Genomic DNA, 70,957 nt, shown 5'->3' on the forward strand with positions numbered 1-70,957 from the left:
TCCTTTAGCTAACTCGACTCCTGTTCCCTTTGAAGGCTGTGTGCATTGCCCCCTGCTTGCTCTGGGGACCTGGCTAAGACAAGGCTACAGGGCTAGTTGGTTCATACTGCCAGATTCCAGCCTCGGGCAGGCGTGGGGACTTGGCCTCCACCGCAGGCCTAGGCCCCTGCTGTCACATAGGGGCTGTTGCTCTTAACCTAGGGACTTCCCCTCCTGATCTTCAAAGCACTTTCACGCCTGCTTAGGGGTTCATGAACTGCCTGGTACCTGTACCTGCTGATGGCACCAGGGCCTCTGTTCCGAGTCTCAGGAGCAGCCACCTCCCTAGGATACTAGCCCCTCACCCTCTGCTTAAGAGCTAACCCGCTAACTCCTTGACTGCGGGATGTAGCTTTCTTTCCAGCTAAGTCGCTGCGCAGCTGCATGCCAAACTGTTCTGTTCTCCGTGCTCCTGAGCACTCTGTTTCTCTAAGACCCCTCAGTGTCCTAGGGTAGAGGAACATTAGTTAGGGGTTCTATGGCTGCGATGAAACACCAGGACTGAAGAAGCAAGCTGGGAGGAAAGGGCTTGTTTGTCTTACACTTCCGTCATTGGGCTCCATCGTTTGAAGAAGGCAGGACTGGAACTCAAGCAGGGCTGGCACCTGGAACTGATGCAGAAGCTGTGAAGGGGAGCTGCTTACTAGTTCGCTTCCCGGGCTTGCTCAGCCTGCTTTCTTGTAGAACCCAGGACCAGCAGCCCAGGGGTGGCAGAACCCATAAGGGGCTGGGCCCTACCCCATTGATCACAAACTGAGAAAATGCCTTACAGCAGGATCTCAGGGAGGCATTTTCTCAACTGAGGCGCCTTCCTCTCAGATGACTCTAGCTTGTGTCGAGTTGACACAAAACCAGTCAGCACAGACATCATGTTATGACATGGTTGGATCAGCTCTAGAGTTGAAACACAAAACAGCAGTGATGACCGTTTGACCGGAAAGTGGGGCAACTGTGCAGGGTGAGCTACAAATGGGGAGCTGCCTGGTCAAATGTTGCGGGAGCAGGGGTAAGGATCGAGAAGGAATGAGATTTCTGAGGGGATTTAAGTTTCTGATGCCTCCAAACTCTTAGCATAGAGTAAGCAGGCAAAATGAGCCCCAGTTTGTACCGTTCAATCAAGAATACAGAGCTGAGGAGCTGGCTTATTGGGTAAAAGTCCTTGCATGAAAGCAAGGGGAGAGGGACAGTAAAGAAACCATGGAAACGGCTGCTCCATGGTATAGTTAAGGGAAAGACTTTTATTGTGAATCGGAGAGAGAAAATATCCAGAGGCATCTGGAAGAATCTAGAGCAGAGAGAAAGAGACATGGCCAGGGCTATCTGTCTGCCAGAGAAGTGAGAGAGAGAGGGATGGAGTGGGGGTGGATGTGAGTGTGGACAAATCACATGGATCATGGGGAGGACAGTAGCTGGGGGATGGGAAGGACCAGGAGGCTGGTGTGGACTTTAAAATATATAACACGTACATGTGAGCCTGGAGTCCTGCGTGGGTCTTTGTTATGCAACCACAGGTATACATCCATGGAGCCCAGGTCCCTTCTGCCAGAGACAAGGAAACAACTCTCTTTGGGAGTATTTCACAAGGTCCCTGAGGAATGCTGGCTCTTGTCTGACGGCCAGAAATCCTTGTGTGGTCCAGATCAAGCTCTCACACATGAACTGTCTGAGACCTAACCCTGACCACCTGATTCAAACCTCTGAACCGTGCCAAAAGCCAGATGAGGTGGCGGACATTCATGATCTCAGTGCTTCTGCAAGATGGGATGTCTCGGGCCAGCTAGCCTCAAGTGTCCAGTACTCCAGCAGAAACAGTCCAGAGGTACCTGTACATCCAGACTTACATAGAAGTGTGTCAATGTGTCACATGCACATGTGCTCACACTAAAATACTCAGTTTTTTTGTTTTTGTTTTTGTTTTTTTTTTGAATAAGAGTCTCCAGGGGTGAGGCCCTTCCCCAGTCACAGTGCATCTCTGTTAGGGTCCATGCTGAACAAAGCCTAGGGACTTGTATGTAGCAGAAGTTGTCTGTGTGGGGAGGACAGGAGAGGGACCAACCTCATCCTTAGTATCATCATCTTACTTGGTTGTGTAAGGTCCCTTAAACTGGGGGCCCTCAGTCTCCATACTCATTACCCACTGTGAGTCAGCGGGGTCCCCACGTTTATAAGTACCACTTAATGAGACAGTGGCGAGTTTACCGTTTTCTTTTTGCATTTCCGAGTTGCACTACTGATTTTCATTGTTTTGCTGGTGAAGTCATAGAGCCATAAGTTGTAAACTTCTGAAAAATTTTGTTTTTTGCTTTTCCTAAGAACCGTCGTGGTGCGGAGAGAAGCTGTACCACTGATTAGCACAGAGGAATGAAGCTCTGTTTTCCCCTAGCTGTTATCATGAATTAATAAAACCCACTGATGACGTAATGGACCCAAGAGACTAATGAAGACTGCTTTCATTTGCCTGCCTTTGGTTATTAGGAAGGTTGGACTTTCACAAGGTGTGACTTTTATTTATTTGGTTCTCACCTGGTGCAAGCTATTTGGATGCTACTTTTCTTTACCTTGAGTGTCTAACAAGCACCAGCTCATTGCAAACACCAGTGGCATCCTGGGAAATGGGGGCTGGGGCCCCAGCTACCGCTGCATCTCCCTGACCCTGTGATTATTAGACCCAGGCGGGGCACTTCTATCATCAGGCAAGGGAAGGGTTTGGAGCGGCCCTATGGAAGACTCACAGGAAGAATGGATGATTTTTCCAGGTAGGATGTGGACCTCAGAAAGGCCTGAGTGTGGAATAGGAAGTTTGCAGGGACTTTGGAAGGTTCTCGTAGGAAGTGGCAGCTGGCACCCTGGTCCTCTATCAAATGAGATGCACTGAAGACCAGGCCAAAGCGTGGAAGCCAAAAGGTTCTTGGGTCCCATCGTTAGAACACACAGACAAGCTTGCCTGTTTCTCTGTGTTGCTTTCTGTGTTTGAAAATAAAACAAACAGGAAACAGACAAAAGCAGGCTGCACCTGCTAGTCAGTGCGCAGACAGTGACCATGTGCTGATGGTATTAACTGAAGGAAAAGATTCCCCTGGGGGAGCCCCAGGTGGGAACGGGGAGCCCCAGGTGGGAGCAGCAGTCCCTCACAAAGGGGATAGCATAAGGTTTCGGGCAAGGGTGCTAGGTATCTCCTTCAAGCAAAAAAGGTATCTGGGGGCAGGGACAGCATGGATTGATACACAGATGTCCTGGTTTTCACCTAGTTCTTTCCCTGGTCATTCCCCCCACCTGCCTACCCATGCTCCATCCAGGCATCCAGGCATCAAACCACCTATCTGTCTATCACTTTGTTCATCCATTTCCCCATTATCCCAGGCATCCATCATCCCCTCTTCTCATCAGTTCTCCTATCACATACCCTCTCATCCATCCATGTAATCACTTCCTGATCTCTTCACACATCCCTCCACCCTCGCACTCACTCATCCCTTCATCCATCCACCCCATCCCTTCATCCACCCACTCACTCATCCATCCATCCCATCCCTTCATCCGTCCCTTCCTTCTGTGACCCTCTCATCCATCAATCCCCCATCCATCTCACCATCCATTTGTTCTCCGTCAATTCTTCCACCCTCCCATCCATGCCCTCACCCACTCATCTATCCTCTGTCCATCTGTCCATCCATATATTCCCTCACCCTCCCATTCCCCGTCCACTCTTCCATCCATTTGTTCCCTATCCATCCACGCACTCATTTATTCCACAGCAAATCTTCACGATGAAGAATCGCTCACTTTTTCTGAAATATTCTGACTCTGTCTCTTCCTAAGAATCCCGGTGACCTTGGAGAAAGCCACGTTTCTCTTAGTGTAGTGACAAGAGCTGGAAACCGGTCCTGTCTCACCCTCCCTTGGGCTAAGGATGGAGCTAGGGACCTCAGGACTCCGGGTACCTCTCAAACTCCTGTGCCCTGCACCTTTAGAGCTGAGCTGCCTTCCCGGTTCCTCCTCAAATCCGGGGCGGGCCATTCAAACTGCAGGGCGCGTGCCTCAGGGGAGCCCCCCTGATTGTGTGCGCGGTGGCTAGTCCTGAGTCATCTCAGCATGCGGTGGCCCCTTCTCTCTTAGGCTTCACAGGGAAACAGATCGCTGCATCACCAGGTTGGGGGGGGGGGGAGAATTAGGGCTGAACACGAGGAAGGCGCAGCTACATTAGAAGTGATTTCGTCGCGAGAGGCAGGGTGTCTGCCGGTGGCCAGGCGCCGGAGCTATAAACTCAGGGAACCAGAATGAGCGCGTTCCGGGCGGCAGTGGGATTGCTGTTCCTGGGGATGCTTCGAGCCTTCCCAAAGGTAAGGAGATGACAGTAGCGTAGGCAGTGGCTGGAGGAGGGGAGGGCAGGGTCACTTGTCACCTCATTCCCGACCGGAACAGGAGTGAGGGGGCGCAGGAGGCAACTGTATCCACAGGTGGGTGAAAAGTGGAGCGCCTCCTCTTCACACCCACGGGCAGTAGACGCTGGGAGTAGTTCATTCATTCACCAGTTGAATCCGGGGCAAGAGAAAGCTGTGTGTCCCCCCCACACACACTGTCGGCCCAGTGGGGGGTCCCGAATAGATGAAAAGAAACCTGTGCGGGGCCATTTTATCCGGAGGATGATATCGGGCTGTTGGTTCTTCTCTGTAAGCTGGAAGGTCTCAGGAAAGAGAGGAGGGAGTGGATGAGCAGCAGAGGTGAGAATCTGGCCGGCCAGTGGTGTGGGCTGGGTGTCCCGGAGCACATGGTGGACGCTTCTCCCTGAGGAAAGTCCGTGGTGTCTCTGGTTCCCTTGTTGGAAGCCCGGGAAATGAGACTGGGCAACGAGTTAGGAAAACTGGACACCTCCTAGAAGCCAACACCACACTAGGCATTCGGATGTGGGAAGGACGCAGGCTAGATATAATAACCTACTTCGTGGAACCCAGGGTCCGCATGGGAAAAAATACCCTTGGTTGATTGGAAGCCGGGGCAGGGGAGGCAAGGGACAGCCGCAGACTGGTGTGGGCATGAGGTATCTCTGCTATGGAGGCTGGGGCTGGAGAGAGGGTGGGCTGGTGGCCGTGTGACACCTGCCCTGGAGAGGGCGGCGGTGAGCAGAGGATCCTCCGTGTCTTCCCTGCAAGCCCGAAGCCCTCATCTGGGGAAGGTAAGAGTTTGGAATAATAGGACCCTGGGTGATGAAGAGAAGGGTGTGAAAGCGGAGGGGTTTGGCCAGCTTGTGAAGCGTATCTGCGTTAATTTACGAAGTGGAAACTGTTTTGGCGGGAACACACTCTCATGTATATGGGTAAGTCAGCGGACAGCTTTTGAGAGCTGGTTCGCGCCTTCGACCATGCGGGTTCCGCGACTAGAACTCACCATCTCACAGGCCTGGGAAAACACTTTTAAAATTAAAATAAACAGCGAACTTAATGCCATCTGGACTATGTGAAAATATCCCAAACATGAACTATAAATGTTCCTTCCAAGCTGTAACTGTGTTCTTGCTTTGCAGTTTCATTTACAGGCTTTTGCAAATGTATATCTGTATTTGGATCACTTTTTATCAAAATATATATAGGGTTTCTTTCTTTCCCCCTCCCTCCCTCCCTCCCTCCCTCCCTCCCTCCCTCCCTCCCTCCCTCCCTCCCTCCCTCTTTCTTTCTTTCTTTCTTTCTTTCTTTCTTTCTTTCTTTTTTATTATAAGACCTCATGTAGCTCAGGCTGGCCTCCAATTTGCTGTATAGCCAGAGATGATTTTGCACTGGTCCTCCTCCCTCTACGTCCTGGTTGTCTGGTGGCTTAGATCCCATGTTTGATGCATGCAATGTGTGAGATTGAGCCCAGGGTTTTGGGAGTGCTTTGGCCTTTGTTCTTGTCTTGAGAGAGGGTCTGTGTAACCCAGGTTGGTCTTGAACTCCCATGTAGTCAAGGATGTCCGCACATCCCTAATCTTCCTGCTGGTACCTCCAGAGCACTGGCTGCATTCCAGGCATGCAGCACACCCAGTCACGATTCTCTGTTTGCCTCTTACAGTGTCTGCAGCAGGTCTTGGAGGGCGGACCATGCTCATTCACGTCCCTGGTGAATGAACAACGAGGTTCCCACCGCTGCTTTTCTGTTTGGTTTGGTTTTGATGAGACAGGGTTTCAGTATGTGGTCCCGGTTGGCCTGGAACTTGATGTGCCGACCAGGCTGGTCTTGAATCAATACATCTGCCAGCCTCTGCCTCTCACATGCTGGGAGTAAAGGAACACAGCACCGAAAATGCTGGGCGTAAAGGCGTGGACCACCGAGTGGTCCCATCATTGTCTCTTGTGTACTTGCTGTCTGGGGAGTAAGGGTGGTTCTTCCCAGAGGAGAATAGCGGTGGTTGACAGGGCAGGCGTGCACTGGAATGAAATGACATGCCATCCAGGGTGCCAGGCAATGTCTTTTCCCACAACAGTGTAAGACAGTAGCAATTTCCCACATCCTAACCGACGTGCGATCTTATCAGTGTCTGTTTTGTGGTCGTGAATGGGGCTGTATCCTTCCTATGTTAATTTGCATTTCCCAGTGACTGTAGGCTGAACCTCAAGTCTGTGGGCCTTTTCATGACAAGACTTGGGGTACCTGTGGGGGAGGAGCTGCCTGCCCGGCAAGGTTCTCTATTCTGTTCCTTCAACACTTCAGTCATTTTTCCCGTCCAGTTGAGGTTTGAAATCTTATTTTAAAAAAACAACAACAAGCAAACAAAACAAACAAACAAAAAACTATTTAAAGCTGGGCTTGTTGGTGCACGACTTTAATTCCAGCACTTGGGAGGCAGAAGGAGATAGATCCCTGTAAATTCAAGGTCTATTTGGTCTACATTAGCCAGGGCTATGTGGAGAGACCCTGTATCAAAACCCAAAAACCAACCAGCTAAACAACACCCTCACCCTTAAAAAATACTTTTTAAAAAAAGCTGGGTACCACACACCTAGAATCCCAAAGCACTTGGGAGACGGAGGCAAGAAGGATGTGAAGTCTCAAGGCAGAGCTGGCAAGATGGCTCAGCAGGTAAAGGCACTTGCCACCAAGCCTGACAATCTGAGACCGAGCCTCACTAACTCTTGGGCATTGTTCTCCGATCATCACATGTACATGGTGGCTCACGTGTGAGAATGCTCACACACACACCCATGCACACAAAATAAATAGAATATAATTTTTTTAAAAAAAAAGTTCCAAGGTATTTTGGGCTTCATAGAAAGTTCCTATCTTTAAAAAAATTTTTTTTGGTCTGGAATTTCAAATCCTTTTCCCAACTCCTTCTGCTTTTTCTTAACTCTCGTCACTTTGTGACAGCATGCTTTCTGAGAAAGGGATGGGCCTGTTTTGTGATGTTCTCGGAGACTTGTGTGGTGCAAGCCCTGAGAGACAGAGTTCCCCCAGGATGCATCCTTCCCTCCAGGCTTCTGGGGATGGTCTGGCTCCCTGGCTTCTGGTGAATTCCATGGGTTTAGAATTCCCCCCACGTCTTCCCAGATACATCCTGCCCCCAGCTCCAGTCTGATTTCCCTCCTCCAGCCCTGGCTCGTCGAGGTTCCCATAGGGGAATTCACATGAGCAAGAATACACAGCCAGTACTGCGTTCCCACTGGTGCCGCAGACCTAGTGGGTGTAAAGGTGACCCTGGTAAGCGACCAAGGCCTTGAGAGCTTTCTTGAATTCCTGTGCTGGACCCGTGACTTCCAGAACCAGCCAGATCCTGCCTGGAGGCGGAATTCCATAGGATGCTCGAGAAACCACACAGGAAGGGGTGGGCCGAAGGAGACTATGGCTTCTCTTAGTTAAAGTCTGCCTTCCTCCGAGAAGATGGACGCTGCAGCAAGAGCTTGGAGGGCAAGGCAGGGCAGCTACATTACTCAGCTTGAGAGCAGCTCTGCTGGGACTAAGGCAGCCCTTACTGGAAGTTTCTGCGGCTATCACTCATATCTGACCCGAGGGCTTCATGAGTAAATGTGATTCATTTCTAGGTCTGCACACACCAGCATCTGCTGCATCTCAGGACAGAAGTTGGCCGTGAGCCCTTGAGGCTGGGGTCCTTGCGTAAGCAGCTTATCCCAGTTTGGGCCTGTTGATTCTGCTGAACTGTGTCCTGACCTTGGGGGTGGCCTATCTAAGATCACAGTCTATTGTTTTCCAAGCTACGAAGAGTGCCTGGTTGGACCTGCAGACAAGGCAGCCTTTTAGAGGACACACCAGCTACACACACATGCACACACACAGATGCCCACAGATGTGTACACACATGTAGACGCATATAGATATGCGCGCACACACACACACACACACCCCAAACCAAAAAGGAGGGATTTGTCCAAGAGAGATTAGCAGAAGAGCTTGGCCTAGAGAGTGGGGATGGGAAGAAGGTGGAGAGTGTGGGCCACCCAGAGTGGGCAAGGAAGGAGCACCGCTAGCGGAGGTGGCAGGGGAGGAGTCCAATGGTACAGACGTCCGCGGGTTGTGACCCCACTATTTCTGGGCAGCGCAACCAGATGCTAAATCTTCCTTGAGAACAGGAGCCAGAAATTCAGAAATTGTAGCTGTCGGGAGAGAGACAAGCAGAGGTGGGGTTGTGGGGGATTCCAGCTGTATCTGGGGGTGGGGCAACTGCCTGGATGATGGGAGAAGCCTGATGAGACATTGCAGGTGTTTGGGAGGAACACATATGGTCTGTGTTTGCCCAAGTCCAGGTGTCAAGAGGGTATTCCAGTGTGGACGCTTCAAGGGAGTTCAGTTTCTGATCTAGATCTTTAGTACCAGAGTGACTACAGAATTCCTGGTGCATTCTGGGTCAGCGCTAAGGGGCATTAACTTCTCATTGGAATTGTGTTACTTATTAAGGTGTCCTAAGACTCCATATTTGGGGCACCTTTCATCCTGTTGGTTCTTGCCCGCCTAGGGCTAGCCTCTCTCTCTCCCCGCTCTCTTTCCTCTCTCTCTTTCTCCTTTAATGACTTATTTTATGCGTGTTGGTATTTTGCCTGCATGTGTGTTTGTGTGAGGGTGTCAGATCATCAGGAACTGGAGCTACAGACAGGCGTGTAAATGTTGAGAATTGAACCCAGGGCCTCTGGAAGAGCAGCCTGTGCTCTCAGCTGCTGAGTCAGCACTCCGTCAGCCTGTCATAAACTGTCACATAGTTGGTGGCTGGGAGTAACACAGACACACTATTTAATGGCTCTGGAGGGTGGGAGGCTGAAAGGGGGTCTCAGAATTGCATTTCTGTTAGAGAGGCTCCAGGAGGGGCCTCCTTGTCCTTCCCAGTGGCTTTCTCCATCCTCATCTTCTCCAGGGCTTAGTCGCCCCCCTGCATCTTCTAAAGACTTTGCAGTCAAGTTGGTCCCCATGGAGATGAGCTAAACTTATACTAACAATCGAGGCCTAACCAGGTTCCTTAAAAATTACATGGACGTCTTCTAATACTTGACAACTTCCTACCAAGTTCCTCTTTGGCTTCATCCCCTTCCCCTCCTCCCTGCTGACAGTCTAGGCTGCCTGGTAACTCACTGTGCAGCCTGAGCTGACCTTGAACTCCAAATCCTTCCCCCACCTCCAAAGTCCTGGGATCACAGGCGTGTATCACCATCCCAATACTTGCTTTCTTTTGTTTTTTATTAAATGTATTCACTTATTTTACATCCCGACTGCAGTTCCCCCTCCCTCTTCTCCTCCAATCCCCTCTCCCAATTCTTTTTTTATGACTGAAGTCATTTATCCATGCATGTCTGTGTGGACACACATGCCAGGTGCGCATGTGGAGGATAACTTGTAGGAGTCGCTTCTCCCCGCCCACTGTGTGGGTCCCGGGGTTTGACGTCATCATTGGCAGCAAGCACCTTGACCTTCTAAGGACTTCACTGATGCCTGGGGATCGGGAGGGTGGGCTCTGTCTAATGTCACATGTCCTTACAGCCAAGAGTTCCGAGAAGATGTGGAAGAAGAGATTATGTGTCTGGGGACTTGGCCTGCCATTGCTGACTTTGCAGATGGGAGATGTGGCCCAGGAGCTGTGCTTGTTGTAATAGATACATGAGGCCGAGTGCTTCAGGGAGGTTTTATTTGGGACTGACAAGATGGTTCAGTGGCTGAAAGTGTTCACTGCACAAGTCTGGTGCCCTAGAACCAACACAGAAGCATGCGCCTGTAATCCCAGATGCGGTGGGAGGTGGGGATGGGGTCTACGTAGCAGAAACAATGAAAGACCCTGCTTGAAGAAGGGAAGTGGAAGGAGAGAACCGACTCTTGTGAGTCCTTCTCACCTCCACAGGTGTGCTGTGGTGTGCATGTGACTGTGTGTGTGTGTGCACACTCACATAACTCTCATATACATACACACATTCACACATGCACACTCACTCACATACATTCTTATATACATGCACACATTCACACATGGCTTAGCAGTTAAAGGCTAGGCTCACAACCAAAAAAAAAAAAAAAAAAAAAAAAAGAGGTTTCTTTGGCTCTTGGTTATGGGGTCTGGAAAGTTGAAACAGTTTGGTACCAGCACCCTGTAGCATGGGAACTCAGACATGTGCTTGCAAAGATCCCTTGGTATCAGCCAGGGAGATACTCAGTGGTATCTTGCAGAGGACCAGGGTTCAGTTCCCAATATCCCAATATCCAGGGTTCAGTTATGGTGGTTCATAACTCATTTATAACCAGGGGATCTGACGTCATGTTCTGACCTCCATGGGCACCAAGCACACATGTGGTGCACATACTACATGCAGGCAAAACACGTACACATAAAATAAGATTAATCTATTTAAAGAAAAAAAAAAGCTTCCTATGGTAGCCAGATCCAGTGGTACAAGTTTTTAATTACAGCTCCTCAGGAGGCTGAGGCAGGAGGATCAAAAGTTCAAGACCTTCCTGGGCAACTAGTGAGACCATCAAAATAAAAATAGAGGCCAAGCAGTGGTGGCGCACGCCTTTAATCTCAGGACTCGGGAGGCAGAGGCAGGCGGATTTCTGTGGGTTCGAGGCCAGCCTGGTCTACAAGAGCTAGTTCCAGGACAGGCTCCAAAGCTACAGAGAAACCCTGTCTCGAAAAATAAAACAAACAACAACAACAACAACAATAATAATAAATAAATAAAAAGAAAAAAATAAAAACATAACAAACTAGAAACCCTTATGTATATGTATGTAGGTGCCCTAGAGGCCAGAAGAGGGCATCAGATCCCCTGGAGTTGGAGTTACACGAAGGTGAAAGTTGCCAAACTGGGGTCCTCCACGGGAGCAGCAAGTCAGGGTGACTGCTGAGCTATGTCTCCAGCCCCATTTCCCACTTGGAAGCAAAGGCAGGTTCTCATCCAGTTAATTCTGCCTGGGGTGGTACTTGCAAGGCTGTGGGTCTGACATCGCAAGCGTCAGAATAGCTGTTCACTACTTTCAGTACTAGGATATTATCACATGGAGGCAGAGGTGAGGGGCCCTCATCCCTTCACTTCTGCCCTGCGCTGGCCCATTTGGGGATTTTGTTTTGACATGACTTAGTTCCCACAGGTATGGCCCAGCTGTTCTCTTTCTCTCGCTGTTGGTTGATACCAGGTGGGACTTTCTAAAAGTGAAAATTACCAGGTCTGCTAGAGAAAACCAAACCAACTTGAAAATAGTCCCGGAGATGGTGAGGTTTTGGGGTACTCTTTTCATTCTAGGCCTGCCCAGATAGGGCCTCAGCCTCTTGTCGCGTAACTCGGCATCCTGTGGACATGCCACTTTGTCTTGAACCTATGGGGAACCCCACCTAAAAGCATCCACCTCTTGGTCCTTGGCCTTCCCCCACCCACTCTTCCTTTCTGATCCCCCCTTCCCTCCCAGATGCTTAGTCCCCCGTCCCATTAAAGGGCATTGGGAGTTTACCGGCTATCTGCGCCCATCTCGGTCGGTCCTCACCGTTCAGAGGGTAGGACTGTCATAAACAGACACTGAGATTAGTGCCACTTCCCTGCCAGGGCCCCTGATGAAGGTCAGAGGACAGGTTAGGAGTCGGTTCCACCATGTGTGTTCTGGGGTTCAAAATCAAGTGGTCAGACTCAGCAGCAAGAATCACATTTACCCCCAAGCCATCTCATCGGCCATTACAAGACTGTAATAACTTAACCCTGAATTCCTGGCTCTTCCAAAGTGATGAGACTAGGCATCACTTGATGGGGGCTGGAGAGATGACTCAGAGGTTGAAAGTACTGGCTGCTCTTCCAAAGGATCCAGGTTCAATTCCCAGCACCCACATGGCAGTTCACAATTGTCTATAGTTTCAGTTCTGGGTAATCTGTCATCCTCACACAGACATGCAAGCAGAACACTAACATACATGCAATAAAAATAAATAAATTAAAAAAAAAGAGCCGGGCAATGGTGGCATATGCCTTTAATCCCAGCACTCGGGAGGCAGAGGCAGGCGGATCTCTATGAGATCGAGGCCAGCCTGGTCTACAAGAGCTAATTCCAGGACAGGCACAAAAAAAAAAAAAAAAAAAAAAAAAGAATTCGTTGAGGATTTGCAGGAGAAGGCTGGTTCCGTGGCCTGGGAGCATTCAGGGCTTTGGGGCTAAGATGGACCTCTACTTGGCTTCCCCTTACATCTCTAGGAATGGCTGGGAGGGCCTGTGGTTCAATTCTTTTGTGTGACCAAGAGAACTAGCTCCTTTCTCCCTAAGTCTCATTTGGGCTCCCTCCTTGGGGCTCTGAGTAGCAGGCTCCCATTGCTTCCCTGGTTAGTAAGAAGAGAGCTCACCCTGCTGGCAGATTGTGTACTTACTCAGAATTTTAGAAAAGAGACCCCCGCCCCCCAACATCCCAAACCTTTGTTACTCCAGCTCCATGGTTTACTGCGTCCATGGTGACCATGCATGGTGACGTCCATCTAAATGCCCGCTATTCAGAAGGCTGAGGCTTGAGAAACTTTTGTTCCTAACCAGCCTTGGCTACATAGCATGATCCTGTGTCAACAAGCAAAGCCAAACAGAGTACGCATTATAATTCTACCAGTTACTAAAATAATGTCCGTTAGGGCGCTCTCCATCCTCCCATTCCTGAGCAGCCTGTAATTCAGATACTGAGGTTTGTTTGTTTGTTTGTTTTATGGTGCTGGGTCTTAAACCCAGGGCCTCACTCATTCTAGGCAGACACTCTACCGCTGAACTATATCCCCAACCCTCTGCCCTGACCCCAAATCCTTTTATTTTGAGATAAAATCTCACCTTATCTCCACCAAGTACCCAGGATGGACTTGAATTTGTGATCCTTTTGCCTCTGTCTCCTTAGATGGAACTATATGCATGGAATTTTTTTTTTAACCTTTTGAGTCAGGGTCTTAGTAGCCCACAATGGCCTTAAACTTGATATACATAGTTGAGGAGACCCCGAGGCATTAATCCTACAGCATCTGCCTCTAGAGAGCTGGATTACAGGTACATGCCAGCATGTTTGGCTCTGAAGTGATACTTTTATTATTATTTATGTGAGTCAACTGATGCGGCTCTAGGATTTAAACTCTGATCCTCATCATAGAGTAGTAATTGCTTTTTTTTTTTTTTTTTTTTTCTGAGACAGGGTTTCTCTGTGTAGTCCTGGTTGTCCTGGAACTCACTCGTAGACCAGGCTAGCCTCAAACTCAGAGATCTGTCTGCTTCTGCCTCCCTCTGAGTGCTGGGATTAAAGGTTTGAGCCACCACCACCGGGCTGAGTAGTAAGGTCTCTTGAACTGACCCAACCCTTCAGTGTCTACACCGACATTTAAAAATGACTAAATTGCAGTAAGTCCCTTGACTTTCGATCATGATTTGATGTGGACCACGGGGTGATACGTTGCCCTGTCTGGTACACTGAACTATGGCTGAGAAGGGAGAAAATGAGACATGGCAAGACTTGAATCTCCCGTTGGCTCTTGGTCGCTGTGTGAGTTTGGGCAGACAGCTGTGCCTCTCTAGGCTGTAGTTTCCTTATTTGTAGAGCAGGAGCTGGTGGAAAGCAGGCTGGATTTGGAGGAGTGACATGCGGCGCGCACACACACACACCGCCACAGACCCAGGGAAGGACAGCAGGGAGGTATGAAGACAGGAGGCTCTCAGATGTTCCAGGCCCAGGGCCACACGCCACACTCTCTCAGACTCTTTAGCTATCAGTGAGATGCTGAGGCAGGCCAGGAGGGAAAACCCAGGGCAAGGACAGAGAACTTTCCCACACTCTGCAGGCCCCACAGGGCCGAGTCCCGACAGCTCAGCTCGGTCTACCTCAGGTTTCTGTGTATACTCAGGGAGCGGCTGCTCACCAGGGAACTGCAGCTGGTGCTACCCGGTTGCTGTCTGGAGGCTTCTGGGAGCCTCCAGTGACCCGAGGAGAAAGGAAGGTTGCTTGAAGGAACCCAGACAAAATGGGAGCAGAGACACCCTGCGCCTCCCGACTGTGCTGTGCGAATGTCTCACAGCTAGCTGCTCTTCCGAGTCTCTTCCTAGATGCTGCAGTCGGAACCCAGGCTTCACACATGCGGGGCAAGCACTCCACCACTGAGCTACAACCCAGCCCTAACTGTATGCTGCATGGTAGGCTATATTTAACATTTCAGTGAGTATAGCGACATGGTTTCAGATGTGTCAAAAAAAAAATATGTAACTAACACCCACATAGTCACCTTCCAGCCACAGTGACCCTGGTGCTGCTCTCTGCAGTTCCAGAAATACCTTTCTTTCTCTGCCTCCCATCCCCACCCCAGGGGGGTGCTGGTCACACTCAGGGTGTGTCTTCCCAAGCCAAAATTAACCTAATCTAGAAAGTTCCTTGCAGGTGTGCCCAGAGGCTTTTGTCTCCTGGGCAATTCTAGATGCTGTCAAGTTGAAAACCAGTGTTAGCCGTGACTAAGCCCATCTCACAGCAGGGCTGATGGTTCGGAGAACTCTAGAAAGCTGCAGGAGTTTATTTCCAAGAACAAGTGAGGCTGGTGTTACTCATGAGGGAAATGCAAAGAAGCCATACCACCACACCCCCACCAGAACTACCACTGCAGCTTAAAGGCGGCTTCGGTAACCGGCACTCGCTCACCGTTAATTGGCATACATCGTTAAGTGCCAGCAAGCGTGAAGGACAGATGGCAGCCTCACACGCTGCGGCTAAGTGACAACCGGTGCAGGTGCTTGACAAAAAAAATCAGATGGAGAATCAGGCTAGGGGTGTGGCTCAGTTGGTAGAGTGCTTGCCCAGCATGCCTGGGACCCTGGGTTTCAGTCCCAGTTTAAAACTGGCTGTAGTGGCACATGCCTAAAATTCCAGAGCTTGGGAGGTCGGGGCAGGAGGACCAGGAAATTATCCTTGGTGGATGGTGAATTTGAGACCAGTCTGATTGACATGAAAGTCTACCTAGAAAAGAAAAGGGGATGGGGAAGAAAGGAAGGAGCTTGGATTCCGGTCTGTATGAGCTGGTACTCGTCTCGTTGTAGCTGTATTTAGAAATGGGTACATATGCTAGCACTTTAATCACAGAGCTCAGGAGGCAGAGGTGGGTGGACCTCTGTGAGTTCGAGGCCGGTCGGGTCTGCATAGAACTTCTAAGACAGATCTTCTGCTGTACTCAGAGATGGGTGCCGAGTCCGGTCGTCATCAGAGAGGCTTATGGGATCGGATGGATAGACCCAAAGCCAAACATTAGGCAGTAAGACAGCCCAGGTTGGAGGTCTCCAATGGGTCTCTCCCCTTGGTGATTGGGAAACCCCAAGGAAGAGGAGGAGGAGGAATTGTGGGAGCCAGAGGAGCTGAGTATGCCCCAGAATCAACTAAGCAGGGCTCATGGGCACTTATAGAGATTGAAAATCACAAAGCCTGTATGGGTCTGTGTTAGGCCCTCTGCATGTATGCTCTGGTTGTTGGCTTGGTGTTTTGAGGGGGACTCCTGACAGTGGGAGTTGGGGTGTCTCTGATTCTTTTGCCTGCCACTGGGATCCCTTTTCTCCTACTAGGTTGCCTGGTCTTGTTGCATCTTGTGCCCTGTTTGATTGATGCCCCTGGGAGAGCTGTTTTTAATCTAGGGAGAGGGAGAAGGGAGGACTGGGAGGAGTGGAGGGAAAGGGCGCTGCAGTCCGGATGTATTGTATGAGAGAAGAATAAACAAAAATAATAATAATTTTTAAAAAATGACATTCTAAGACAGTGCTACATATAGACTTTGTCTTTAAAGAAAAAACAAGTTGGGCAGTAGTGGTGCCTGCCTTTAATCCCAGCACTCTAGAGGCAGAGGCAGGCAGATCTCTGTGAGTTCAAGGCCAGCCTGGTCTACAAAGTGAGTTCCAGGACAGCTCTAACTAACTGTGACACAGAATGCCCTGTCTGGGGTGGGGTGGGGTGGGGGCACAGAGCAGCATTAGCATTGGCAACTAAAAGGCGAAAACAACCCATTGTCTATCTAGAGTGAAACAGACACACAGGGGCCATATCGCAAGGCGACGGGCATTGGTGACTTCCAAAAAAGTGAATGGTTCTTGAAATCTAATACTGAATTAAAAAGGCTGAGAGTGGGGGCTTGGGGAGACGGCTCAATGGGGAAGAGCATATGCTGTACAAGGGGCTGGGTTCAGGTCCCCAGAACCCACTTAAAAAGCTGGGTGTGGGGGGGGCTGAAGAGATGGCTCAGTGGTTAGGAGCATTGCCTGCTCTTCCAAAGGTCATGAGTTCAATTCCCAGCAACCACATGGTGGTTCACAACTATCTGTAATGAGGTCTGGTGCCCTCTTCTGGCCTTCAGACACACACACACACACAGACAGAATATTGTATACATAATAAATAAATAAATATTAAAAAAAAAAGCTGGGTGTGGTCACCAGTGCCCGGAGCTCCAACACTGTGGGAGGAAGAAACAGGAAGGCTGCTGGGGCCTGCCGTATGCTGACCTGGCTTTGGGCTCAGTGACCCGTTCTCAAGGGAATAAGGCGGGCAGTAATAAAGCAGGGCACCTGATGTCCTCCTCTGGCTTCCAAGCATGTGCATTCACACACACGCACGTTCAGGGGCGCACACTCAAAGATTTTAAAAAGCAGCTGGCTATAGCAGAGAATACAAGCAGAGCTCAGTGATATAATCATGTTTGTGTATAAAACATTTTATTTTCTTTTTTGTTTTTGTTTTGAGACAGGGTTTCTCACAATGTAGCCCTGGCTGTCGTGGAACTCAGTATGTAGCCCAGGCTGGCCTTGGACTCACAGAGATCAGCCTGTCTCTGCCTCCCCTGTGCTGGGAGTCAAGTGTGTGCCACCATGACCAACAAAACCCATTCTTTTGTACACTAATTTTTTGAAAAGCCAGTTGCAAAGGAAAGACTGGGCAGTTTGATGTCAAACTCAAGAGCAGACAGAACTTACTAGCAGATGCAGAGTTGGGTTAATGCTCTTCCCAGAGAGGGTTTCTGAGTAGGCCAGGTATAGGTGAGGCCCTGTCTGTGGAATCTGAGCACTTATCCATCTGGGTATGCAGAACTTCAACCCATATGTCTCTCTACCAGATGTGGGTTTTTGTTTGTTTGTTTGTTTTGTTTTTGTTTTTCAAAACAGGGTTTCTCTGTGTTTTGTTGTTGCGTTTTCGTTTTTCAAGACAGGGTTTCTCTGTGTAGCTTTTTGGAACCTGTCCTGGAACTCGCTTTGTAGACCAGGCTGGCCTCAAACTCACAGAGATCTGTCTGCCTCTGCCTCCTGAGTTCTGGAATTAAAGGTGTGCGCCACCACTGCCGGGTTTTATCAGACGTTTTTACACTCGTCCCAAAGACAGGGTAGGAGGCTTGTTAGTCCCCTGGAGGAGTATGCCAGGTGGAACCGGTTGTAGCTGCTGACTTGAAGGTAGCTGAGAGAACAGACTGGTGTTGGGGTGGGGGAGGTGGCCACAAGCAGAGGAGGGCACAGAGATTCCTGGGTGCTCTACCTGCAAGTAAGCGGCCATTAGCTCTGTGGGGGAGATGCTGAGTCAGGGATTCTATTCCTAACTTCTAAGACAACAGTCTCAGTCTGGCCTTGACAGTGAGTGGACACCATGCCTCCTGGTACTGCAGGGTGGCATTGAGGTTGAAGTCTGGCCTTGTCTCATCTGTTTCCCTGACCCTCCAGGATCGACCGCTCAAGAGCACCTGTGCTGGAGACCCCAGCTACAACCCCGGGGAGGCTGTGGGGAGCTGCTGTTACCGTTGCCCCTCAGGTGAGTGGGGTATGAGGGCAGGACACAGGTTCCTTGTTTTGACGTCTGATCCTCATGGGGGACTTGTGACAAGGTGGGGGTTGGGGAGAGCAGGATAGAAGCTAGCAAACATGGTCATGGTTGGTTACAGGTGTCCAAGGGCACCTTAATGTCACAGGGTCTGAGGAAGAGCAAACTTGGTTACCTCACAGGCTAGGTTCTGCCACCACCACAAGGATGTGAGACCCTTTCTGAGGTTTTGGGGTTGCCTATGCAGCAGGGTCCTAGCCACGAGCAGCCCAGCTGCCATGCTGACTTCCTGATCACTTAACTGTGCTCTGAATGGGAAAATAAAAATAAAGAAATGAAAAGGAAAGACCATGATGGTGGAGGAGAGGTGTGTTGTAGATAAACGGGAGAAAGCATAGCCAGAGACAGAGACATCGGGGAGAGTCCAGAGTGGGCATGACCCTGAGCTGGGCCGGTTGAGGAGAGGAGGGAGAGGAAAGGAGAAGGCAGACGGGGGAACCAGGTGTAGCAGCCAAGAGGACGAAAGGTAGAAAAGGGCAGTAACCAAAATGTCTGGATCACATAGGGAAGAGCTTCAGGGCGAAGGGTAGCCCAGCCTCTGGGCTGGAAAGTGAACCTGGCGGCCAGGTCCGCTTTGATATGTTAACAGGCACCTTAGCCATTTGTCCGGGTTTGGGACCTAATATCCTGTGTTAAGCACTGATTCTGTTTTGCAGATGGGACTGTTGGGGTTCAGCCAGTTCAGAGATTTTCCCAGGGTCTTAGAGCTGTGGCATGGCAGGATTGGCTGGGGCCCAGGAATCTGTAACCTCAGAGTCTCAACAGCCAACATCCCCTGTGACCATGACCAGCTGTCATTTCTGGAGTTCGGAAGCCCTTTGCAATTCTTCGTTTTTTTCTCTTCTCTCCTCGCCCCCCCCCCCAAATTTTCTTTTCAGTTTATGTGTGAGTATTTTGCCTGCATGTATGTAATGCACTCTGTGAATGCAACTCTTGCATAGATCAGAATGGGTGTCCGATGTCCTGGAACTAGAGGTGCAGGTGTTTGTGAGCCACCACGTGAGTGCTGGAACTTAAATCTGGGTCCTCTTCAAGAGCAGCAACTGCTCTTAACCACTGAGCTACACCGGTGACAATTTTCTAATTTTCTTCATTTTTTAGTTTGTGATAGGGGCTCACAAAATTTCCCAGGCTGGCCCTGAAAGCAATCTGTAGCTCAGGTCGATCTTGAACTTGCTATCCCTCTGTCTCAGCATCGTTAGTGCTGGGACTGCCGCACACCACCTCGCCCTGATCTTTGCACTTCTTGTCTGTTCCAAGCCAGGACGTGTGTTTGTCCCAGCCTGCTCCGGGTTGCAACTTTCTGAGGAACAGGGTTTGCCTAACCACTGCTGGGTTCCTGGAATGCTCACCCAGCCCTCGCATAGCATGAGTTCTGGGAGAACGTCAGGAAATCCTTCTGGAACATTCTTTGGGCCTGAAGATTAGAAAAGGATTATGAAGTATTTTGGTCCCCTGTGACTATATTAAAAGTCCTAGACCCAGTGGGGGCCACTAGTGGCTGGGGTATGAGGTGGAGCCGTGGTGTGGTCTCTGAGCTCCAGGAATAGATGTCTGTTTGCAAGAGAGACTTTAGCTATGAAAGTTGAGGGTGGAAGGAAGTCTCTGTCATTGGCTCAGTGCAACTGCCCGCTGCTTCTAGGACAAGGCATGAGAGCCAGGCACTGTGTCTGGAGGGCTTCCTGTGGGTAGGTGGGGACCGGCAGTACTGTACAGCTCATGGGGCCTGGAGATCATTGACAGCTGCTCATAGACCTGTGTTCTCTGAACGCCCCGTGGGACTCCAGTCTTGCACAGGCTAGAAAGAACTTAATAGTGTCTATCCCCAAAAACGAGTTTAAAATGTTTTTGTGGGGCTTGAGAGATGGCCCGGGGGTTAAGAGCACTGCCTGCTCTTCCAGAGGACCCAGGTTCAGTTCCAACACCCTCATAAGGCAGCTCACAACTGCCTGTGAACTCCATCTCTAGGGGGCCTGACGCCCTCTTCTGGCCTCTGAGGGTATCCACACACATGACATGCACTCATAAGCACACATAAATGGAAATAAAAACAAAATTTAAATGTTCTTGCGATCAGTTTTTTTTTTCTTTTTTTGGATTTTTCGAGACAGGTTTTCTCCGTAGTTTTTGGTTCCTGTCCTGGAACTAGCTCTTGTAGACCAGGCTGGCCTCGAACTCAAAGAGATCCTCCTGCCTCTGCCTCCCGAGTGCTGGGATTAAAGGCGTGCGCCACCACCACCCAGCTTGCGATCAGTCCCAACGAGTCTAGGTTGGCTTTGAACTTTGTGTGTAGCAGAGGTTGGCCTTGAACTCCTGATCCTCTTACCTCTGCCTCCTGGAAGCTGGGATGGCAGGCCTGTACTATGACACCCGGCTTCTCTTGGGTCCTTCCCCTCCCCCTACTGGCCTCCCCCATCTAGCCTGTGTTTGGGCTCCTCCAGGCTGTTACTTCCCTCTGGTTAGAAAATGGAGAGCTGAAGGGCTCTTCCCGGCTTGCAGCCTGCCCTGCCCGCTTTCCTACCATGTGTTCCCTTTTTTATAGAGGCCCCCCACGCCCATCCTATGGGATTAGGACTCCCATATCCTTAGCGAGCTCCTAAAATTGTCTCTCCAAATAGTTCCATTGAAGCTAAGGGTTTCATTATGGGGGGTAATTCTAATTTACAGCATCTCCTGCCCCAGACTCTCACCCATTCTTCCTCATTTCTTTCCTCCACCCACCCGCCCTTCAGTCCAATGCGAGTTCATTGCCTGCTCTTGGAAGAGGTCACACCTTCCCCCTCGTCCCATTCCCAGGCCTCTGGTCTTCTGGCGATGCCTGTCTCCTTCCCCCTGGGTGTCCCTTTCTGCCATCTCAACCCTGCTGCAGCTCTGAGACCCCACCTCTATATCAGCCTTTTGCTGCAGGCGACTGGTTCCCACACCTCCACACCTCTTTTCTCAGCGTTTTTCACCCTTGAGCTGTGGCCTCAATGTATTGTGACATTCGTGGCCACAGGTCCCTCGCAGAAAGACACGAATTTGCGAGCATGACGCCTCCATCTTAGGCTTTCTCCACCTAACAGCTGTGCCGGACGGTTTGCTCCTTCCTCCCACTTGCCCTCTCTCAGGCCCCGTGCTGAAGTAGCTGCGTACCTCAGGCCTGGGTGGTGGGCGGGGCATTTTGCTGGAGTTTTATTGACTCTGTGCTTCCGGGTAAGCCACAAAGGAAAACCAAAAACCCCCTCCTTCCGTGTTTTTGGGGAAATTTCTGACATTTTGCCTGCCCTCTCAAATCAGCGCTCAGCTGTATGGCAGCGTTTGCACGTGGGTGGGCCGGTGGAGGAAGGAAGCTGGGAGACCTTTGAGTTTGAGAGGTCGCCCCATGGCAATGTCTCGCCTTACGTAGGCCTTTCGACACTCCTGGCAGCCACTACCCAGTTCTCTGCTTACGACAAGCTCACCCTGCCTCATGCTACGAGCAACGGTACTTATCGATGGACCAGGGCACTACCATGGAGGCCTGGTCCTTTACCCACGTCAGCACTTGAACCTCGTAGGGACCGAGAGACGGAGCTTGGACACAGAAGGGTTCTGGAATTCGCCCACAATCACCTGCTAGTAAGCTCAGCCTGGGCTAAAATAAAGAATCCTGAGCCCTTACCCTTTCCTTTCAGACCTTGTATAGGGTAGGGGTAGGGAAGAATCTGGCATCTTTTCATCTTTACTCAGGAAGTCGGCAGAATCCAGGTTCACCAAATATGAGCCAGGCTCTGCAACAGAGGACTCAGTGGTGGCTGGAGACAGACACAGCAATCCTGGAGAGTCTGGGGGTATTTCAGGGAATTTAGATACTGAGATTTAACTCCCAGTCGTGATAAAAGAAATACGCTACCGCCGGGTGGTGGTGGCGCACGCCTTTAATCCCAGCACTTGGGAGGCAGAGGCAGGTGGATCTCTGTGAGTTCGAGACCAGCCTTGTCTACAAGAGCTAGTTCCAGGACAGGCTCCAAAACCACAGAGAAACCCTGTCTCGAAAAAACAAAAACAAAAACAAACAAACAAAAAAAAGAAATACGCTACCAAGCCTACCTCTTCGTTGAAATTCAGTGGTAAAACCAGAACACCTAGTATGAACACGCTCAGAGGTGGGGCTTATTGGCTGATGGTCATTCCTCAGGTTGAGCCAATCACAGTTGGTGAGAGAAAGACGGCATGCTCTGATTGATCCGTTGGAGTCACATGCCTATTCTGAGGCGATGATGGGACAAACGGAGAGTTCTGATTGGTCCGCTTGGGTCATGTGCTCATTCTGTGCCCAAGCTGTGGGAAACATCCCTGAACAAACCTGGCAGTCTCTGGCAGAGCAGATATTGGGGTGGGGGTGGGGGATGCCCACTCCTCATTTATCCCCCACTTCAACATCATCACCCTGTATCTCCAGTCCTCAGAGGATGGGAGGAAGATTGCTGGGTGACTCTACCTCACAGCTTGGGTCAGGATCTTCACGGGTCTTGACTGCCTATAGTCCCCTCAATTCCCTCAGGGGCTCGGGACCTCTGCTGAGAGTGACAGCCAGCACGCAGCCTGTGTTTACTGACCTCCACGGCCCCTTAATCCTTTCAGTGCTAGGAGAAACCGATCTTGTTAGTGCGAATGTCATTGCAGTCGTCCGAGGCCACCCCTTGTCAGGTGGCATACCAGGAATGCCAAATCCAAGTTTTCCCCCATACCTGGGTCGATCCTTTTGCTGGGTTAGGGACCTCCAGGGAGGCCCAATGCCTCCATCTGTAACATGAGGGTTATCTGATACAACCATGGGGTTTAGGTATGAGAGACGGAGAATGGAAGGCCAGCTCATTATCGAGGCGACCTAGCCTAGAACGTCTCTGCTGCTTTTTCCAGGGTTGTCTCCAACACAGCCATGCCCACAGGGCCCTGCCCACTGCAGGAAGCAATGTGATCCCGACCACTATGTGAATGAGGATGGGCACTGTACAGCCTGCGTGACCTGTTTGAAAGGTAAGAACCTGTCCTCTTTCCCTGGCACGTATCTGAGAGGCAGGAAGTATCAGAATTCGGTCCCCTGGTGCCTCAGTTTACCCCTCTGGATTTGAGAATTGATATTAGCAGTCATCTTTTGCAACCATGCTTTTTAGAGAGATCTAGCGTGCTCCCCGGAGGGAGGACTCATGCCTTCCCAATGGCCCTAGGGAGGACTCTTTTCTTGGGTCATTTCTGTAGTGAGGAATCTGGGGATCATGTGAAGGGTCTTCCTGGAGCTGGGGAACTTGGTGAATGGTGGAGGCAGAGTCTGAGCTGGTGGCCTGGCGACAGGAGCTGCCATTTCCCAAGTCCTTCATCATCCTTCTCGAAGACCATGATGCTTCCAGGAAAGTCCTTGGAACGGGTTCTTCTGATGTTAATCATTTGTGTTTAGTGATGGGGTCTGGTGTTTTGGTTTTGTGTGGGCTTAGGGGTGTGGTTAGGTTGGACAATGTGTTGAGATTTTCTTGAAACCTAATAATCATATGTTTTAAAGTTTTCAGTGTCTTTTTTCTTTTTTGGTCTTAGTTTTTCGAGGCAGGGTTTCTCTGGGTAGCTTTGGCTGCCCAAGAACTCACTCTGTAGACCAGGCCGGCCTTGAACTCATAGAGATCCGCCTGCCTCTGCCTCCCGAGTACTGGGATTAAAGGCGTGTGCTACCACTGTCCGACTTATGCATTTGTTTATTGTTTACAAAGTTCTTTCTCGTTTGTGTGTGTGTGTGTGTGTGTGTGTGTATGTGTGTGTGTCTTTCTGCATCCATGTCCTGAGTGCTGGGATCACAGCTGTGCATTGCATGCCTGGTTTGTTCAGGGCTGGGATTGTATGCAGGGCTTTGAGCATGTTAGGCAAATAGTACCCTTAGCCACTGAACCATCTCTCCATCCCTTCTCTCCCCATCTCATAAACCATGGGTTCTGGATATGAAATTCAAGTCCTTATGTGTACATAGCAAGCGGTTTATCCACTCAGCCATCTCTCTCAGAGGGGACCTTCTCATAGTCAGACCCCAGCACAGGGATGAGTGCATACGGATATTGTGTTGCCAAGTGCATCCTCACCCAGATTCAGCTGGAGGGGGCACGCTGTGGGTTTAACAATGGGCAGTGTGTGTCTGCACCCAGAACATACAGTGTACTTCCTAAAACTCCTCATGCTTCTGGAGTTTATCCTCCCATCCTCTTCACCATGGCAACCACTGCTGGCCCTCCTGCCTTTATAGTCAGAACCTGATCTTTTGCAGGAGACCCATGGAATCACGATGTAAAGCTTTTCCGGAATGGCTTGTCACACAGCGACGTGTACTTCAGTTCCCTCCAGGTCCTGGGACATTATTTCTTTATTTATCTTTAAAATATTTATTTATTTATTATGTATACAGTGTTCTGCCTTCACGCAGCAGATCTCATTACAGACGGTTGTGAGCCACCACGTGGTTGCTGGGAATTGAACTCAGGACCTCTGGAAGAGCAGCCAGTGCTCTTAACCTCTGATCTATCTCTCCAGTCCTCATTATTTATTTTTGTATATGTACATGTTGTATGTGTCTGTGGAGGCCAGAGGCTGATGTCAGCTGTCTTCCTCAATCTCTCTCTCCAGCTTAGTTTTTGAGACAGAGCCTCTCACTGGAACTCACTGATTCACCTCCATTGGCTGGCCAGCCAGGTCCAGGAGTCCTCCTGTTTCTGCAACAGACATATGGGGTCCTGCTCAGTTCAGTTTTCACATGGGTGCTGGGGATTTGAACTTGGGACCTTATGCTCACTTTATCCAGTGAGCCATCTCTTCAGCCTCACATCTACTTGTTTGTAACCTCTGTAGCAGTGTGAGGTGTATGGGCTAGAGGCGAAGGCCTCCCTCACACTGCCCTCCCAGACATTACCTCAGGGGATCTGAGAGAGAGCATCTTGCCTTCATCCTGGGCTGTCCCTCGGTTCCCTGGCTTCCCTCTTTCCTTCCATGACCCTCTTTGTGTCCCTCAGGTCTTGTGGAGAAGGCTCCGTGTTCCTGGAACTCTTCTCGCGTCTGTGAGTGTCAGTCCGGCACGTACTGTAGGACACAGGCTGTCAATTCCTGCGCCCGCTGCTCCCAACATTCCCGCTGTTCTGGGGGCCAGGTCGTCAAGTTCCCAGGTGAGTGTCCCCATCTCTAGCCTACTTGCAGCAGCTGCTGTACCTGCCACAGGTTCCCTACTGCTCTCCTCCCCCACCGTGGGACAGACAGGTGGAAGTGGGCTTTCTGTGCTCACAACTGTGTCCCAGCAGAGATACTCTGCTAGCTGAGGCCCAGGCCTGAAGCTTGGGGCTGGGGAGCATTCTCTGGTGGCCCACAAACAGTAGGAAACCTCAAGTATCTACCCCGGGAGTTTCCTGACTGATCAGAGCTGGCTTTGAGAGGTACTGAGACATTGGACACCAGATTCAATGCTGAGAAAAATAATTTTTTTTTCCAACTTGCCTCGTGACCTCAGGCCTTACCTTCTCCAAGCTTCTAATTTCTCTGTGATACGAGGAGGGGCTCATGGTCGCTGAAGGGATAAGAATCGTGGATCCTCCCTGGTTGCCGTTAAAAGTGCTGTTTAGGGGGCTAGCCTAGGCTACATAGTGAAACTTTGTTCTCAAGAAAGGGGGTGGTGCTCTTTAGAAGGGAGACACGGGGTGGGAGGTGGGGAGCAAAAAGGGCACCCCTACAACAACACGGCATGCAGGTGGGGCAAACTGATGATCATCATGATTTATGCCCAGCAATGCTGAAGCCCGCATGGGCAACTAGTTTATGGTGGTTTTCCGGTTGTTCCTGTCCTGGGCAGTCCTAGACGCTTGTGTTATTGTCGTACCCATGGTTCCACGTCTTCCTCTGTGCTGTCTATCTGTGCGTTCTGGGCCTTCCCCTTCACCTTATCCTGTGCACTCCTCCAAGCAGTGCTGTCTTCAGGTATCTGTCGTCATTCATTCTCATAACATGGCCGAAGCATCTCAAGCGCCATTGCCGTGTCCTGTAGTTCACTTCCTTCTGTAGATGGAGATGTCTCTTAATGTCATTGTTGTGCAGCCTGTCTCTTCATGTGACGCCTAGAATCCTCCTGAGATATGCCATCTCGAACACATTCAGTCGCTGTTCTGAGAAGCATTTCATTGTCCAGGTTTCAGAGTTGTCAAGAAGGCTGCTCCAGACAAGTGTCTCATGAACTTGTAATTTTGTTGTTCTTGTGTCTCTTGCTGACCAAACCTTTCCCAGTGCCTGGAATGCAGCCCTCGCTATCCCTATCCACCTCTTGATGCCTGAAATAGTTCCCTCCTTTGAACTGAGGTTTCCTCCCAGACAAAGCTGACTGCTTGCTTGAGGTTCTGACTCTTTATTACAATGTTAAAGCCCTTGTCTGTCCTTCCCATGTGATGTATCTCAGTCTACAAACTGGTATGAAAGTAAACACCGAGAAGACTGAGATGCTGAGATACAAACTGATGGTAAGGGCTGACAATTGCAGGCCCTATGGGGACCTTTTTTGGTAACCCGTGTCCTTGGGATTTCTGGTTCTGGCTTGGTGGGCTTGCGTCATGGGATACTCTGTACTAAGGGACAAACATCCCACTGTCTGCAAGCAGAACAGGGTTGCTTAGGGAAAGTGCTCAGGTGGGCCTCAGGTTGCACTTTAGCAAAGCTTGGCACCTGTGAGTGGGGCCGGTCTCCCCCACCTCCCCCCCATGGGATGAGGAGATCTGGAACTTGAGGGTTTTGGAACTTCTCTTCAGCAAGCAGGACCAGGCTGTCTGAGTGGTGTTCCTGAGATTGCCACTTGGGGGCGACAGAGGACTGTCTCTGAAGCTCTGCCATTGCTCACACATGTGGCCTAGGAACATTTAAAATGTGGCTGGTGGAGCCAGGTGATGGCGCACTTCTTTTTTTTTTTTAAATATTTATTTATTTATTAAGTATACAATATTCTGTCTGTGTGTATGCTTGCAGGCCAGAAGAGGGCACCAGACCTCATTACAGATGGTTGTGAGCCACCATGTGGTTGCTGGGAATTGAACTCAGGTCCTCTGGAAGAGCAGGCAATGCTCTTAACCCCTGAGCCATCTCTCCAGCCCCGATGGCGCACTTCTTTAATCCCAGCACGCAGGCAGAGGCAGGTGGATCTCTTTGAGTTCAAGGTCAGTCTGGTCTACAGAGCTACAGCCAAGGCTACTCAAAGAAACCCTGTCTTGAGAAAAAATGTAGCTGGTCTAGGATGTTTGGGTTTCGATCACCTGATATACAAGCGAGAATGTAATGTGTATCACTATATTTATATCTGTTACTGACTGATATATAAGCGAGAATGTAATGTGTATCACTATATTCATATCTGTTACTGACTGACACAGATCATTATGTTGTTAGGTGATGGCTTTTAGAGAGCAGATCTTATTCCGTATCCCAGGACATCTTGTAAGTCACTAGGTAGCGAGGCTGGCTTCAAAACCACAGCAATCCCCCTGCCTCATCCTCTAAGTGCCTAGCTTGTGTGTGTGCTTTATTGGGGACTGAACCCAGGGCCTTACAGGTTAGGCAAGTATTATACCACTAAGCAATACTCCTAGCCCAAATTAATTTATTATTAAAATTAATTTCTTGGGGCTGGAGAGATGGCTCAGTGGTTAAGGGCATTGCCTGCTCTTCCAAAGGTCCTGAGTTCAATTCCCAGCAACCACATGGTGGCTCACAACCATCTGTAAAGAGGTCTGGCGCCCTCTTCTGGCCTTCAGGCATACACACAGACAGAATATTGTATACATAATAAATAAATATTAAAAAAATAAAATTAAATTAATTTCTTATTTCTTCATTTATCTTTTGAGACAGAATCACTCCACTGCCCAGGTTGAGTTTGAACTTGTGATCTTTCTTCTTCACACTTCTGACTGTTGGGATTACAGGCATGTGTCACCACAACAGATTTATTTTTGTGTTTAGATTTAATATATATGTTTAATACATATTAAATCTAAAAACAACACACACACACACACACACACACACACGAGTGTTTTGCCTGCACGTATGTCTGTGTACCACATACATGCCTAGTGCCCAGAGAGACAGGAAGAGGGTACTGGATTCCTTAAAGCTGGAGTTATAGAAGGTTGTGAGCCACTATGTGGGCGCTTCAGATTGAACCTCATCCTCTGGAAGAGCAGCCAGTGTTTTTAGCTACAAAGACATCTCTCAAGATACATCCTCCTTTCATTGAGGCTGGGTCTCACTATGTAGCTCTTGGCTGTCTTGAAACTCACTAAGAAGACCAGGCTGGCTTGGAACTCACAGACCTGGCTACCTCTGCCTCTCAAGTGCTGGGATTAAAAGGGTGTGTGCCACCAGCCTTGGCTCTCCTTTTTACCATTTTAAACGTTGTCTCCAGAAAACTAAAGCTGGCACAGTGACCCACAGCACATTCGGTCAGGGGCTCTGCCATGGCCACCTGACTCTCAGGGATAGAGGCTTTCCAGTCATGAACGGAGAAAGAAACTTCTGTTCCTGCAAAGTGCACAGCTAACCATCCGCCGAAAGCTATCACAGACTTCCTCCGCAAGCACCGAGTGTTTGCAGGACAGACTCCATTAGTCTCTTTCCGTGACTGGGGAGTTTGACCCCTGGAGGTGGAGGCTGAGAAGCCCAAGAACACAGAACGTCCTCTTCCAGCCATGGCTGGACGCTCTGCTGAGCTTTGTCAACCTCCTCACACTGCTGACCTTGCTGTGGTCACCTGCGCTGAAGCTGTCGGGGCATCTGCTAACCCATGTTTCTCAGAGATGAGATTGGAGCTGAGGTGCAGAAGAGGACCTGCTGTTCGTTGAGCACTTACTGCTTATTATTACATAGCGCGACAGACCCATTTACACACTGTTGTTGATGTACATGGCAGCCTGCTGAGGACTGTGTTATGATCACTTGACTGCCCGGCATACAAAATGGATACCTGATGTGTGTGTGTGCGCGTGCGCGTGTGTAAAAACGAACGTATGGAGAACAGTGCTGCGTGGCTTCGGGTATGGCTGAAGCCAGGGACTCTGTCTTTTCCCACCTCTCATTTACATTTGTGTTTTGTCTGTGAACTGGTAAGCAACCAGCAATTATAGGTTTGCACCCTGACCAACCCAAGTGGAGGGATAGTGAGGAGTTGCTGGGAAAGCCGCCGTCTCTGTGTGGCTACTGTCATCTATGACTTTGCTTGTGGTGGCGACAGTTCTGCTCCTGGAGACTCTGGGTTCCTCGTTGTCTGTTCTGAAGCCATTGCTGTCCCCGTTGCAGGCACAGCGGAGAAGGACACTGTCTGTGAGCTGCCTTCCCCAGGACCTGGCCCTGATTGCTCCAACCCAGATGACTGCAAGACATTTACTAGGTGACTCCTGGTCTCCTTTGTGCCCCTCCGGGTGACCTTTGGATGGGCCACTCTGTCTCGGGGCACATAGGTGCATGGGTAGGGTCAGCTCAGGCTGGCAGGACTCCAGGGTGGTCCACTGCCAAGCTCGCCAGTCATTGGAGACTCTGCTGTGTGTGTCCCAGAAGGCCTAGGAAATGCAGCTCTTGCTCTCAGGAGCTCATAGCAGGGCCTATGAGTGCTGAGGCAGGAGCCTTTCTCTATAGACACCAATCCCCAAGCCCAGAGCTTCATGGCTTGTAGAGTGATCAGACCTGTGTCTGACTTCTTCTCCAGCCATGCCATTCCTCAGGCCACACCTACTCTGAAGCCCTCAGCCACCGACAGTCTGAGGAGCTCGCTGCCAGAAGGGAACACCCACCTTGTGCAGGAAGATGCTGCTGAGCTGTCGAAGGTTCCAGAGTCTCCGTCTTCCCAGGCAAGGGAGCCCAGTCCAGACCCAGGTACTGTTTACGTGAAGCTGTGGCAGTTTCACAGGGTGCTGCTGTCTGATGAGGGGCCCTAGGTGCCCAGTGGGGACACAAGAATGTCTCAAGGACACAGCTCCTGAGGCTGAGACTCAAGGGCCGGAGGTCCTGAGAGGCCTATTTCATTCCCAGAATGTCTGAGTGTCCTGCACGCCAGGGTCTGGAACAGGGGCTGGGTGTCCCTGCTCTGTACTCGGGGTGCTAGTGACAGAGCAGGTGGGCTCTGCCTGTGGCCCCTAAGTGTCCTCCTCACCTCTCTGTTTTGTTTTAAAGATTTATTATGTATACAGGGTTCTACCTGCATGCATACCTGCAGGCCAGAAGAGGGCGCCAGATCTCTTTGTACATGGTTGTGAACTGCCATGTAGTTGCTGGGAATTGAACTCAGGACCTCTGGAAGTGCTCTTAACCACTGAACCTTCTCTCTAGCCCCCGGGAAATGTTAATTTTTAAGGTGCCTTTGTTGTTGATTTTATTCTTATTCTGTCTTTTTTTTTCTTTGAGAGAGAGAGAGAGAGAGAGAGAGAGAGAGAGAGAGTTTTCCTCTGTAGCACTAGCTAGCTAGTTCAGAATTCATTATGTAGCCCAGGTGTCCTGGTTAGGGTTTTTTTTTTTTTTTTCGGTCTACTTGATACAAACTAGAGTCGTCATTTTAAAAAAGAGGGAACTTCAACTGAGAAAATGCCCCAACCAGATTGGCCTGTGGGCAAGTAAGCTTGTGGGGCATTTTTATGATTGTAGGTGTGCCCTGCCCACCATTCCTGACTGATTTTTTTGTTGTTGTTGTTTTTGTTTTTCGAGACAGGGTTTCTCTGTGGTTTTGGAGCCTGTCCTGGAACTAGCTCTTGTAGACCAGGCTGGTCTTGAACTCACAGAGATCTGCCTGCCTCTGCCTCCCGACTGCTGGGATTAAAGGCGTGTGCCACCACTGCCCGGCCTGATTTTTTTTTTTTAAGGTCAAAATCTTAACAACAAAACAAAACAAAAAAACCCTGTAACATTACCAGGTCTAATGGTGCACAGCTTTAACCCCAGCACTCAGGAGGCAGAGGCAGGTGGATCTCAGTGAGTTTGAGACCAGTCTGGTCTACACAGTGAGACCCTGTTTCACCCACCTACTCAGCCACTCACGCACCTGCCCAGCAAACAACCAACCAAACACACAGCAATTTTGACTGAATCCACAGCCTCTCATTTCCTGTGGAAACAAAAACAAAACCTCTTCTCCAAAGGAACATATCTTTTGACTCAAATTTTAAAGTCAAAATCAAAGTATTTTCAAAATATATATGTTGGATTAATCCAGCAGCATTTATAATCAAATATCTTTTAGCAGCTTTTGCTCCTTCCTCAGTCAGCAAACAATTTAAAGACAACACAATAACATACAGTGTCCAGATTCTCTGTGTATTTTCCACCTTCATGTGGTTTTATTTTGAACTCTATTTCTTTTATTCTTATTTTTAATTTTTGGCTTTTTGAGACAGGGTTTCTCTGTGTATCTTTGTCCTGGAACTCACTCTGTAGATCAGGCTGTCCTTGAACTCACAGAGCTCTGTCTGCCTCTGCCTCCCAAGTGTTGGGATTAAAGGTGTGCGCCACCACACACCAACAAAACAACCACCAGTAATTTCATGTGGCCAATGCAAAAATCAGTTGATTTTTTTTTTTATGTAGTAACTCAGTGTGTGCTCCATCTCTGTGGCAAGAACATATCTTTATAAAGGAAAGGGGTTCTTTTTAGCTCTCATCGGGGAGATTTTTGCCTCCAGCTGATTGGGCCTGAGACAGCTGATCGCCCCAGAAACTGCTCACCTCACTGCAGCCAGGAAGCACAGAGAAAGGGAGAGGAGGGGCAGGCTCTCTTTCATGGATACACCCCTCAGGACTTCTCTCCCTTTCTCTGGGCTCTGAAACTCCATTCTCTTCGCGCGCGCACACACGTGTGTGTGTGTGTGTGTGTGTGATGTATCTGGAGGTCAGAGGATGATCTGCCGGAGTCAGTTCCACTATTGGGTCTTAGGAATCCACTTAGCAGGAAGTTTCTTTACCTGGCCCTTAGACTTCTTTTAAATAAAAGCAGAAGCTGCCGGGTACCATTCCTATGCAACCAAAGCTCTCCAATTTGATCTTTCAGAACACAATCCCAATGGTCTTTGCCAGCTATAGCCAAGAATTGTGTGTTACAGAGGACTATGACCCACTGCCTCCCACTGCCTCCTACTGCTTCTCATTGCCTCCCACTGCCTCCTAATGTCTCCCACTGTCTCCCACTGCTGCCCACCCTCTCCCACCGCCTCCTAATGCTTCCTACCGCCTCCCACTGCATGTTAGTCAAGTCTTTCCTGGAGATTCAGAGTGTCTGGTACTGGTTCTGATATATCATCATCTCTATAGATAATGCAGAGATGAATATGACCTTGGAGCTGCCACCTTCAGGGACCCTTCCTGACTTTAGCACCTCAGAAAACAGCGAGGAGCCAGCCAGGTGACCCCTAACCCCTCCTGTAGGCGGGATGGAATGGCCCCTGTATGCTCAGGTATTGCTCAGGGTAGTCTGGGCTGTCATCAGGCCTGTAGGTCTTTGGTGGGATTGGGGGGAACACGACTGTGTGTCTCTATGATGACAGGATTGTAAAACCCGGTCTAGAAACTCAATCCCTGCCCCCACAATGCCTGACAAGACTGTGCAGATGCTATGGGTTCCTAGGCCCTCTCTGCCGCTCTAGAGCCAGAATCATCCTTCATTAGACACACATGGCAATTGTGATTGTCACCCCTGTCCTGGGTTTCCTTTGGTACAGTACCGCCTCTACCCTGAGCCTCCTGGTAGACGCCCAGACCAGCAGCAGGCTGCAGCCCACTTCTCCCTTGTCCACAGGAACACCTTTTCTGGATCCAGGTATTGATTGCTCATTGTCCAAAGCCGGGGGGAGGGGTTTCCTTCCAGGACCGTGACCTCCGGTGGAGTGTGGAAAGAGACTGATCTCAGCTTTCTGCCTTCTAGGGCTGCAGCGAGGCTCTGTCCCAGTGCTGAGCATGGCGGTGTGTGTCTGTCTGTCCCAGTGCTGAGCATGGCGGTGTGTGTCTGTCTGTAGCAGTGCTGAGAATGACAGTGTGTGTCTATCCCAGTGCTGAGCACGGCAGTGTCTGTTATCCCAGTGCTGAGAGGTGGAGGTAGAAGAAGTTCAAGGTTGAGCCAGTGAGATGGCTCCCTTGCCGTCTGCCCTGCCCAAGGATATAAGCTCAAGGACCTGAGTTTGATCCCCAGAAATTATGTAGAGGTGGAAGGAGAGAACTGACTCCACACACCTAACACACATGCGCGCACACACACGCACACACATACACAAATAAATTCTTTTAAACAAAACAAAAAAACTCTAGGTATGGAGGCACATGCTTTTAATCCTAGCACTCAGGTAGCAGAGGCAGGAGATCTCTGTAAGTTCAGAGCCAGCCTGGTCTACATAACGAGTTCCAGGTCAGACAGGGTTACCTAGTGAGGCCCTGTCTCAAGAAAAAGAAAATCGTTGTTAAAGGTTACTTCTGCTCTGTAGCCTGTTCAAGGCCATCCTGGCCACAGGAAACCCTCTTAAAAAAGAAGTTATTGAATGAGTTACTGAACGACTGGGAGCTTAATTTCTTTGGCTGTCAGTTTCCTCAGATGTAAAATGGAAAGCAAGTAGGCACCCGGGGTTGCCAGCACATAGCACAGGTGTGGTCTGCAAATAGCCCTAGGCGGTTGCTGTTCATGCAATCGGCAATCGGTTTTAGGACTAACAGTACCAGTTATGGACACAAGATGGCAGTAGTTCTCAAGTTAACAGTTCTCCGAGTTCCTTGCGTCTCAGCTGGCAAAGTGCTTGTCTAGCATGATAGAGGGCCCGGGCGCCATTCCCAGAGTCACATAAACCGGATGTGGTAGGACACACATGTAATCCCAGCTCTGAGGAGGTGGAGGTAGGTAATCCTGAGATCTCGATCATCCTTGGCTACATAGCAAGTTTGAGGCTGTGCTGGATCTTGGCCCAATACCAAACAAAGGCTACTTGAGCAGTCACACCAGAGACCTGTACTCGACTAGCAATGGAATAATTAAGATCACCAGAGTAGGCTGTGTAAGGCTCAGGCGTGGGCTAGGCTGGGTTAGTGGTAGAGCACTTGCCGCAGACGCATTAGGTCCTTTGTGTGTGTGAAGGATGTGGGATACTGAAGTCACCTGGCCTGGCCTGACCTGGGTGGTGACTCTCAAGGTGGCTTTGGACTAGCTTCAGTTACCCAGTTTCTCAAAGCCCTCTGAGCCCTTTGGCTTTGAGAAAACATGACTCATTTATGTGTGATGTGTGTGTTGTGTGCGCATGCCCATGCCATGGTGATGTGTGTGTGTGTGTGTGCATGCCCATGCCATGGTGCATGTGTGGAAGCCAGAGGGCAACTTCTGTGGAGTCCCGTGTCTCCCCGCGTCTCCACCCCCCCTCCCCATCCCACCTTTCCGTGGTAGGTTCCGGATGTTGAGCTCAGGTCAGACTTGCAAGGGCTTTGCCCTCTGAGCCATCCCACCAACCTCTCATTTGTTTTAATGGAGAGACCATGTGCTGAGGCCGCTCTGTGCAGATCTGACCCTGAGCCTGCCTCAGGAGCTGATGGTCTTAGAGAGTTTGCCTAACCAGCTTCTGCCCTCTCTATCCCAACTAGCCATAGCTCTCGGCCTCCTGGAGTTCAATTCCTTTTTTTCCTCATTCTTTTTTTTGTTTATTATTTATTTTATTTTATATTTAATATGGGGTCTCCCTATGTAGCCTTGGCTGGCCTGGAACTAGTTATGTAGAGCAGGCCAACCTCAAACTCAGAGATCCACATCCCTCTGCCTCCCTAGTGCTGGGGTTACAGGCGTGCGCCACCGTACCTGACTCATTCTGATTCCTTGAGGCCTTAGTTTCTCACCCTCGAAATGGTTTGTTTTTCTTACTTTCTGAGTTAGCTGGTCAGCTTCCTGGAACCAGGTGAGAGAGCAACAGAGAAAGGCTGAATCAGATGGTCCATCTTGGGACCTGAACTGCTCACCTCAGTGGGACCCATGTCCCTGGAGAAGGAGGAAGTGGGCTATGCCTGGGGCTGTCCTCTATGGCTGCAGGGAAGGGCCCTGGCTCCCAGCTGTGCACAGAGTACAGGGTGGCACTGTGTTTCAGGGCCCATGCTCCTCTGGCTGGCCATGGTGATGCTGCTCGTTGGCTCTAGCTCCTTCTTCCTATGTCACTGGAAGGCCTGCAGGAGGCGGATCCAACAGAGTAGGTCTTGTGTCTTGGGGTCCTGGGGAGGGTGGCTGCTTTATGCGGGCCTGCCCTGGGTGCCTGCCCTGCCTGTCCCTACCCTGCTGCTCACCCCCTAAGCCCCACTCTTGATATCTTTGCAGAGTTTTGCCTGGACTACCTAACCCAGACCTTCCAGCCAAAGATGGAGCAGGGGGGTGAGTATCTGGTCATGCAAAGGACTGCCTGGGCCAGGATGGACAGGTGCGTGACTGTCGTGGGCTCAGGGGCTGGGCCGACTGACACCAAGACACTGTCCACCAAGGGGTTTTGAGATAGAGAAGTTTCATAAGTACACGCGTGTACCTCCTAAGCATGCCCCAGTCAAGGGGGTTTTTGTATTTTGATGGTTTCAAGCTTGTTTCCATGAGCTGCCAGGCACGGCTTATTGAAACCAGTGTTTGCTTTCTTGACATTTTTCTAGTATTAGAGTTTCCATTGCCGTCAGTTAGTTTTTTTCTCTCCAAACATTCGTGAGAACAGTTTTGTTATAACAAGAAAGACAGAAAAAAAAAAGATGAAAAAAAAGGCAAACAAAACACCCAAAGAAGCTGGGCTTACAGGGAGCTGAGTGAGTTTAGGGTCAATATTGTGTCTGAGCCTGGTTCTGGGCCACTGGCTTCCACTGGGTCCCTTGATGTCTGGGTTTCCAGGGGTGAAATGAGCGGAGGTTTAAATCAGGGTGAACACACATGGTCCAGATGACCATAACCTAGGCAGGGGTGGGCAGCCTGGGCAGCATGGGCCTGAGCAGGATGTGCATGGCCAGCGTAGGGTGTGCATGGCCAGGGTAGGGTGTGCATGGCCAGGGTAGGGTGTGCATGGCCAGGGTAGGGTGTGCATGGCCAGGGTAGGGTGTGAATGGCCAGGGTAGGGTGTGCATGGCCAGGGTAGGGTGGGCATGGCCAGGGTAGGGTGGGCATGGCCAGGGTAGGGTGGGCATGGCCAGGGTAGGGTGGGCATGGCCAGCGTAGGGTGGGCAGCACAGATCTGTCCTGGAGCAGTTGGTTGTGAAGGAGCATTTATTCATTTGTTGTCATGAGCAAATCTTCAGCGCAGGCTTTGTCTGGAGATAGGCTCTCCTAGATTTTCCAACCTTCTAGACAAGTGTGAGTGCTGGACAGCCTGTGGGACAGGCGAATGTGTTCCAGCCTCACTCACTCCTCCTCTGCAGGGAGACCATTGTTCTCCTGGTGGAGGAATAAGAGGAATAAGAGCAGGAACCTATGGTCAATACAGGTGCAATCAGGTGCCCGTCACTCATCACCTGAATTGGTCCGACATTATGGCAAAGTGTCCTTGGTACCTTTGCAAAGGACAGACACCATCTCATTTTACTCCTGGGGTGGCCTTTTCAGCACCCACCACCACTGCCTTCATTTCTCAGATGAGCTGCGTGAAGCCCAGGTCAGCTGGCAAAGGCCACATGGGAGCGGACAGCAGGGTGGAGATTTGTTGTTGTTGCTGGGGTCTCCATGAGCAGGGTGCCTCTCCCTGGGGTCTCCATATCACAGCTGAGGAGGGGCTGTGACAGAGCCAGAACAGGCAGTCAGGTTACCATTCTTTCCTATTTTTGATTAATTAATCTTGAGACAGGGTCTCTTGTAGCTCAGGCTGACCTCAAACTTGCTATGCTGCTGAAGATGACCTTAAATTTCTAACCTTCTTGCCTTTGAAGTGCTGAGATTACATGAATTGTGCTGGCATGCCCAGTTTATGCATAGCTGGAGATAGAACCTATGGTCTCATACATGCTAGGCAAGCACTCTTCAATGGAGTTACATCCCCACCCTTCAGTCCTTCCCCTCAGTCCTCATTTTAATATACACCTGAATACTTGAATGCCTTGACTGTTTTTTGATGTGTATGTGGGGGCGTGTGTGTGTGTGTGTGTATGTGTGTGTGTGTATATGTATGTGTGTGTGTATGCGAGTTTGAGTGCAGTTGACTGCAGGGGGTTACGGGTGGTTGTGAGCCACTTGACATGGGTGCTAGGAATTGAGCTAGAGTCCTCTAGAAGAACAATATGTTATGTGCTCTTTTTTGTTGTCTTTTTTTCTGAGGCAGGGTTTCTCTTTGTAGCCCTGGCTATGCTGGAATTGCACCTTATAGACCAGGTTAGTCTTGAACTCACAGAAACTCACCTGCCTCTGACTTCTGAGCTGGGACTAAAGGCATGTGCTAGCATGCCTGGCTAAGCAGTAGTGCTCTTAACCATGGAGCCATCTCTCCAGCCCCTACCTTGCTGTTATCATGGAAAGATAGAAGCAGAAAACGATTCTTTTGCTCTGATAGAATTTCAGATTTCCAGAAGTTGTAAACACAGTACAGAAAACTTACCTTTTCCAAAACAGTTTTGAGAGTTTCTTACCAGGCTTGATTTCTTATCACTCTCGAATACCTCCCTGTGTATTTCCTAATAACCAGGGTGCTGCAGTACCATCAGAATCAGAGTTCAGCCTGCTCTGTCACCACCAATCAGTGCTCAGGCCAGACTCTGTTTGTTTGCTTGTTTCTTCTTCTTCCCCTTCCTCTTTCTCCTCTTTCTCTTCCTCCTCTACCTCCTCTTCCTTCTTCTTTTCGGGTTTTTGAGATAGTGTCTCTCTGTGTAGTTATGGAACTTGTTCTATAGATCAGGCTGACCTCGAACTCACAGAGATCTGTTAACAGAAGTTTCTGGTCCTGCAACTCTTCAGTCCCAAAGAAATACACAGAGGCTTATATTGATTATAAACTGTTTGGCCCATTAGTTCAGGCTTATTATTAACTAGCTCTTTTTTTTTGTTTTTTTGTTTTTGTTTGTTTTTTTGAGACAGGGTTTCTCTGTGGTTTTGGAGCCTGTCCTGGAACTAGCTCTTGTAGACCAGGCTGGTCTCGAACTCACAGAGATCCGCCTGCCTCTGCCTCCCGAGTGCTGGGATTAAAGGCGTGTGCCACCACTGCCCGGCTTATTAACTAGCTCTTACAACTTAAATTAACCCATAATTATTGTCTATGTTTAGCCATGTGGCTTGGTACCTTTTCTCATCTTGCTTCCTCTGCATCTGCATCTCTGCCTGTCCTTTTCCCAGAATTCTCTTAGTCTGGTTGTCCTACCTATACCTCCTGCCTGGCTACTGGCCAATCAGTGTTTTATTAAACTAATATGAGTGACAAATCTTTACAGTGTACAAGAGCATTATCCCACAGCAGAGCCCTGCCTGCGTCTGCCTCCCCAGTGCTGGGATTAAAGATGTGTGCCATTACACATTACCAGACTGGGTTTCTCAATGTGTCCTAATAATGTCTGTGGCTTGGATCCCATGCTGCCATTGGTAAGCAGGTCTGTAGGGTCCCCTCTCATCTGGGTCAGTTCCCAGGCTCTTTCTTTGGTATCATGGCCTTGACACCAGGTAGAGTCGTGAGCTGATTTGGCCTGTAGTCCTGACCTAGGTTCAGTCTAATATTTCTCTGAAAATGGACTTGGGCATCAGCCTTCCGCACTGGGCTCTTTGGAGAACTTCCTGCCAGGCATCTGTTGCCTTCATGGTGCTTGGAGAACTCTCGCAAGCCCGTCAGCCAGACCGCACTTTGATAATGACTTGGTAATGACTGTTAAAGGAGAGTTTTGAGACTGTGCCAATGACCCCTGCTGCTTTTTATCGTGCTTTTGTTTGTTAGTGTATTTGTATTTGTGTAGAATCACGGGTTTCTTTCATTATTTTAATGTTGCCATCATTGTAGCAGATTCTTGATCACTATCCCAGAGCTGGGAAGCAGGAATCCCTCAGGACGTGTCCTTGTCCTCTTGAGTTGGCATTACCTTGTTTGTTTGTTTTTGATTTTTTGAGATAGGCTCTCACATGGCCCAGCTGTCCTCAGTCATGGTATGTAATTGAGACTAGCTTTGAATTTGAATTATCTTTTTTTATGTTTATATTTATATTATTTATATTTGAGACCAGTTCTCACTATGTAGCCATGGCTGGCATGAATACAGGGATCTACCTGGTTCTGCCTCCCAGGTTACTGGGGCTCCAGGTGTGTACCACCACGCTGTTTTGAGTTGCAGGGGATTGTCCTCTTCTCTGAAGGCTTTTCAGGTGACCTCTCCTCCTAGGCCTGCTGGGTTCCCAGTAGCTAACTTCTACCTTGGGTTCCCAGTAGCTAACTTCTACCTTGGGACTGTCCTGCCTTCCACAGCTGTGTCAGGTCAGGACTGGCAAGGAGAGCTCAGGGAAGGGCCCGACAAAGCTTTGAATCCTGCTTCTGCACTCGGCACTTACGACTCTAGCCTCCGGAGCAGCTCAGGAGATACCATCGGCCGGGCCACCGCTGTACATAATGTCCTGGACTTGCATCCTAGGGCGCCGGATGGATTTACGAGAATATTGTGATTGTTCCAAAAAACCAGGAAACCAACAAATGAGGACAAGCAGGCTAAAGCAAGGGCTTGAGGGGAAGAGTGCTTGGGCAATCTGAACTCTGCCCTTGGCAGGATCTGCTTTGGATCTTTCTCAGAGTACTCATGGGTTGAAAAGGGCTGTTGATAGATGCTGGGGCCTCCTAGATTCTGCCTCTTAAGCTTTTTTTTTTTTTAAATTTATTTATTTACTTTTTGTCTTTTCAAGACAGCGTTTGTCTGTGTAGCCCTGACTGTCCTGGAACTGCTCTTTAGACCAGACTGGCCTTGAACTCAAAAATCTGCCCGCCTGTGCCTCCTGAGTGCTAGGATCAAAGGCGTAGATTCTCTGCCTTAGATTCTGTTTTTTTTTTTTTCCCCTTGATGTTAGTGCATGCTTGTTTCTGAGAGTTAGAATCTCTATTTTTCTTTCCCCTGTTATAGAGTGTCTAAGCTGTGTTAGCCTCCAGGGCTTCACAGGTGTCCTCACCACCCTTCCTCGACACAGGGCTTCTCTGTGTAGCCTCATCTGGTGCTCACTCTGTAGACCAGGCTGACCTTGAACTCACAGAGATCCACCTGCCTCTGCCTCTGCCTCCTGAGTGCTGGGATTAGAGGCATGTGCCCGGCTCAAGACTTCACTTTTTAGAAGAGTTTTAGGATAAAAGAACTCTGTTCCTTCTGCCCCTGAGTTCTCCCTGAAGTCCTATTGCAGCTTCGGGAGGCAGGATAGATGTTTACTGGGAACCCAGCAGGCTTAGTCAATGGGTTTCTTAGGTAGAGAGATGGCCTGGAAGGCTCCAGAAAAGAGGAGGGCAACTCAAAATATCGTGGTGATACATACTTGGAGCCTCAGCACTTGAGAGACATAGGCAGGTGGTATATGCCTTTAATCCCCGCAGAGGCAGGTGGATCTCTGTGTGTTCATTCCAGCCAGGGGCTACATAGTGAGACCCTGTTTCAAAGCCAGATGTATTGGTACATTCTTGCAGTATCAGCACTTGCAAGGTGAGACAGCAGGGCCAGAAGTTCAAAATCATCCTCGGTTAGTTTCCAGCTGGAGACTACCTTGTCTTACTCCACCCCGTCCAAACAGAAAATAATGGAGTTCCAGTGTGCCCGTGCCCAGCTGATTTCATTATTGACCTCTTATATCGGGGTGGTACATTTACCATAGTTAAATAAGTAAACAGTATAGTTTTAATTTTTGTAAATGCATATGAGCAATTGCTTGCACATATATAACTACATGGTGCCCAGTAAGGTCAGAAGGGGGCCCTGGATCCCTTGAAATCAGAGTTAAAAAGGTTGTGAGCATCATGTGGGTTCTGAGAACCGAATCCCAATCCTCCGGAAAAGCAGCCAGTGCTCTTAACCTGCCAGCCACGTCCCCAGCCCCAACTATTGTGATTAAAAAACAAAAGCCGCCCTTTATTCTGTCTTTACTTGTTTTTCTTTAAGGTGCCAGGGACCCTTCTTACACTCAGTCAGACATCTCCTTAGCCCCCCACTCTCTCTCACCCCCACTGCCTGGCCTGTAGCAGCTTCTCAGACTTCCTTTTGACCTAAGTGGCCTTTGACAACACTGGTCACATGTTTGCAGGATTCCCCCTGCTGGGACTTGTCTAAAATTTATTTCGTACAGTGAGACCGGGGTTCTGGATTTGGAGGGGAAAACCTCAGAGCTCAGAGCAACCCACCACCCTGCCCCCCGTCTCCAGATGACTTATCACAGAAATTCTACTGTGTGTGTGATGTGTATGTATGGTGCGTATGTGGTGTGTGTGTGTGGTGTGTATGTGTGGTGTGTGTGCACATGCTTGCTCCTGGAAGAGTTCTGCCTTCACACTTGACAGACAAATGTTCTACCACTAATCCTCCCCCTCCCCAACACCACCCAGCCCTACCTGCTATTCTGAGCTCTCTATCCTATCTTCCTAAACTCTTCTGAAGTTGGCCAGGGTTGTCCCATTTCCCAGATAAAAAGGCTGAGTCTTAGAGCTGTGAAGTAGAGCTGGTTGCCCTCCACGGAGGTGGTGTTGGGTTAGCAGGCTCAGTCACACAAGTGTTGGACACTTGGTATCTTTTCAGCTTTGAAGTAATTATAAACACTCCTGCTTTTATCTCCACTAGTGTGACTTCCTGAAGGTGTGGTCCCTACTGTGGGGGTGCGGGGAGCCTGGTTCAAAGGCACCAAGGGTGCTAGCCAGGAGGCCCTGTGAAGAGAGGGAGCCTGCTTACAGCCTCTCAGCCTTTATGTCACCTGCTTCTCTCCCAAGTCAGGGCTTAGCATCCTTTGTTTATCTTCTTGCTACTTTGGCAGACGCTTTTTTCTTCTCCAGGTTCCCACAATGACTTGACACCATATGCCAGCTGGCAGATTGCAAAACTCAGGATTGCTTCCAGAGGACAAAGATTTAGTTTCACTGATGTCACTTTTAAAATAGCCAGTTAAATCCTGTCCCATAAAATGAGAATCAGACAAAATGAACACACCATGGGCTGGAGAGACGACTCAATGAATCAGAGCTGGCTACTCTTCCAGAGGACTGGGATTCAATTCCTCGCACCCACAGGGGGACTCACAACTGTCTGTAATTCTAGGTCCAGGGTATCTAACACCCTCTCCTGGTCTCCCTGGGTACCAGGCATGCGTGTTGTCCACAAACACACATGCAGGCAAAACACTCACAGAATAATAACAAAATCTTAGAAAAAACAAGCCCATCCAACAGAACTTATGTCTCAAGCCAGGGAGTACCTGAAGCATTATCAGTGGCTTAGACTTGGTGGTTAGTGGTCACCTAAAGAGAACAAGCCACGACTTCCTGAAGTGACCACTCTCCCAGGGACAGTGGTTACCAGATTACATAAGCAAGCACCTTTGCTAACCTGAGACTTGGTCATGTCACTTCATGAGGTGGTTGTTCTGAGCATCACTCTGGCCCATTTCCCTGCCAGACCGCTAAGAGCTTATCCCAAGCTTCAGCAGCTGCGTGACATTTCTGTTATCAGTTAATCTGCTGTGCACAGGTCAACTGGAATTCAGGGTCAAGCTGCTAAACCAGAAAGCATGTTCTAGAAGCATCTCCTCTGGCACGCTGGCTTTCCTGCCATGGTTGGCTTGTCAGCGTGAACCTGGTTGGCATCACAGGGTCCCTAGGTGGCCTCCTGGGAATCAGGAAAGGTTCTGTCCCCCTGTGGTATGGTCCTGGTGGACCTGGGGTAGCTTGCATTAGGTTGGGCTTGGTAATGGGGCCACTTCCTTCTTTCTCAGGCAGCTGGCGAGCTATGGTTAAATGTCACCATGTTCTTGGGTAGTTGGTCCTTATTTAAGACAAAAGGATACTGGGGTGAATGGCAGGGGCTGAGATGATCAGAGAAAGGTTGGGCCCTGAGAATCGTGGCTCAGGCATCTCCAGAGTCCTCAGAAGCTGCCTCAAGGCTACACAAAGAGAAGAGAGGCAGACAGAGCAGGAGTGTCCTTGAGGGCCCAGCCTGGCCTTTTTTGGCTTGTGGAAGGGAGGCCCCAGCTCATTCCCTCTTCAGAGACTGGCTTCAGGCATGCCAGGGGTACATCCTGAAATTTTCTGCTGCCATCCTGGGGGCATGAGCCCTGGGGTGAGCAAGGCTCAGCCCCACTGAGATCCTAGGGTACTGTCTGTCAACAGATGGGGAGTGCTGGAGGGGTGTCAAACTCTTTTTGTTGACACTCCTTTTGGTGACATCACTACTTCTTTTTTCTTTCAGATTCCAAACCTTTCGAAAAACCAACTGTAAGTGCCATTCCAACACCCCCCCCATTCCCCCACCCCCACTCCCCCCACCCCTGGCTACTGTCTTTTTGTTTGACTTCTTTCTTCACAGATCTGTGGTTTCAGGGCTGCTGGGCCTTAGGAAGACAGGAGACCTTTCTCCTTCTTTGACACCCTGAGTTCCAGACTGTGGAAGCTAGGAGCCCAGAGGCTTAGCCTGGGGCCCCATGGTAGGACTTGGCCTGGGACAGAGAGCCCCACTCCACAGCAACCTCTAGCACCTGGCTCGGCCCCAGGGAATTTCCACCAGGACTGCAAACAGCAGTTTGGTTTGGACCACTTTGAGGTCCTAAGTCTGGGTTGGAGGGAGGCTGTGATTATTTAATCTCTTTACTCTGGAAGGCTTGCCCTCCCAGCTGGCTGACAGACACCAGCCACAGACGCTTGCAAAGTTATCTGTATTGACCGGTTGCTATCTGCTAGTTACTCATACTCCCTCCCCTGCCCTCTCTCCAGGCTTTGGCTGAGTAGCCCACAATGACCTCAAAATCCAGGTGTGCACCACCACATCTGGCTTGCTAGGCACCTTCCTTTGTGCTTTCTAGAAGTCACCTCAGAGAGCCCCTCCCCTCAGGCGCTGGTACGCTTGTCACATTTAGTAAAAGAGGGAATGGGAGTCAGACAAGTTAGGGTGACCCAGCTGATGGCTGTCTTAGAACCCCAGCTTGTACTGTGGGACTTCGAAGCTGGTGCTGGGCCCTGGTCCCCAACTGCATCCTTTGGGGGCACCTGCATCACCTCTTACAGGGTGCTCCACGTGGGCCAGGTGCAGGGCTTCGCAGAGACCCCGTTAAGGTTGTTCTGGAGACCTGTCCTTTGTCAGGCTTCCCAGGGGACATGTGATGGCGGGGGTTGGAGCTGGGTGGGTGCAGGGTTGATGAGACCTTCCTGTGGCCATGTGTTAGGTGCTTAGGCTACACACAGTTTACACTTTTTTCCCATTGAGCAAGTTGCTTCTCTCCCTCTCTCTCTCTCTCTCTCTCTCTCTCTCTCTCTCTCTCTCTCTCTCTCTCTCATAACAGCTACTCCCCCCACACAGTTTACGCTTTTTATTTGTAAATTTTATTTTATGTGTATGGATGTTTTGCCTGCACGTATGTCTGCGGACCACGTACATTCCTGGTACCTGTGGAAGTCAGAAAAGGGCATCGGCTCCCCTGAAACTGGAGTTACAGATGGTTGTGAGTCACTGTGTGGGTGCTGAGAACCGAACCATGGTCCTCTGTAAGAGCAGCAGTGCTGTTAACCACCGAGCTCACCCCCCCCCCACAGTTCCTATTTATTTATATTTTTTTAGACAAGGTCTTATGTAGCCCAGGCTGGCCTTGAACTTCTGATCCTCCTGCTTCTACCGCCTAAGTGTGAGGATTACAGGCATGTGCCATGCCTGGCTAAAATTAGTGGGGTTTTTTGTTTGTTTGTTTGTTTGTTCATTTTGGTTTTGGTTTTCCTCTTCTGGGAATCAAATCCGAGTGCTAGGCAAAGTGCTACAGTTTTGAGCTTTCTCACCAGCCCTGGCCTTCAAGTCATTGTAAGAGAATAACCAAGATGACATAGATCTGTCCTCTGAACCCCAGTGAACCCCTCAACTTGGGTTCCTTTGAAGTCTGAAGGTGAATGTTGCGCAGCAGGTATCTCATTTCCCTTCGCACTAAACTCATGAACTTGAGAAACCAAACCAACACAGTTCTGAGTGAGGATGTGGCTTTTTTTTTAAAAAAAAAAAAAAAAAAAACTGTATTAGGATACAGTTAAAGACTTCTTTCCCAAGAGGTTGGGAGTGAAGAGGCCCCAGAAGGTGGTGAGCCTAAAGTAGACTTCCTGGCTAGAAACTTACTAACTGTATGTATGACCCTGGGTGAGTTCCTACACTCCTCCAAGCCTCAGTTTCTCCATTCGTAAGAGAGGCAGGTGCTCATATGACAACCGTGCAGGGTGACACATTGTTCTTAGAACAGCACACGTAGTAAGTAGTAAGCAGAGCGTGTGTGAGTCACTGACTGCCGCTCTGTCTAGTGAGTGAAGGATGCGGCATGGTAGGTGGAATGCTTGCCTATGAAGCATAAAACCTTGAGCTGGAGGCCTAGCCTGTGGTAAACTGGGCGTGGTAGCACCCTACCCCCCTAATATCAGTGTTAGGGAGGTGAATGCTGGAGGACCAAAAGTTCAAGGTCATCCTTAGCAGCTTATCAAGTTTGAGGCACGCCTGGACTAGAGAAGACTGTCACAACGAAAGACCAAACAGTAGCTGGGTGCACACCTTTAATCCCAGTGCTTGAGAAGCCTCGGAGGCAGATGGATCGCTGTGAGTTCATAGGCCAGCCTGGTTTATGTATTAAGTTCTAGGCCGGCCATGACTATTTGGTGAGACACTATCTTGATTAAAAATCAAAACCTTGAGAAAAAGGTGGACATTCTTGGGAAGGCCACACACAGGTACCTCATGCTGTCACGTGACTTGTGGCGTCTTTAAAGCTCCCTGGCAGTTTGGTGGAGTGGGGGCAGCTCTGCCTCAGCTCTTACTCCTGTTCACAGCAGCCGAAGAGAAGCGGGTCAGTGACAGATGCCAGCACAGGACACAAGTTGAGCCCCGTGAACCCTCCAACCGTGGAGACATGTACCAATGTTGGGGCAGCCTTCCTGGAGAGCCTGCCACTGTTGGATGACAGCACAGCTGGGAATCCTTTGACCCCCAGGGAACCTTCAGAAACCCGGGTATCCACGGAACACACGAATAATAGGATTGGTGAGTCCTCCTATTAGAAGGTCCTGGTTGAAATCAGTGGGCAGAAAGAGATGGATGCTGAGCTCTGGATGGGGTTAGGGGAGGGGTACATCCCTTACCACCACTCACTCTGTCCCAGGTCAAGCTTCTGTCCAGGGAGAATGACACAAGTGTCACTTCATGGGGACATTCACTAAGTGGGCGTGGGCTGATGAGTGCCGTGATGGTCGTTATTTTTTTTTAAGCTATAAACTGATTAGCCCATTATCTCAGGCTTCTTATTGGCTTTTATAACTTACATTAACCCATTATTTCTATCTATGTTAGCCACATGGCTCAGTACTTTTTCAGTGGGGTAGGTCACATCCTGCTTCTTCGGTGTCTGGACAGGACTGAAGAAAGAGCTTCCTTCTTTCCAGAATACTCCTGTTCTCATTGCTCCGCCTCTACTTCCTGTCTGGTTGTCCCACCTATACTTCCTGCCTGGGTACTGGCCAATCAGTGATTATTTAAAACATAATTGACAGAATACAGAATTGTCCATGATGGTCATTATTAAAGAGAAAGAGAATCCTTCCCTACTGGCCTAATACAGAGCCTGAAGGACGGAAGGCAGGCAGGCTGGTGACCTCAAACACTTATCTGGCAATATCTCTTTGTGTCTGTCACACACTTCTGGGAAGGACTTTATCCCTCTTTCATGGCTGGGGAAACTGAGGCTGGGGTAGGGGGATGTGGAGCAAGTTTTCTTATTGAACTGCTGGGACTCAAACCCACATTTGATGGGCCCTGAAGCACTGGGTTGTCCATAACACCAGTGGAGGCCAGCCCTGATCCCCCAGTATCTCCCATCTCTGCTGCCCTCCAGCCAGAACAAACATTCGTTGTGGCTCCTATGGGCCCTGCCTACCATCCCCAAACTTATACATCAGTGGTTCTCAACCTGTGGTCTCGACCCCTTTAGCAAACCTCTGTCTCCAAAAATATTTGCATTATGGCTCCTAACAGTAGCAAAATTACAGTTATAAAGTAGCAATGAGAATAATTTTATGGTTGGGGTCACTGCAGCATGAGGTTGAATTAAAGGGTTTCAGCATTGGGAGGTCGAGGTGTTTCTTCACCTCCAGCAGGCAGCTCCCCTCTTTGGAGCCTGGTCACCTCCTCGTGTCCTCGTGGCCGCCTTCTCACAGTCTACTCTGAGCAGGGCAGTGCTCTTTGCTGAGCTCCTACACCCAGTGTCCCGGCCCCCAGCTCTCCAGGGCAGCTGCTCCCTGGGCCCTGTCTCCCTCTCTGGAGGGTTGCTGGCCCTGCCATGGTGCCGGAAGGACCTCCATGGGTGAGGGTTCTTCACATTTCCATGGTGGTCTGTGGAGGTGAGAGCTTGAAAGCTGTCATTGTCTCAGAGAAATGTGTGTAGTCACAGCTTTCTGTAAGTTCTGGTAAGTTCTATTGGCGAAGAATGTGTTTGGGAAAGCACTGCCAAAGGCTCCTTCGGTTTCCCAAAAAGTCCTTCTGGCGTTTGAGTGCAGGATGACCAAAGGGCTTGGAACTTGGAGACAGGGCCAGAGGCTGTGCAGGGAGGGAGGTAGTAAGGGCTGGGCATGGGGGTGGGGCTACTGAGGGAAGGCCTCAGAGATCATTGGAGACACCAGGACTCCAGTGACCCCTTTGTCCACTTTGTGACACACCAGAAGAGCAGCCTCCCCATTCAGTTCTCAACAAGGACAAGTGGGCCTAAACCTTCTTCTCTGGCTGTGCCCCCTCTGCCTCTCCTTTCCATCACCTTCACCTGACTAGGACAATTCCCCTAAGCAGCTGGGGGTGGGGAGCCTGTGATGCATGTAGAGGTCAGAGGACAACTTGTATGTGTCAATTTTCTCCTTCTACCATGTGGGTCCCAGGGATCGGACTCAGGTCTTTGGGTTTGGCAGAAAATACTTCCATCTGTTGAGCCATCTTGAAATACCTTCATCTCTCATCTACATAATTTTCTCTGTCTATTCTCTCTCTCCTCTCTCTCTCTTCTCTCTCTCTCTCTCTCTGTCTCTGTCTCTCTCTGTCTCTCTCTCTCTGTCTCTCTGTCTCTGTCTCTCTCTCATGTGTTTGCCACTGCATGAATGTGGAGGTCAGAGAACAGCTTTTGGGAGTCAGTTCTCTACTTCAACCATGTGAGTCCTGGGGATTGAGCTCAGGCCCCATATCCTCCGCCCCTTAGCTCCCCGGCCCCTCATCTCTCCTTTGTCGGCTCCTCTGGCATATTCTGAGGTGAACCCAGCACCTGACCTATGGTCCCATCTGTCGTTTTTAGTACCAGGGATTGAACTTGGTGCCTTCTACATGCTTGGGGAGTGTCCTACTACTGAGCTACAGACCATCCATGTTTCTTTTAAATTTTTATTTTTAAAATTGAAAATTGTGTGTGTGGTGTATTTGAGTGTGCATGCGTTCGTGTGTACGTGCATGTGTGTGTGTGTGAGTGCATGTGAGTGTACATGTGTGTGCATGTGCATGCGTGTGAGTGCATGTGTGTGTATGCATGTGCATGAGTGCATGTGTGAGTATGCATGTGTGTGTATGTGCAGAAGCCAGGGGTTGACATTGGTTGTCCTGATTGCTCTCTACCTTATGTCTTGCAGCAGAGTCTCTCACTTGAACCCAGAGCTCACTGATGCAATTAGCCTAGCTAGCCAGCTTGCTTAGGGATCCCCTGTCTCTGCTTCCCACATGTCGTTACAGGCTGCTGCCACACCCACCCAAGCATCACATGGCTGCTGGGGTTCTGAACTGTGGTCTTCATCCTTGTAGAACCAGCACTCACTTTGCCTGCTAGACAACCTCCCTGGCTTTTGTCTGCTTTCTGGATAACCTTGAACTTCTGATTCTCAGGCCTCCTTGTCCGGTTGCGGCTGTTACAGACTTGCAATGCGCACATACTCCCCCCTCTGCAGCATCCTTTTTACTTTTTTCTTTGGGACCGAATTTTACTGAGTTGTCCAGGCTGGCCTTGAACCCACTCACTTTGTAGCCCAAACTAGCCTTGAACTTGCTGTCTTCCTGCCTCAGTTTCTCCAGATTTATTTCTGAGCTGCCAGGCCCTGCCTGGCTCCCATCTTCTGCCAGCCCCTCAGATGAGGGTTCCAACAAGCCTTGATGGAGGATGTGGGGTGCGGGCTGAGGAACCCGTGGGACACACAGTTTGTTTCTTTCTCTTGCCCTTCCCTCTGCTTGTTGTTATTTCCTATACTTCTCTCTTCCCTGGGTGTGTGGGAAACCAAAATAGAAGAGCTGGCGTTGGTGCAATGCTCTCAGGCATGTTAGGGCATCTGGGAGGCTTCTGGGCTTCCTGAATCTGAGGGTGTAACCCGGAGGCAGGGGTCCATGTGCCCCCTGCCTCCACCCACCCCCACTCTCAAGTTCCTTTTTGAGCTTCCCCATTCTCTCTGTAGAGTCCATTGCAGAATGGGGCAGCAGGAGGAGAGGATGCAGCCCCTGGCTGAAGCCATAGTTGCCATGCCCAATGAGTAGAGTCAGCTGCCCCTGTGAATCCAGGCTTCTGCTTCCCAGTGCAAGGGACTTTGTTTTCCCAAGGTTGCCTGACTCCCTCCACAAAAGGCCATTCCAGCAACCCCCCTGGATCAGCCTGTGCTAAGGACGGTCGCATGTCCTAGTTTTGGGGACTAGGTTACCCATCCACCCTGCTGGCTGTCAGTGAGACTCAGGAGGCGGCCGACCGAAGCGCAGAGTCCCCAGCTGCTGTTGGGTATCAGGACCCAGGCTTCCGAAGAGTATGGTTAACCAGCCAGCCAAGTTTGCCCAGACTGACAAGGCTTCCTGGGACATGGGACTATCAGTCCCAGGCAAACCAGGTCACGTTGGGCACCCGGGGTGAAAATGAGGGTAGCCAGGCGGCTCTGGATGTTTCTCTGGAGGTGTCCCCGAATCTTACCTTAGGGAGGCCTCAGGTAGTAGATTAGATTAACAGTGGTGATAGTGAGGGGCTGTTCATGGGAATGCTGGGCCCCAGAGCTGGCTCTTCAGAAGAGCCAGGGACATCTGCGGCTCTGTCGTGTCCCCTAGTGCTCCTGTTATCCTGGCCTCTTTTACGGCTTATCTCCTGGACTGACTGCATTCTGTCTTTCTCTGATCACCTGATGACATGCCTGGGAAATCATGGGTGGCCCCACAAAGTTTTCTCCATGCCGGAGAGACGGTGTTACCTGTCTGAAGTCGCTCAGCAGGCAAGGTGGAAATGGGTTGAGGCCGTGGTCTCGCCGCCCTTCACACCTCCCCTTGCTTTGCAGAGAAGATCTACATCATGAAGGCTGACACAGTGATTGTGGGCTCTGTAAAGACCGAAGTCCCTGAGGGCCGGGGTCTGGCGGGATCTCCGGAGCCGGAGCTTGAAGCGGCATTGGAAGTGGACCATGCTCCTCACTACCCAGAGCAGGAGACAGAACCACCCCTGGGCAGCTGCACTGAGGTCATGTTCTCAGTGGAGGAAGGAGGAAAAGAGTTCCATGGGCCCACGACGGTCTCTGAGAAGTGACACCCAGTGCTAGCTGGGGCTAGAGAGCAGCTGAGTCTACCCTCGAGATCAGGTTAGCTCCAAGCTGGGAAGCTATTGTGGCTTGAACTAAAGCCCCAACTTTCAGTAGCAGCCCAGAGTGAAGCCTTCAGCTGCTGCCCAGAGCACCGACTCCTGTGCCCCCACAGTGGGCACTCGCTGTCAGGCTAGTGTCCGCTCAGAGAGAAGCCACAGGCTGGATCCAAGCCTCCTTACCTACACCCTTGTGCCTTGCCGTCTCTCCCTGGGTCTCAAGTGATGGCTTTACTGGCATGCTACCAGCCTCTGGTTCCTGTACACATGGCTCCTTGTGGGCAAAGCACCGGCACCTATTGCTCCTACTCCTGAGGCAAAGGGAAGTTAAAGGGTGAACACTCGTCACCACTGGCACCGTGACAACCTGCACCCACCATCACACAGGACTCTGCTCCACAGGGAATGCATGCAATGAGACTCTCCTGGCCCAGCCTCCCTGAACTGAAGCCTACAAAATGGGCTGGAGATAACTCATTGTCCTTGGATAACCCTACCACAAAGCCTTTGGAAACCCAGATATCTTTGGATCCCCCCAAGTGGCTGCAGTGACCTCCCTTCCCCCAGCGCTGCTAGAGGCTCTGCTTTGCCCAGGGACTTCCTGTCACATGGAGATGGGAGTACTGCCATCTCGGGGGTCCTCCACTCTTTGTACCACTGTCTAGTCCACTTTAGAAATGGAGGAGCATTGTCCCCTAAGCACCAGGATCAGGCCTGGCACCTAGCGCCCCTGCTCTAGCGGGTTGGAGCCTGGATGTCGGAGGCAGCCCGGTCACTCTGCTTGTCATACTCTGAACTCGTGGTGAGGGAGCAATACTGGTGGACGGACAGACCTGGAGTTCTGCTGAGAATTGAACCCGTGGCCTTGCACGTGCCAGGCAAATGTCGCAGGGCCGGTTTACACCCTCAACTCCAGCATCTCACACTAAGCACTGAAGCTGCTGTGACTGCCAGCCTGGCTCGCTCCCAGGGACCTGCAGCCTCTGCTAACAAACAAGCAGCCCGCGGGATGGGATGACACATCAGGCTGCTGGTCTGTGGCCACCCGGGGACTCTGGACTTACCCTTGGGCCAGGCAGGGAGAGTTCTGTTTACTCACTAGCTGCTCACTCTCTGGAGGAAGCTGGGGCCCTGTAAGGAATCACAAGGGGAGTTTCTGAAACTGCCTGGATCTTTGGGGGAACATCAGAGGAGCTGGGTGCCACCAGGGCATCACCAGAGGCCTTCTACCAGGTTCGGGATCCTGGCCAGAAGGGATGTGTGTGGGGGCTGGGTAGTTGCCCAATTGCCTTGTGCAAGGACACAGTGGGTGTGTGGGCATACACAGTGACCCTAAAGCCATGTCATGATGACCATATGGACGCCACACTCCTGAGTGGAAGATATTGCCAAACTCTCTCTCTTCGCCCCCTCTCTTTAGATAGGATCTTTTTTTTTTTTTTTTTTTTTTTTTTGTATTCTATGTTAGTCTCAAACACAATATGTAGCCCAGACTGACCCTGAACCTTTGACCTGCCTCCATTAGTTTATGAGTGATTTTAGGTTTGAGCCACCATGCTAGACTGCCACACACTTCAACAGAGTGACATGTTCCTTTGCAAAGTGATCCTTCACATGATTTTTGGCCCTCTAAAATGTGGAAGTGTGAGGCTGCAGATTGATCGCAGAATATGAGAGATGAGGAACCCCTGAGCACCGAGGCTGGCAGCGGTCTCTCTTCCCCCAAGCAGGGAGACTCCATGTATATGGCACTCACAGCTGAAGGTAAGGGGTCTGTGGCCAGCAGTGTGTCCCTTAAATCTCTCCGTGTTCATCCAGGCCGTGTCCTCCTTCCCAATGAAGGCCTAGCCACTGAGGATGCTGGGAATAAATGGTCTCTGCTCACAAGGCTGCCTTTGGTATTTGTAGAAAGACTCCTGGGCCTCTCTAGGCAGGTTTGGGCCACACAGCTTTGGGAAAGGGGAAACTGTGTTGCTGGAGGAGCCAGGGGTCTATGGAACCCAAGGCTTCTATGGCTGAGGAGGAGAGGCCCCGCCACTCTGCACACCACTAAGGGCGGACAGAGCTCCAGCTGTAGGTAGTTAGCCCAGAGTCTCCCCTCACTGGCTTCTGGCTACTCCATTCCTAGGATGACGGTCGCCCGCCCACACCTGTGCCTTACCCTCAGCCTGACACTGAAGCAGCTTCTGGTTGGCCATGTAGTCAGGCCAGGAGCCAGAGCTCTCCTGACGGGGCCCTTCCTAAGCTCTATCTGTTCTGATGTCCAGGACAGTGAAAGAGACCCTTGCTTTCAAGGGGGCAACATTGTGTGGTGAGGGACTCCGCCCCCACCTCTTCCTGAACAGTTGCCCACAGTTGGTAAGTGTTCAGTTCTTTGATGCTGTTTCTTCCCAAAGCAGTCCTGTAGAAAGAATCCCAAGACCTGGCACTGGTCCCTGTGATGGGACAAGGGGGCTGAGTTCCCCGAACTTCTCCCTCTGGACCTTGCTTCCCAACAGTGAGAATGCCATCCTCACCAGGAGTAGGTGTGAGAGTGTTCATGCAGAGGTTCTGTGTGTCTCCCCTTGCACCTAGGGAACCGGTGCTCAGACGTAGGTTCAAATCCCAGCTCTCCCAGTGACCAACCAGAGAGCTTGCTTGATCCCTTGGAAGACTATCGTCATCTGTTGCTAGGACTCAACACTTGAGACTGGGAAATTTATTAAGAAAAAAGTGTATTCTGGCTCATGGTTCTGGCAGATAGAAAATCCCCAACTGAGCAGCCTTGTCTAAAGAGGCTGTAGCCTTGACTCAACTGTGGTGGGGGAACCAGGGCGAGTAAGTGAACCATGGGTCAACCTGCTCTCATGGTAACTTCCAGTCCTCAGACAATGCGGACTTACTCCTGAGGGGCCCGGGAGTGTCCTTAGTGACCCAGCCTCCTACGGTCCCCGCCTCCCACTCTTGCTACAATGGCTGCTGGATCTCAGACATGACCTTTGAGGGGCCTCACCATGCTCACCCCGCAGCTCTATTTCCTCATCTGTGAAATGGGTATTGGTGTCAACCTGAGAGTTCTGTAGGGCTTCCCAGGGCTGTCACTCATGACTAGTGATTTGGGTTTTTATTCCATCCACGTGGCCACTTGTCCAGAGTGAGCCCATCCTGTGCTATAGATTTAGGCTTTCTCTCTCACGTAAGAGAGTCTCCTCTGGGAGGGCATTAGCCTGGACACATATGTTTCAGGAAACAAAAGTATGCCTTGTGATGGTTGGTTCCAAGGCTGGTCCTCCAAAGCCTACTTTTGCACTAAGCCTGATACCTTGGGGCCGAGTTGCCCTCACAATGGGCAGGTTACTTCTTGCTGTCTGCAGTGCCTTGGGAAACCTTCAGCTTAGTTAGACAGTTAGCTATGTAGGGTATATTTTCGAGGTCCTTCCTGGTTCTAGAGCCTTCCGGACTACACCAGATTACTGCTCCAGGTATTGTCTTCATAGTGACCCTCCCCAAAACAACCTGAGCCAAGCGCAGGCTAGCAAAGGGTTCCAGGCACACAGCTTTCTACCCAGGGATCCTCTGTCCAGTAGAGGCTCAGGGCCCAGTCTGTGATGTGATGGTGCACACCTTTAATCCCAGCGCTAGTGAGGCAGAGGCAGGTGGATTTCTGTGAGTTCAAGTCCAACCTGGTGTATCCCAGCGCTAATGAGGCAGAGGCAGGTGGATTTCTGTGAGTTCAAGTCCAACCTGGTGTACATAGTCAGTCAATTTCTAGGCAGTCAGGGATACATATAGAGATCCTGTCTCAAAAAAAAAAAAAAAAAAAAAAAGTTCAGTCTGTGAAATAGCCTGATCTGGACTCCGGAATAGAGTGTCTACAAAGAAGAGGTTGGGTGGGAACAGCTTCCCTGAGGAAATGCCCCCCGACTCCAACTGAGTGGAATAAGTCGGAAGCCTCAGAAAGCAAGACTAGCCAGTGGAAAGGCCCTGAGGTGGAAAAGCTCCTGGATTTGAGATTGAGGAAGAATATAACCATAGAGGAAGCCCTGGGTGGGGAGAGAAGGGAGGTGTGTAGAGAGAAGTTTGCCCAAGGAGGCCTGGTGTGCCACCTAAGGCACTGAGATTTTATCAAAAGAATACTATTCCAGGCTTAGTGTATTGTCTTGCATTTCAGAGTGGATGACAAAGCCAAACCACGGGGGCATCAAAAGTCCCAAGACAGATTTCAGGGGGAAGCTAGGGATGCTGGGAAGAGGAAGCAGTCAAGCAGACACCCAGACAACTCCTAGGTACTGTTGGGGACACACGGGAGGAGGGAGCTGGGGAGTCAAGGTTCCTCTTTCTTCTGGTATCTTCCAAGCCTCGATGGAGAAGTCTAGGGAAGGCCACAGGTCTCTGGGCATTGGTTCTCCTGTCATCTGGACATCACAGGAGTTATCAGTGACCCTGGCTTCGCCAGGGGACACCTTGTCATGGATGGAGATAATGGAAGTCAAGGCTGTGGGCAAGACGGGCCTCCAGGGTTCAGCTTTGGGGTCAGCCGGTTCCCAGTCGTGCGGTCTCACTCTTGCGACTGGTGATTGACAGAGTGGACTGAATTCTCACCTGGCAAAAGGATGAGACGTGGTGGGGGTTACGCGTGTAGCCCAGCTGGCCATCCACGGTCACTACCTTTTAAGAGCCTTTGACTTCCTCGAGCCCTTCTGTAGTCCTTGTCTGTCCTGTTTGTCCTTCCCATGAACGGTCCTGGAAGCTGAGCTGCTTTCTGGCCCATGACTCACCAACCCACAACTGGAATGTTCCGGAATTGGAGGCCGTCTTTTCTCACCTCTGACTCCAGTTCCCTTCCTGCATCCAGGTGGCTGTCTCTGTGGTGAGGGGTAAGCTTGATGTTGTGGACATTATAAGCCAGTTTGAGGCAAGTTGTCAGCCGTGAGTCACCACCTCCATGTCATGTGAACACCCTTCCCTACATACTCCCCTGACTTCATGGACTGAAACCCTGTGAGACCACAAGCCGAAAATTCATCTTTCCTTCTTTACATTGTTTTAGTTAGATTGTGGTCATGGTGCTGTGGGAATTAAGAAGGAGGTGAATTTGGGGTGTGTGTATGTGTGTGTATGTGTGTCTGTGTGTGTCTGCTTGTGTCTCTGCATGTGTGTGTGTCTGTGTGTTGCACATGGAGGCCAGGGGAAGATGTCTGGTGTCCTCTGTCCCCCCCTTTTCTTTTCTTTTCTTTTCTTTTCTTTTCTCTTTCTTTCTTTCTTTTTAGTTTTTTCGAGACAGGGTTTCTCTATGTAGCTTTGGAGCCTTTGGAACAAAGAATATTTTGGTTTTTTTTTTGTTTTGTTTTGTTATATTTATTTATTTTTTTGGAGTTTTGAGACAGGGTTTCTCCGTAGATTTTTGGTTCCTGTCCTGGAACTAGATCTTGTAGACCAGGCTGGCCTCGAACTCACAGAAATCTGCCTGCCTCTGCCTCCTGAGTGCTAGGATTAAAGTCATGTGCCACCACTGCCTGGCCTTCTCTGTCTCTTTTTTATCTTATTCCCTTGAGACAGGGACTCTCACTGAGTCTTGAACTAGGTTGGCAACCAACAAGCCCCAGTAATCCTGTCTGCACCCCCACAGCTCTGGGTTATAGGTGTCTATAGCCACATCTTGCTTTTTACATGGGTGCTGGCAATTCGAACTCAACCAGGTCCTAACCTTTGTTTACAAAGTATTCTGTCAGCACGCCTTTAATCCCAGCGCTCGGGGAGGCAGAGGCAGGTGGCTCTCTGTGAGTTCAAGGCCAGCCTGGTCTACAAGATCTAGTTCCAGGACAGGAACCAAAAATCTATGGAGAAACCCTGTCTCAAAAATCCAAAACAAAACAAAACAAAACAAAACAAACAAACAAACAAACAAAAAAAAACCCAAAACAAAACAAAGTATTCTTTCTTGGATTTCTATTGCTGCAGTAAAACACCATGACCAAAAACAGCTTGGAAAAGGTCTGTTTGTCTTACACTTCCACATTGTAGTCCATCAGTGAAGGAAGCCAGGACAGGAACTCAAACAGGGCAGGGACCTGGAGGCAGGAGCTGATGCAGAAGCCAGGAGGGGTGCTGCTTCCTGGCCTGTTCCACATGGGTTGCTCTGCCCGCTTCCTTAGAGCACCCAGGACCACCAGCCCAGGATGTTGCCGCATACAATGGGCTAGATCTTTCCCCTGTCAATCACTAATTTAAAAAATGTCCTACTTGGCCAGGCGGTGGCAGAGCACACTTTTAATCCCAGCACTCGGGAGGCAGAGGTAGGTGGATCTCTGTGAGTTTGAGCCCAACCTGGTCTACAGAGCGAGTTCCAGGACAGCCAGGGCTACACAGAGAAACACCGGGCTCAAAAAAAATGTTCTACTAGCTTGCCTACAATGTGGGTTTTCTTTTGTTTGTTTGTTTGGTTGGTTTTTGAAGACAGGATTTCTCTGTGTATCTCTGGATTAAAGGCATGCACTTACAGCCTGATCTTAAAGGAGGCATTTTCTTGGCTGAGGCCCCCTCCTCTCAGATGACTTTAGTTTGTGTCAAGTTGATATAAAGCTGTGCAGCACACACTATTGCACACCAAGCCATCGCCCCGGTCCTTCAATGTCTTCTTTAATGGGCAGACAGGAACGGCATCAAGAGGCTGAGTCATCTGTAGTTTTTTTAATTTGCTTTTCTGATTTCTTCAGCTAGGCACTAAGGACACAGCTCAGCCAGCCAGAATCACTTTCCCGAAGGAGGGTGTTCTGAGATTCAGGGAGACCAAGGTCTGGAACACGTATGTGGGACAGTTGCTTGGGGAGAAATCTACTGGGTCCTTTGAGACACCGGGTGTCCTGCTCTCCACCCCATTCTAGAGCCCCTGGGCACTGTGTGGAGAGAGCTGTGGCTGGGGTAGGGAGTCCTCTAGCCTAAGTGAGCGACACAAACACTTGCTGCTTCCCGTGCTTCTTTAGAAGTAGACAGTAAAGAGGGGTGTGGAGGTCCAAGTCTGTGATCCCAACACTCAGGAGGCTGAGACAGGAGGATGACTTGAGCCCAGAAGTTCAAGACAACATACTTTTTTTTTTTTTTTTTTTTTTTTTTTGGTTTTTCGAGACAGGGTTTCTCTGTGGTTTTGGAGCCTATCCTGGAACTAGCTCTTGTAGACCAGGCTGGTCTCGAACTCACAGAGATCCGCCTGCCTCTGCCTCCCAAGTGCTGGGATTAAAGGCGTGCGCCACCACCGCCCGGCTCAAGACAACATATTATGATCTTAAGAAAGAAAGGAAGGAAGGAAGGAAGGAAGGAAGGAAGGAAGGAAGGAAGGAAAGAAGGAAAGAAGGAAGGAAAGAAGGAAGGAAGGAGAGAAAAGTAGCTGGTAAGAATTGTAAATATATATGTTTAAATTTATTTATTTTGAATGGGGTGTGTGTGTTGTGTGCGTTTGTGTGTATGTAGGAAAGAGGAGCTGGTTCTCTCCTACCTTATGGATCCCAGGTATTGAATTCAGGTTGCCAGGCTTGGCTGCAAGCTCCTTTAGACTCTGAGTCATCTGCCTGACCTCAGAGTTCTTATTTACATGATCCAAGGAATCCCCCCATGATCAGAGGGGACAGAGTATCATAGAACAGGCCACAAGTGTAGCTCAGATTGGAAAGTACCTGCCTAACATGCACAAAGCCGTGAGTTCAATCCCCAGCACAAGATAAAACAACCATGGTGGCTCATGCCTGTAATCCTAGTACCTGGGAGGTGGAGGGTCAGAAGTCCAAAATCAGCTTTGGTTACTAAGTGAATTTGAGGCCAACCTGGACTACTTGAGACCCTGTTTCAAAGCAACCACCCCCCCCAAAAAAAACCAAACCTCAAAACTGAGTGGCTTAAACCAACAAAGATGGCCAGTTTGCCCATAGTTCTGCAGCTTGGTACCAGGCTGAGCCACGGAGTGCCTCTCTACCCACAGCCATTCCAGATGGGAATGGATGGGAGCGGAGGCTCCATTTCCCAGAGGCCTGCAGCGTGGTGGTTGGTGTGCAGCCATCCACTCAGTGTCCCAGGCCTCACTGCTCAATGGCAGTGTTGGGATCTTAAGTCCCATGGCCCCAGGTGCAGCGATGGAAAGTGCCAGGCAGGGTCTTCAAACCTGGCACCATGTTTGCCCTACAGCTAGGCAAGTAGATATTCCAGGAGTGTAGGACGCCTTTCGAGGACCATCCCGTGCGTCAGGCCCTCGCATGAAACACTTTCTCTGAATGATTTTCTTTTGAGATTTTTCTTTCATGTGGTATATATGTGCATGCATGTGAGTGTGTGTCCACATGTGTGCTCTTGAACACCTGAGGTTCTTTATTGTTTCTCCACTTTATCCTTTGAGGCAGGGTCTCTCAGTCAAACCCAGATCTCACTGATGTAGCTAATCTTGCTAGCCTGCTTGTTCTGGGGATCCCCTGTGTCTCTTCATTCCAAGACTGGAATTACGGGTGGGTTTTTACTTCCACTAGGCATTTATGGGGCTTCTGGGGGTCCAGTTGCCACCAAGCCAGGCCTCTAGTCTTGGGTTCAAGCCTTTCTGTCTCCAGTTATGCTCTGTAATCCCCAGGGATGGCTTGAGCATCCAGCGCCAATCAATGCGCACACAAGGAGGCAGGTAGGACTGAGTTTCATATTCCCTTGACTGACTTAAGAGCATTGGTGGCCTTATTCTGTTTTCTTTTTAGAAGGGGAAACTGAGGCTCTCAGAGTTCCCATCTGGCCTCCTGAGTAAGGGACAGGTAGGATTCCTCTCTGGCATCCCCTGGCCTGTCAAGCCATAAGAAGCCTGGCCAGGAAGTCAGAGTCGCAGCAGATTGCTCAAGAGCAGGATGTCACAGGTCATGGTTTTTCTTTGCTGGCTTGTATCACTTGGGAAATGCCAGCAGCCTCAGCATACATCAGGGAAGGCCCCAGCTTAATCAGAGACCCTCTGCAAATACTGGGCACTCACAAGATGGACCAGGGTCCCTCTAGTCCAGGGTCAGTCATGGGTCAGATAAAGAGGCCTCCTCCCTGCCCTCCAGAAATTCACATGTGTTAGGAGGAAAGAGAGAATCAACTCCCTTGGAGGCTTCTTGTGTTCTCTCCTGTAAACCTCACAGGGTGCTTGGAAATGGTACCGTCAGATACCCGTATGCTACTGGTGAGGAAGCCGATGCACAGAATAGTTAAGCCACTTTGCCAGTGATACACAGCTACGAAATGATGCAGATAGGATTTGAACCCAGGTCTCCTGGCGAGGACTCTAGTTCCCAGTCATTTGGCTATGATGCACTAGTCTCAGGCAGGGGTCACCTCAGGGCTCTGTCAGTTTTTATCCAGTACTTTTACCGCTGCCCTAGAGTTGGCTGCAGGGAGCTGAGTCACATGCTACAGGGCCAAGTTTACCTGGCCACACAGTTAGAATGCGGGCAACACACGCTGGCACCCAGGGCTCAGAAAACACCCAGGTAATGGATTGCCCCCCGGCTTCCACTCTGTCTTTCATTTCCAAAGCCAGTCAAGCTGCTCTCTCCCAGAACCCTCAGTGTCTCCCTAGGGCTGCAGTCTGTAAAGCTGGCCTGTTGCCTTCCAGAGCTTTCTCTCTGGTCTCTGAGACCCATCTGTGTCCCTTGAGTGGCCAGACATGTAGGACACATCTCCAGCATGAAGTCTCCACTTACTGGTGCCATCCCTAACGTCACTTACTCCTTTCCCTTCCAGAAGACCTTCCGGGTCACCCAGGACAGAACTTCCATACCTTTTGAGCTCCCGCCGGGCGGTGGTGGCGCACGTCTTTAATCCCAGCACTTGGGAGGCAGAGGCAGGCGGATCTCTGTGAGTTCGAGGCCAGCCTGGTCTACAAAGGGAGTTCCAGGACAGGCTCCAAAGCTACAGAGAAACCCTGTCTCAAAAAAAAAAAAAAAAAAAAAAAAAAAAAACCCTTTTGAGCTCCCATAGCACTGACTGCCGGAGGGATGGAAGGCAAGTTTCTGAAATCTGGAAAAAGCGATCAATATCTGAGGAAATGAATTCAATCCATCTAAGTCAGTGTTCTATCGCTGTGAAGAGTCACCGTGACCAAGGCAACTCTTAGAAAAGGAAGCATTCAATTGGGGCTTGCTTGCAGTTTCAGAGGATTAGTTCACTATCATCATAGTAGGAAGTGTGACGGCAGGCAGGCGAGGGTGGTGCTAGGGAAGTAACCGAGAGCTTTATGTCTTGATCCACAGGTCACAGAAAGACAGAGACACTGGGGCTAGTGTGGGCTTTCGAAACCTTAACGCCCCCTCCCAGTGACACACCTCCTCCAACAAGGCCATGCTTTCTAATCTTTCCAAACAGTTCATCAACAGGGGACTCAGCATGCAGGTATATGAACGGGGGGGGGGGGGGGCATTCTTATTCAAACCACTACACATTCATTCACTCATTCAGTAGAATACACATCAAGTATCAGGCAGGGTGCTGCGTGTTGAGGAGCACTGTGAGGATAGGGGGTGAGGCTTGGGTGTGCAGCCCAACTGGGAAGGACAGTCTGGAGTTGGGCTTTGACCTTTAGAGCCAAGTTGAAGGCATCCAGGGGAGGCTGAACCTCCACTCCCTCCTCTGTGCAGTGATTCTAATGAGCCCGCCTGCACCAGAAGGATGCCCTAAGGATGAAGCTCTTATCTTACTTTGTTAAATGATTAGTTATCAAGCCTAACGTGCAGGCTCACGGTACTGAGAGTGTAGGTCTTGCCTTCACGGGCTGTGAGAATCTGAGCTCCAGCAGGCCTGCTTTTCGTCCCGCCCGGCTCCCGCATGGCTAGCTCAGCCCCGGAAATAACAACACACAAATTGTATTCATTTAAACACTGCCTGACCCATTAGATCTAGCCTCTTCTTGGCTAACTTTCATATCTTGCTTAACCCATTTCTAATAATCTGTGTAGCACCATGAGGTGGTGGCTTACCAGGAAAGATTCTAGCCTACGTCTGTCTCAGGTCGGGGAATCATGGTGCTATCTGGTGCTACTGATAAAGCTGTGGCACAGGGGACCTCAGGGCATGTCTGAGTCACATGGGACTTGAGGATGTGGCCCAAGCTTCTTTGTTGCAAATTACCTGACAAAAGCAGCTTAAGGAAGGAAGGGCTTATTTTGGCTCACGCTAGGTCCATCACCGAGGGAAGGCATGGAGACAGGCATTCGCATCTGCAGGCGGGAACAGAGAGATGAGCGTTGGTGCTCACCTTGCTGTCCTCTTTTGATTCGGTCCAGGACCCCAGCCCTTGGAACGGATCTGTCCACATTTAGGTTGGGTCTTTCCACCTCGTAAGCTCAATTCAGGGACTCCCTCCCAGGCAAGCCCAGCGGCTTGTCTCCTAGATGTTTCTAGATCCTGTCAAGTTGATCGTCGCTATTAACCGTCATAAGGAGATCTGGAGAAGGGAGTGATGGTCAGAGTATGGGGCGGAAGTGAGGAGGGGGTGATGGCTAGAGCATCAGGAGGAAGTGAGGAGGGGGTGATGGCTAGAGCATCAGGAGGAAGCCAGTGGTGGGCAGAATGGAACAGTGAACAGTTCGTGAGTCTGGGGTACACACTGCCCCATTGCGTGTGCTTGTCCGGGTTGTAAAAGGGGGAAGGAGGGCGAAACGATGTGTGGGCTGAATTCTCCCTTACACATTCATGAAGAGAGAGGCTGGGAGTGCTGTGCAGCCGTGAGCTGGAAGTTGTACTGGCCTCAGGAGGGGCAGGAGACACTGGGGCGTGGTGGGGTTTTCCTTCTAGCCTGAAGGGGAAGAGCAGAGCTGGTGTTTCAGGAAACTCTTCCCTCTTCATCAAGTTCTGAGTCTGCATTCATTTACTTATTTATAGCAGGGACTTGAGGCACGTGCCTGCACTGGTGTCTATGCTGTCTTTATAGCAGGGACTCGAGGCATGTGATGTACAGGAATGGTGTATGGGCTGTTAGGAATGGAGCCCAATGCCCTGTGCCTTCTAGGCAAGCACTGGGCCAATGGAGCCACAGCACCAGCCTTTCTGAGTCTGCATTCACTGAGCACCCAGTAGATACCCAGTGCTGTCAACTCGAGTGTGGACAGAATTCCCGCCAAATGCCTGGGCCTGCCACCCCTGTCCTGCAGGTGAGGGGAGGAGGTGGGATTAAGAAGATGAAGAGATTGGTCCATGATCAAGGTCACATACCAATGAATGGCCTGGCTAAGGCTTACTCCCAAGTTTAAGTGACGGCTAAATTGTTAGCCCAGCTCCCTAAAAGCTCTCTCTCTCTCTTCCTTAATTTCATTATTTATTTTAGTTAGTGCACAAAATAATGAATTTCATTGTGTCTTCGTGCATGTATGCATAGTAGTTCCTGAAATAGCTTCATTGGGAAACTCCTTGGAAACTGAAATGGCATGTGGTTCTAGGAGCTAAAGGTTGCTGGGTTCTCCTTTTGGACACAGGACTGTATTTCAACAGAATGAGGGCAAAGAGGCTCTGCTATTCTGCCTGGCTACAGTAGGTGCTCAGTATATGTTGAGTTTTCATGGCAGGCAGAACAGGCCTGGGGAGCAGGAAGGGAAATGCTGAAGACGGACTCACCCTGAGGAGCAATGGGAGCTAGCTTTGAGAGGCTCCAGGGCTCCTCAGCAGAGTTACTCATTCCTCCCTTTGGTCTGTCTGCAAGGAGTTGGTCCACACTGAGTCACGGTGTTCTACTCCAGCCAGGGCTAACAAGGTGCAGACTCATAAACCTATGACTGAGTGACGATTGAGAAACTGAACCCAGGGGAAATTATTTCTTTCTTTTCCCTTTTGAATAGAGGAAGGGGAAAGCGGTTGGGGAAACCGTGGTCCGTGACTTGGGGGCTGTGGGCTTACCCAGCTCCTTCCTGATAAGCATAGGCTATGGCTCATTCTCGGGAGTCAGCTCCCTCAGAGCAGGGATGGAGAGGTTGAGCGCTAACTCGTGAAATGGGATTAGAGCCATCCTGTGTCCAGCCTGGCAGGGAATTGACCTCATACCCCATCACTCCCCCTTCATCTTCCACCTACTCTGGTTCTAAAATGAAGGCTTAGCAATTTAGAAATGCAAACACTCCATGCTGTCTCATGGTAGTCCCCAGGGAGAGGCGATGTGGTGGCTGGGCCCGGAGGAAGCAGAGTGTTGACAACTGAACTGAGTTATGCAAGGACTTCATAACTTTGAGGCCCACCACCCACCTGTAACTTTCCCTTCTCAAAGTACAGATTGGGAAACTGAGGCACAGGGAAGCGTGAGATGTCCTGAGGCCATACAAAACCAGTGGCCGTAGAGCGAGATGGGTCTGTCGCTCATCTTCTCCCAAGGCACAATTCCTGGAAGAAGCCGTGTTGTTTTGAGAATTCCTTCCCAGAGGGTGTCAGAAACAACGTGCACCCTCTTGATAATGTTCTGAGGACAAACCAAAGTATGATTTTTTTTACCAAAGTTCACCTTGGGGAACTAACAAGTTTATCGGACTTCCTTACAAGCATGAATGAGGGGCTACTTGCAGGAGCCTAGATGACCCCCAAGCTGCCACATTGGAAAAGTCTTCACACCACATGGATGGTGGCTTCCCTATAACCCCATAGAAGAGCCCTCTTAATTAGTATTTCCCAGTCTCTAGACTCCAGCATCTCCTGAGACCACAGGCCACGCGCAGTTAGAGCAGAATTGAGTGGCTAGAAATTCAAATGAGGATCCTTACAATGAGTCTTCTCACTCCTGTGAGGGGATGTCAACAGTCAACAAGTCAGACCATGAAGGACCCTTCTAAGAAGTGACACTAATTTGATGAAGTCGGTGGCTTTTCCTGCTCCAATGAGTTCCACATCCCTTATGTTCAGGGCACCTGCAGACCTTTAAGTTCTCTGTCTGTGAACTGGAGCCTCTTTGGAGTGCCTGGTGCAGCATCACAAGCAGTCATTGCCTGGCAAACTGCACTACACAGACGAGATTATAATGAGATTTGCTCTGTATCAGTGGCCACGATATACTGGCCATGAGGACTCATGGGAGTTGATTGAAGTGAAAGGGGAGGCTATGAAGCCCTGCCTTTGGACTGCTCTGAGTGGCTGCAGATATCTACGGGGAACCCAGATGTGAAATGGGTAGGGAAGTCAGGGGGAGGTTGTAGTCCTTTGACCCCAGCCACATCCAAATGGCCAGAGAGCAAAAACCATGGGAAGACATGAAGGGAACACACGGGTGAACTGTGCTTGTGGATGGAGTAAATCCTTCCCCCCAAATTCACACGTCAGTTCAGTGAAATCTCAATTCAAAGGTTTCTACATCTATGTGTGTGAGTGTGTGTGCGCGCACACATATACACAAGCACACATGGCACGGTGCTCATGTGTGGAGGTCGGAGGACAACTTTATGGGATCAGTTCTTTCCTTCCATAGTATGCCTCTTGGGGACCGAACTCAGGTCGTTAGGTTAGACATCAAGTACCTTTACCTGCTGAGCCATCTCACTGGTCATGAAATCTCAGTTGAAAGCATAGGTAGTGATTGGGGAATTTGGCAAATGGATTTAGTTGAAGGGGGTGCTGAAGGGGTGATGGGGGATATGCCCATGGGTGCATGTAGAGAGGACAGCTGAGGACAGGTGGTGCCCTGCACTATCCCTCTCTACCTTCTTCCTTTGAGACAGGGTCTCTCGATGAATCTGGAGCTAGGCTGGCAGCCAGCAAGACCCAGAAACCCTCTTGTCTCTGCCCTCTACAGCACTGGGTTACAGGCGTGCACGACCAAACCTTTTTGTTTTGTTTTGTTTTTTATGTGGATGCCGGGGATTTGAACTCAGGTCCTCATGCTTGTGCAGCAAGCACTCTTACCCACTGAGCCATCTCCTCAGTCCTTACTATTGTTGTTGTTGTGGTGGTGGTGATGGTGGTGGTGGTTTTGAGGGGCAGTCTTACCTTAAGCCAACTATGAAAAAGAATAGCAAACAAAGAGAATTCACCTTGTCTTCTAAACATTCTTCAAAGTTCTACTAACAGCAATGTGGAACCTGTCCAGAAATAATAAGACCAAAAGAGGAGACGCGCCCTCTCAGCAAGAGACCCATGTATTTGCGATAAACGGTGGCAGGAGGGAGCGTTTGGCTGGTGGTGTAAGAAAGACAGGCTGAAGGAAATAAAATTGGATCTTTAGACCGTACGTACTTACATAGTTCCGATGTTTGACTGGCCCAGCTGTGACAGTTAAGATTATAAAGGTAATGAAAGGAAAAGATAGAGAAAAATATCTCCATCCCTTCCAGGTGAGGAAGGCCCTTTCAACCATGATCTAATGGAGAATATTGCTGGGTTTGTGTTACATTAAAATTAAAAGCCCAGCAGTGATGGTATACCCCTCTAATCCTAACAGTCAGGAGACAGAGGCAGGAGAATCTCTGAGTTGGAAGCCAGCCTGGTCTACAGATCAAGTTCCAGAACAGCCAGGACACACCACCACCACCACCACCACCACCACCACCACCACCACCACCACCACCAACAACAACAACAACAACAACAACAACAACAACAAAATACCCTGTCTTGAAAAACAAAACAAAAAACTCCACAAAACAACACACACACACACAAACTTTTAAGTGAACCTTAAAAATACTTTGGATTATCTTAGTTTCTTTTTAAAAATTACATTTGTTTATTGATATATGTGTGGGGGCAGGGGAAGAATATGTACCTGAACAGGAACAACTTTCAGGAGTTGGTTCTTTCCTTCCACCATGTGGTCCCTAGGGATCGCACTGAGGCTACCAGGCGTGGTGGTGCACACTTTCTACCTGCTGAGCCTTATTAGCCGTCCAGTTGAGGACTTTTTAAACAATAAGGGGAAGGCATGGTAAGGACAGCAAACACATACCAGAACAGAGGAGGTATTTCTGTTATCTGAAAAGGACAAGGGATTAATATCTAGAAGATACAAGGAATTAGAGCAGATCTACAAGAAGACAGGAAATAATAACGATCGGATGAAAGGATGTTGAAAAGCAGTTCACAGAAGGGGAAACCCGGATGACTCAGCAGCAGAGAAGAGGTGCTTAGACACAAAAACTTCACAGAAATGCAAATGAGATACCAGTGGTTCCGCTTCACACCGGCTGCGCTGGCCCTAGGAAGAAGCCCGCTGATGACAAGTTCAGGGGAAAACGTGCAGAAATAGGAACTCTCTGGTCCTGCTGGTGGGGTGTGACAGTGTGGGTGGCAGGGAGGAATCTGGCAGTGTTGGGGAAATAGATACACATGTACCTGGTACCCTGTGGTCCCACAGCCTACTCCCGAGATGCTCCAACACCCATGAGCCACACCAGCTTGGTTTACATGGATGGATGATTGTAGCAGTAAGGATGCTATGGAAAAGGTTTTTGGTCAGGCCCAGGACGTACACACACACACATACACGCACACACGCACGCACCACACACACACACACCACACACATACACACCATACACACACCACACAAACACACACACCATACACACACACACACACGCTCACACACATGCGCACACAACACACCACACACACACACCACACACACACCACAAACACCACACACACACCATACACACACCACACACACACGCTCACACACACGCTCACACACATGCGCACACAACACACCACACACACACACCACACACACACCACAAACACCACACACACACCATACACACACCACACACACACGCTCACACACACGCACACACACCACACACATACACACACCACAAGCACCACACACACACCATACACACACACACCACACACACACGCGCGCACGCACACACACCACACACATACACACACCACAAACACCACACACACACCATACATACACACACCACACACACACACCACACACACACCACAAGCCTTGTATGGCAGGATGTGAATGACATTTGCTCTACCCTTTAGATCCAAAATCCAATAAGCAAATGATCAAGAGGAGTTATATTAAAAACAAATTATGCTCAGACCAACCACGGAATTACGAAACACCTAGGAAATACAAGAAAATACAATAGAGGGCAGAGAGGCCATTTACAGAGGGAAGCAGAGAAACTGAGGCAAGGGCTAGGGCAGCCATTGCTTGTCCACAGAGGGGACCAGCATCCAGCATCTCCCTATGTCCCTTAGAGACAGAGGGAAAGACAGTGAGATGTGGAGGGGCAGCGGGAGTGGGTGGTTGGAGAGAGACAGAGAACATGGAAAAAAGGAGAAGAAGGTGTGGAGTCAGAGGGGTGAGGGATAGGGGAAGGGCTCTCAGACATCAGGTGAGAGGGGTCAGGACATGGCGGGGCTGAAGGGAGGCAGAATTGAAAGCACTTTGAAGATAAAGGGGGCAGGGTAGGAGATGTAACTCAGGTAGAGTTTACAGGGTTCTGGGTTCTAGTCCAAACGAGAGAGAAAGCGAGAGAGCGAGAGAGAGAGAGAGAGAGAGAGAGAGAGAGCGAGAGAGAGAGAGAGAGAAAGAGAGAGAGAGAGAAACAAAAGGGACTGAGATAAAACACAGCACCAGCACTCATGAACCCTGGGTCCCATTCCTAGCATGGCATGAACGGACTCCCTGGTGAACACCCTGATAACCTAGCCCTAGGGAAGTGGAGGCAGGAGAATTGGGAGTTCAGGGTTATCTTTAGCTACACAGTAAGTTTGAGGCCAGCCTGGGCTGCATGAGACTCTGCCTCACAAAGAAATCTTAAAAAGTTTGAAAGAGAAGGACGAGAGGAGAAAAGATAGCTGTGAAAGGGACCACTCATGGAGGTGAGATGACACGCAGATGTGGGTCCTGGGAGTCTGGAGGTCACAGTGCAGGACCCAGTGAAAGTGAGAATGTGCGCCACCTCCTTCCAGAAGCCCTGCTTTCTAGGTTTACCACCTGGGGCAATTCTCTCCTGTGCCTCCGACAACTGTGTTTGGCAATACACCAGATGGAGCACTGTCCATCCCCAAAGTCCACAGCTGGACAGCAGTGAGACACGGGGTGGATCTTGGGACAAGTACACAGCCCAACTCCACACAGCAGGGGGAGAGAAGTAAGCCAGAACTGAACTCAGCAACATGGGGATGCTCTCATCTCCGAGACAGTGCTGTCTGCAGGTAGGACCATGCTCCTGCCGTTTGGGTTTGTACAGCTGAATATGCATGCATATGGAAGACAGTTTACCCTTCAGCATCTCCTGGGATGACTTCCAGGAAACCCAAACCCGTGGATGCTCACATTCAGGATCCCTGCTTTTCAGTATATCCATACCACACATGTAAAAGAACATGGTGCTCACGGATAACACACACATTTTCCTACAGATTCCAAGTCATCTTTATATAGTACCTTTATAGCTTTATAAATTATCTTTCTATAGTACACCTATATGAGTTTAGCAAATAAACAATAATGTCAAGGGAAAAGCTCTGTATGTGTTCAGTATGCACATAGTTTTTGCTTGTTTGATCCCTGGTTGGGTAGCTCCCAGGATGTGGAGCTTACAGATCTGAGTGTTCACTGGAGTCCTCTGTGCTGTTTGTTTTCATAGGAAGCCCCAAAATAGACTAGAGAAACAGTGAACTCACCAAGTTGTCCTCGGGAAGAGATTGCGGGAGTGAGAACCGGAGCTCAGAGTCAAAGACCGCTAGTTTAATGATCAAATGAAAGAGTTTGAAAGAAGGGGCTGGAGAGATGGCTCGGCAGTTAGGAGTGCTTGCCGCTCTTTCAGTTCCCAGCACCTTTGGCAGGCTGCTCAGAACCACCTGTGACATCAGCTCTAGGGAATCTGATAGCCTCTTCTGGCCTCTGAGGGCACCCACAGACTCTACACCCACTCATACACATCAATAAAAATAAATCTTAAATTGGGTCCTCTGCAAGAGCAGTAAGCACTCTTGGCCTCTGAGCCATCTTTCCACCCCCATCTATACATTTAATTCTTACTTACTCTTTTGTGTCGTGTGCATCGTGTGTGTGTGTGTGTGTGTGTGTGCACATGTGGAATTTGCATATGTGTGTGGGGTGTGTTTCCCTCCGTCATTCTTTGCTAGATTTGGCTAGTCTGGCTAGCTAGCTTGCCCCGGGTGTCTGTGGTCTTCATTTCTCACATGCTGGGATTACAGATTGCCTACCACACCTATACAACATTTTGTGGGTGCTGAGGATCTGAACTCTAGTCTTCAGGCTTGTGTGATGAATGCTATATCCACTGAACCCTCTCTCCATCTCCTTATTTATTTCTCTTTCAAAATGGCATTTATTGATCATACATTAAAAAGAAACACCCCTATATCACAACTATATACAATGTACACCTATATACAATGTAATCTGTTCTTCGGGAGGGGTCAGGTCCAGGACCCACCTCTCTTAGGTAATGATTTAGCAATAAATTCTGGCAGCTGTTTTTAGAGAGCCTGGGATAAGAAAACTCAGAATGAGAGATTTTGCTTGCTTCTTAGCAACCTTCCCCAATTACCTGGGCCCTCTTTGAGGCCTGGAGGTGGAAGATGTGTGTCCCCAAGCCTTCCCTTGCTTCAGAGGGAGATGGGGACAGGAGACAGAATTTTGGGGTCAGTACCCCACTTCCCAGCATGAATGACTAGCTTAGCCCAAGATATACAGTTGCAAGCGCGGGCTTGTGTGTTCGTGTGCACTCATGCATGTGTGTCTGGGGGTTACAGATGGGAAGACAGCTAGGGGAGACAGTTGTGAGTCTGTGGCTAACACCAGGCTTCCTGTTCATGACTTAAGACTGTGACTCACCAAGGGGCTGGCCCAGCACACTCAGGGTTTGGTGATAAGCACAGGCAAGAGTCAGTCAAAAAAGGTCCTGACTGGGACCACTGAGCGGGAAGTACAAGGGCTCCCTT

General features: G+C 49.9%; 1 protein-coding gene across 1 annotated transcript; it reads left to right on the plus strand.

The window, feature by feature from the left end:
- The first annotated feature begins 4,290 nt into the window (after window positions 1-4,290).
- Window positions 4,291-51,050, plus strand: Tnfrsf8 (TNF receptor superfamily member 8). The gene is made up of 13 exons (XM_057785416.1): window positions 4,291-4,379; window positions 18,168-18,255; window positions 23,209-23,325; window positions 25,332-25,481; window positions 29,641-29,731; window positions 30,047-30,213; window positions 32,635-32,725; window positions 33,042-33,139; window positions 35,430-35,528; window positions 35,654-35,707; window positions 43,681-43,706; window positions 46,281-46,491; window positions 50,772-51,050. Exons 1-13 carry the CDS (start codon window positions 4,317-4,319, stop codon window positions 51,014-51,016), a joined length of 1,500 nt encoding a protein of 499 aa, XP_057641399.1. The 5' UTR covers window positions 4,291-4,316; the 3' UTR covers window positions 51,017-51,050.
- The last annotated feature ends 19,907 nt before the right edge of the window (window positions 51,051-70,957 follow it).

Source organism: Chionomys nivalis, chromosome 11 (assembly GCF_950005125.1).
Source record: "Chionomys nivalis chromosome 11, mChiNiv1.1, whole genome shotgun sequence".
In the NCBI taxonomy this organism is placed as follows: domain Eukaryota; kingdom Metazoa; phylum Chordata; class Mammalia; order Rodentia; family Cricetidae; genus Chionomys; species Chionomys nivalis.

What these genes read in the sequence shown, in the direction of transcription:
- Tnfrsf8 (XM_057785416.1), top strand. Translation starts at nt 4,317, where the DNA reads ATGAGCGCGTTCCGGGCGGCAGTGGGATTGCTGTTCCTGGGGATGCTT. An exon ending in AACACCTTTTCTGGATCCAG is followed by an intron (nt 33,140 to 35,429) that starts GTATTGATTGCT and finishes ACTGTGTTTCAG; the next exon opens with GGCCCATGCTCCTCTGGCTG. An exon ending in ACACACGAATAATAGGATTG is followed by an intron (nt 46,492 to 50,771) that starts GTGAGTCCTCCT and finishes CTTGCTTTGCAG; the next exon opens with AGAAGATCTACATCATGAAG.